General features: G+C 32.4%; 5 protein-coding genes, 1 long non-coding RNA gene and 1 pseudogene across 8 annotated transcripts in view; 5 read left to right on the plus strand and 2 right to left on the minus strand.

The window, feature by feature from the left end:
* The first annotated feature begins 23,419 nt into the window (after positions 1-23,419).
* LOC130958044 (uncharacterized) lies at positions 23,420-28,734 on the plus strand. Of its 2 annotated transcripts, XM_057884930.1 has the most exons (7): positions 23,420-23,829; positions 24,203-24,251; positions 25,510-25,699; positions 26,112-26,190; positions 26,672-27,062; positions 27,214-27,371; positions 28,151-28,734. In XM_057884930.1, the coding sequence occupies exons 4-7, from the start codon at positions 26,119-26,121 to the stop codon at positions 28,445-28,447; spliced, it is 918 nt and encodes a 305-aa protein (XP_057740913.1). In that variant the 5' UTR covers positions 23,420-23,829; positions 24,203-24,251; positions 25,510-25,699; positions 26,112-26,118; the 3' UTR covers positions 28,448-28,734. The 2 variants fall into 2 exon arrangements, with proteins under 2 accessions (XP_057740913.1, XP_057740914.1); XM_057884931.1 differs by lacking the exon at positions 24,203-24,251.
* Positions 28,735-36,066: 7,332 nt separating this feature from the next.
* Positions 36,067-39,058, plus strand: LOC130956405 (uncharacterized; annotated as a pseudogene).
* Positions 39,059-42,644: 3,586 nt separating this feature from the next.
* On the plus strand, positions 42,645-44,607 carry LOC130956406 (polyphenol oxidase, chloroplastic-like). The gene has a single exon (XM_057883445.1). The coding sequence runs from the start codon at positions 42,688-42,690 to the stop codon at positions 44,437-44,439; it is 1,752 nt and encodes a 583-aa protein (XP_057739428.1). The 5' UTR covers positions 42,645-42,687; the 3' UTR covers positions 44,440-44,607.
* A 7,359-nt stretch (positions 44,608-51,966) lies between these two features.
* Positions 51,967-53,910, plus strand: LOC130956187 (polyphenol oxidase, chloroplastic-like). Its single transcript, XM_057883229.1, has one exon. It carries the CDS (start codon positions 51,988-51,990, stop codon positions 53,809-53,811), a length of 1,824 nt encoding a protein of 607 aa, XP_057739212.1. The 5' UTR covers positions 51,967-51,987; the 3' UTR covers positions 53,812-53,910.
* Positions 53,911-56,520: 2,610 nt separating this feature from the next.
* LOC130955199 (uncharacterized) lies at positions 56,521-58,126 on the minus strand. Its single transcript, XR_009076651.1, has 2 exons — positions 57,875-58,126; positions 56,521-57,144 (listed from the first exon to the last, which is right to left on the minus strand). It is a non-coding gene; the product is annotated as an uncharacterized LOC130955199 (long non-coding RNA).
* Positions 58,127-61,136: 3,010 nt separating this feature from the next.
* On the minus strand, positions 61,137-64,581 carry LOC130954752 (uncharacterized protein At4g04980). Of its 2 annotated transcripts, none has more exons than XM_057881516.1 (9): positions 64,342-64,581; positions 64,002-64,199; positions 63,816-63,911; positions 63,586-63,712; positions 62,275-63,496; positions 62,008-62,173; positions 61,760-61,924; positions 61,517-61,669; positions 61,137-61,311 (listed from the first exon to the last, which is right to left on the minus strand). In XM_057881516.1, the coding sequence occupies exons 1-9, from the start codon at positions 64,396-64,398 to the stop codon at positions 61,258-61,260; spliced, it is 2,238 nt and encodes a 745-aa protein (XP_057737499.1). In that variant the 5' UTR covers positions 64,399-64,581; the 3' UTR covers positions 61,137-61,257. The 2 variants fall into 2 exon arrangements, with proteins under 2 accessions (XP_057737499.1, XP_057737498.1); XM_057881515.1 differs by having other exon boundaries at positions 61,137-61,420.
* Positions 64,582-70,736: 6,155 nt separating this feature from the next.
* Positions 70,737-72,089, plus strand: part of LOC130954390 (GPN-loop GTPase QQT2) — a 2,857-nt gene continuing 1,504 nt past the window's right edge. Inside the window, exons 1-4 of the mRNA XM_057881127.1 lie at positions 70,737-70,910; positions 71,058-71,190; positions 71,300-71,526; positions 71,796-72,086. Of these exons, the coding sequence (XP_057737110.1) occupies positions 70,875-70,910; positions 71,058-71,190; positions 71,300-71,526; positions 71,796-72,086 (687 nt within the window). The 5' untranslated portion in view covers positions 70,737-70,874. The remainder of the gene's footprint in view (positions 70,911-71,057; positions 71,191-71,299; positions 71,527-71,795; positions 72,087-72,089) is intronic.

A 72,089-nucleotide genomic window follows, 5' to 3' on the forward strand; every position in this document is an offset into this window, starting at 1 on the left:
AGAATTGAGATTTCTAGAAATATGAATTTTTATGAAACGATCTTGCCCTTAGTCACCAAAAATGTCTAATTCCATACACTCATCCCAACATTGCCAAACACACATTCTCAAAAACAAGATTCAGTTAGTCTTCCAATTGAACCATCACCTATACCCATTGACCCAACTCCATCTAATTCTTTATTTTCTCCAACAACCTCTCCTTCTTCTTCATTGTCGTTTCCTAACCAAGTTGAACCCGTGAGCCGTGACCACTGAATCTCCTTTAACACACACACCCATCTCCCCTTCCGCACTAGACACTAGTCAACCATCACCTCCTCATCCCCAGTCACCCTATTCACCACCTGTGCAACCCCATCCTCGTCATTTCGACCGGCCTCACCGACCTCCAGCATATCTCTCTGATTACTAGTACAATTCCTCTCTCATCTCTACAAATCAATCTCCCTCAAAGTGCAAGTATTCTTTATCTTCAGTCATGTCTTTTTCTTCTCTTTCATCTTCACATAAAAAGTTTCTTTTATCTCTACATTCTGAGGTTGAGCCAAAGTCTTTTAAGAACGCCAATCAACACTCTAATTGGCGAAGTGCTATGAAAGATGAGCTGGATGCTCTTGAGTTGAACAAAACTTGGCGTCTCGTTGATTGCCCTGCAGGCGTTAAGCCGTTTGGTTATAAATGGGTCTATCGCATAAAACGCAAGTCTAATGGTTCAGTTGATCGATATAAAGCATGCCTTGTGGCTAAAGGATTCACTCAGACTAAAGGTGTTGATTTCTTGAAAACTTTTTTCCCTGTTGTCAAGCCTGCCACCATCAGATTAGTTTTGGCATTGGCCTCTATGAGGCATTGGCCCGTACATCAGTTGGATGTCAATAATGCTTTCTTACATGGGGATCTTTCTGAGGATGTTTATATGACTCTACCACCCGGATTTACATCTCCTCGACCGAATCAATGCTGCAAGCTACTAAAGTCACTATATGGTTTACGACAATCTAGTCGTATGTGGTATGACAAACTTTCTCATCTTTTGCTATCTCATGGATATCAGCAGACCTTATCTGATTATAGTTTATTTGTTAAATTTACTGGTGCTCAAATTTCTATCCTTCTAGTCTATGTTGACGACATTATTCTCACTGATAATTTCATTTCTAAACTTGCTGCCATTAAGTCTATTTTACACCAACTTTTTTAATCAAGTCATTTTTTGATAACTAATTAATTAATTAAAATGGTAATGATTTAAGATTTGAATTTAAAATTTAAACACATAAAAACACTAGTGGTAGTAAATCTCTAACCGACAATAAACAACTTTTTAAAATATAGTCATAATTAATTCTACATTTATTAGATTTGAATGATATTTAGTTATATAAAAAGATAAGAATACTAGCTCTATTGCTTAAGTTCAGTATAAAATCAAATTCAAATCAAATTAGGAAGATAAATCGGTTACAAGTTCATAGTAGAAAATCACGCTCTTATCAGCCAGCCTGATATACTAACAGTATTTCGAAAATATCTCAAGCTGTGGTTATCCGATTGATTTAGTTTAACATTTGTTTTAAAGCTAATTCATTTATCTATAAATTTGTCTCTAATAGTTATTTCCAAATTCCAAACGTAGAAAATGTTATAGGGCTCACAAAGTGACGATTCAGACTGAAGATTTTAGCTAAATGCCTTTTAACATAATCTGCACATACCTGAGAGCTATTTGATCCTTCCTTTCTTATTCTATTCCCTTTTTTAAACAAAACATTCTAGTATAAACAAAGTCTAGCTATGGAACAAGTCTCTCTTCACTAACAAACCGCATCTATTTGCATCAGAATACCTATCGAAACTTCACTCGAGGTAGGGATTTTATGCTAATTTTTATGTCATATGTTAAATGTTTTTAGGATATAGATGTTAGCATTACATGTCATGATATAATGTCTCTTTCCTTCATACATGGTGCGCGAAATTGTGAACAATACTTTTCACAACTCTCATAATCCCCGGTCATGAACCCCAAAAACTTGGTGTTCAATACCATGGCATTACACAACTTCGCACAACTAACCAGCAAGTGCACTGGGTCGTCCAAGTAATACCTTACGTGAGTAAGGGTCGATCCCACGGAGATTGTTAGCATTGAAGCAAGCTATGGTCATCTTGTAAATCTTAGTCAGGCAGACTCAATGGATATGGTGATGAACGAAAAGTATAAAAGATAAGGATAGTGACTTATGTAATTCATTGGTAGGAACTTCAGATAAGCGCATGAGATGCCTTCCCTTCCGTCTCTCTGCTTTTCTACTGCCTTCATCCAATCCTTCTTACTCCTTTCCATGGCAAGCTCGTGTAGGGTTTCACTGTTGTCAGCAGCTACCTCCCATCCTCTCAGTGAAAATACGTCCCTGATGCTCTGTCACAGCATAGGCTAATCATCTGTCGGTTCTCGTTCAAGCCGGAATAATATCCATTGATACTTTTGCGTCTGTCACTAACGCCCTAGCCTGCTAGGATTTGAAGCACGTCACAGTCATTCAATCATTGAATCCTACTCAGAATACCACAGACAAGGTTAGACCTTCCGGATTCTCTTGAATGCCGCCATCAGTTCTTGCCTATACCACGAAGACTCTGATCTCACGGAATGGCTGGCTCGTTTGTCAGGCGAGCACTCGTTGTCAGGCGATCAACCATGCATCGTGCAATCAGGAATCCAAGAGATATTCACTAAGCCTCAGATGCTTGTAGAACAGTGGTTGTCAGTCACTTTGTTCATGAGTGAGATGATGAGTGTCACAGATCATCACATTCATCAAGTTGAAGAACAAGTGATATCTTGGACAAAGAACAAGCGGAATTGAATAGAAACAATAGTAATTGCATTACTCGAGGTACAGCAGAGCTCCACACCTTAATCTATGTGTGTAGAAACTCCACCGTTGAAAATACATAAGAACAAGGTCTAGGCATGGCCGAATGGCCAGCCTCCCAAAGTGATCAAAAGATCTAAAGAAAAAGGTTCCAAAGATCCCAAGATTCTTTATACAATAGTAAAAGGTCCTACTTATAGAAAACTAGTAGCCTAAGGTGTACAGAATGAGTAATGACATAAAAATCCACTTCCGGCCCACTTGGTGTGCTTGGGCTGAGCAATGAAGCATTTTCGTGTAGAGACTCTTTTGGAGTTAAACGCCAGCTTTGGTGCCAGTTTGGGCGTTTAACTCCCATTTGGGTGCCAGTTCCGGCGTTTAACGCTGGAATTTCTTGAGGTGACTTTGAACGCCGGTTTGGGCCATCAAATCTTGGGCAAAGTATGGACTATTATATATTGATGGAAAGCCCAGGATGTCTACTTTCCAACGCCGTTGAGAGCGCGCCAATTGGGCTTCTATAGCTCCAGAAAATCCACTTCGAGTGCAGGGAGGTCAAATCCACAGCATCTGCAGTCCTTTTGAGTCTCTGGATCAGATTTTTGCTCAATCCCTCAATTTCAGCCAGAAAATACCTGAAATCACAGAAAAACACACAAACTCATAGTAAAGTCCAGAAAAGTGAATTTTAACTAAAAACTAACAAAATAACTAAAACTAACTAGATCATACTAAAACATACTAAAAACATGCCAAAAAGCATACAATTATCCGCTCATCACAACACCAAACTTAAATTGTTGCTTGTCCCCAAGCAACTGAAGATCAAATAGATAAAAAGAAGAGAATATGCAATGAACTCCAAAAACATCTATGAAGATCAGTATTAATTAGATGAGCGGGGCTTTTAGCTTTTTGTCTCTGAATAGTTTTGGCATCTCACTCTATCCCTTGTAATTCAGAATGATTGGCTTCTTTAGGAACTTAGAATCCAGATAGTGTTAATGATTCTCCTAGTAAGTATGATGATTCTTGAACATAGCTATTTATTGAGTCTTGGCTGTGGCCCAAAGCACTCTGCCTTCCAGTATTACCACCGGATACATACATGCCACAGACACATAATTGGGTGAACCTTTTCATATTGTGACTTAGCTTTGCTAAAGTCCCCAATTAGAGGTGTCCAGGGTTCTTAAGCACACTCTTATTGCCTTGGATCACAACTTTATTTCTTTCTTCTTTTTTTTCGGTTTTTTTTTTTTCGTTTGCCCCTTTTTTTTTTTTGTATTCACTGCTTTTTCTTGCTTCAAGAATCATTTTTAATGATTTTTCAGATCCTCAGTAACATGTCTCCTTTTTTCATCATTCTTTCAAGAGCCAACATTCATGAACCCAAATTCAAAAGACATATGCACTGTTCAGCATACATTCAGAGAACAAAAGTGTTGCCACCACATCAAATTAATTAAACTATTATAAATTCAGAATTCATGCAATTCTTTCCTTTTCAATTAAGCACGTTTTTATTCAAGAAGGTGATGGATTCATAGGACATTCATAACTTCAAGACATATGCACTGTTCAAGCATACATTCAGAGAACAAAGTGTTGCCACCACATCAAATTAATTAAACTATTATAAAATTCAGAATTCATGCAATTCTTTCCTTTTCAATTAAGCACGTTTTTATTCAAGAAAGGTGATGGATTCATAGGACATTCATAACTTCAAGGCATAGACACTAAGACACTAATGATCATAAGACACAAACATGGATAAACATAAAGCACTAAAATTCGAAAAACAGAAGAATAAAGACCAAGGAGATTAAAGAACGGGTCCACCTTAGTGATGGCGGCTCTTTCTTCTTCTTGAAGATCCTATGGAGTGCTTGAGCTCCTCAATGTCTCTTCCTTGTCTTTGTTGCTCCTCCCTCATGATTCTTTGGTCTTCTCTAATTTCATGAAGGATGATGGAGTGTTCTTGATGCTCCACCCTTAGTTGTCCCATTTTGGAACTCAACTCCCCTAGGGAGGTGTTTAGTTGCTCCCAATAATTTTGTGGAGGAAAGTGCATCCCTTGAGGCATCTCAGGGATCTCTTGATGAGAGGGGTCTCTTGTGTACTCCATCCTTTTCTTGGTGATGGGCTTATCCTCATCAATGGGGTATCTCCCTCTATGTCAACTCCAACTGAATAACAGAGGTGACAAATGAGGTGAGGAAAGGCTAACCTTGCTAAGGTAGAGACTTATTCGCCACCTTGTAGAGTTCTTGGCTATGACCTCATGAACTTCCACTTCTTCTCCAATCATGATGCTATGGATCATGATAGCCCGGTCTATGGTAACTTCGGACCGGTTGCGGTCATGCCTTCTTAATTGAACCGGCTTTCCTCTTGAATCTTGCTTCCATTGTGCGCCCTCTTCACATATGATTGTGAGGACTTGGTCCAACCTTTGATCAAAGTTGACCCTTCTTGTATAAGGATGCTCATTTCCTTGCATCATAGGCAAGTTGAACGCCACCCTCACACTCTCCGGACTAAAATCCAAGTATTTCCCCCGAACCATAGTGAGATAATTCTTTGGATTCGGGTTCACACTTTGGTCATGGTTCTTTGTGATCCATGCATTGGCATAGAACTCTTGAACCATCAAGATTCCGACTTGTTGAATGGGGTTGGTGAGTACTTCCCAACCTCTTCTTCGGATCTCATGGCGGATCTCCGGATATTCACCCTTTTTGAGTGAAAAGGGGACCTCGGGGATCACTTTCTTCAAGGCCACAACTTCATAGAAGTGGTCTTGATGCACCCTTGAGAGGAATCTATCTATCTCCCATGATTCGGAGGTGGAAGCTTTTGCCTTCCCTTTCCTCTTTCTAGAGGTTTCTCCGGCCTTGGATGCCATAATGGTTATGGAAAAATGAAAAAGCAACGCTTTTACCACACCAAACTTAAATGTTTGCTCGTCCTCGAGCAAAAGAAGAAAGAGAGTAGAAGAAGAAGAAATGAGGAAGAGGGGGAAGGTGGTGTGTTCGGCCAAGAAGGGAAAGAAGGGGTGTTTAGGTTGTGTGAAAATGAAGGGTTGAAGAGTTTTTGGGGAAGAGGTTTTGAGGTGATTGGTGAATGGGGGAAGAAGAGAGAGAGTGGTGGTGGGGTCCTGTGGGGTCCACAGATCCTGTGGTGTCAAGGAAAAGTCATCCCTGCACCAAATGGCATCAAAATTCACGTTTTGAGCCATTTCTGGCGTTAAACGCCGGGCTGGTGCCCATTCCTGGCGTTTAACGCAAGGTTGTTGCCCTTTACTGGCGTTTAACGCCAGTCTGGTGCCCCTTCTGGCGTTAAACGCCCAGAATGGTGCCAGACTGGCGTTAACGCCCAACAGCTAGCATTACTGGCGTTTGAACGCCAGCTTCTTCTCCTCCAGGGTGTGCTGTTTTTCTTCCTGTTTTTCATTCTGTTTTTGCTTTTTTCATTATTTTTGTGGCTTCTTATGATCATCAACCTACAAAAAAGATAAAATAAAAAAAGAAAATAGTTAACTATAAAACATTGGGTTGCCTCCCAACAAGCGCTTTAATGTCATTAGCTTGACAGAGGACTCTCATGGAGCCTCAGAAATACTCAGAACCGTGTTGGAACCTCCAACACCAAACTTAGAGTTTGAATGTGGGGGTTCAACACCAAACTTAGAGTCTGGTTGTGGCCTCCCAACACCAAACTTAGAGTTTGACTGTGGGGGCTCTGCTTGGCTCTGTTTGAGAGAAGCTCTTCAAGCTTCATCTCCATGGTGACAGAGGGCCTTGAGCCTTAAACACAAAGGATTCTTCATTCTCTATCAACATCAATCACAGCCTGTTGTGGCTAGGAAGGGTCTGCCAAGGATGATGGATTCATCCACGCACTTCCCCTCTAGGACTATGAAGTCAGTAGGGATGTAATGGTCTTCAATCTTCACCAAAACATTCTCTACAAGTCCATGAGCTTGTTTTCTTGAATTGTCTGCCATCTCTAATGAGATCTTGCAGCTTGCACCTCAAATCCCTAATTTCTCTATTACAGAGAGGGGCATGAGGTTTACACTTGACCCTAAGTCACACAAGGCCTTCTTGAAGGTCATGGTGCCTATGGTACAAGGTAGAAAACTTCCCAGGATCCTGCCTCTTTTGAGGCAGTTTCTGCCTAGACAAGTCATCCAGTTCTTTGGTGAGCAAAGGTGGTTCATCCTCCCAAGTCTCATTTCCAATAACTTGTCATTTAGCTTCATGATTGCTCCAAGGTATTTAGCAACTGCTCTTCAGTGACATACTCATCCTCTTCAGAGGAATACTCATCAGAGCTCATGAATGGCAGAAGTAAGTCCAATGGAATCTCTATGGTCATTTTGAGCCTCAGATTCCCATTGTCCCTCATTGAGGAACAGAGGAGATTGGTGCACGCCCATTGGGGTCTTCCTCAGTGGCGTCCACCTCTCTCTTTCCTCTCTATATTTGGCCATGGTTATGGCTTTGCACTCTCCTTTTGGATTTTCTTCTGTATTACTTGGGAGAGTACTAGGAGGAGTCAGTAATTTTCTTGCTCAGCTGTCCCACTTGTCCTTCCAAATTTCTGATGGAGGATCTTGTTTCATTCATGAAACTTTGAGTGGTTTTGATTAGATCAGAGACCATTGTTGCTAAGTCAGAGTATTCTGCTAGAACTTTCTGTCTGTTGCTGAGAAGTGATGGAAAAGGCTTGCCATTGCTAAACCTGCTTCTTCCACCATTGTTTTGTTGAAACCTTGTGAGGTCTCTCTTGATTCTTCCATGAGAGATTTGGGTGATTTCTCCATGAAGAATTGTAGGTGTTTCCATAGGGTTCCCCTAGGTAATTCACCTCTTCCATTGAAGGATCTCAGGATCATAAGCTTCTTCCTCAGATGAAGCTTCCTTAGTATTGCCAGGTGCATTTTGCATTCCAGACAGACTCTGAGAAATCAAATTGACTTGTTGAGTCAATATCTTGTTCTGAGCCAATATGGCATTCAGAGTGTCAATCTCAAGAACTCCTTTCTTCTGACTAGTCCCATTGTTCACAGGATTCCTTCAGAAGTGTACATGAATTGGTTATTTGCAACCATTTCAATCAGCTCTTGAGCCTCTGCAGGCGTCTTCTTCAAATGAAGAGATCCTCCAGAGCTATCCAAAGACATCTTGGATAGTTCAGAGAGACCATCATAGAAAATGATGCTCCATTCAGAAAGCATGTCTGAGGGACATCTTCTGATTTTGTATCTTTCCCAAGTTTCATAGAGGGATTCTCCATCCTTCTGTCTGAAGGTTTGGACTTCCACTCTAAGCTACTCCATCTTTGAGGTGGAAAGAACTTTGCCAAGAAGGCATTGACTAGCTTTTCCCAAGAGTCCAGGCTTTCTTTAGGTTGAGAATCCAACCATATTCTAGCTCTGTCTCTACAGCAAAAGGGAATAGCATCAGTCTGTAGACCTCAGGGTTAACCCCATTAGTCTGACTGTGTCACAGATTTGCAAGAATTCACTAAGACTGATGAGGATTCCATTGGAAGTCCATGGAACTTGCAATTCTGTGCATTAGAGAAACTAATTGAGCTTAAGCCAAAGTTGTTTGCTCCAATGGCAGGGATAGAGATCTTCTCCATAGAAATCAGGAGTAGGTGCAGTGAAGTCACCCAGCACCTTCCTTGCATTGTTGGCATTGTTGTTGTTTTCAGCTGCCATGGGTTCTTCTTCCTTGAAGATTCGGTCAGGTCCTCACAGAGTTGTGCTTTAGCTTCTCTTAGCTTTCTTTTCAAGGTCCTCTCAGGTTCAGGGTCAGCTTCAACAAGAATGCCTTTGTCTCTGCTCTGCTCATAAAAAGAGAAGGGAACAAAAAATGTGGATCCTCTATGTCACAGTATAGAGATTCCTTGAAGTGTCAGAGAAAAGAGAAATAGAAAGAAGAGAAGAAGAATTCGAACTTTAATTAGAAGGTTCGAATTGTGCATGGAAGGATGGTACTCCATAAATAGAAGGATGTGGGAAGGAGGGAAGAGAGTTTTCGAAAATTCAAAAAAAAGATTTAAAAACATTTGAAAATTGCTTGATAATTTTCGAAAAAAAGAAAGAGAATCAAGTGATTTTTGAAAAGATTTTGAATTAGAAGTTAAAAAGATTTGATTGAAAACTTAATTTGAAAGATGTGATTAAAAGATGTGATTGAGAAGATATGATTTGAAAAAATTTTAAAAGATATTTTGAAAACAATTTTAAAAGATTTGATTTTGAAAATTAGTGACTTGCCTAACAAGAAAAGATATGATTCAAACATAAAACCTTCCTCAACAAAAAAGGCAAAAAATGTTCAATCAAATCATTAATTGTTAGTAAGTATCTTTGAAAAAGGAGAGAAATTGATTTTGAAAACATTTGATTGAAAAGACATGATTTGAAAAAGATTTGATTTTGAAAAACTGTGAAAACTTGAAAAAAAATCTGATTTTGAAAACAAAATCTTCCCCCTAGCACCATCCTGGCGTTAAACGCCCAGAATGGTATACATTCTGGCGTTTAACGCCCAAAATGCTACCTCTTTGGGCGTTAAACGCCCAACCAGGTACCCTGGCTGGCGTTTAAACGCCAGTCTGTCTTCACTGGGCATTTTTGAATGCTCAACTTTTTCTGTATAATTCCTCTGCAGTATGTTCTGAATCTTCAATTCTTTGTCATTGACTTGAAAAGACAAATTAAAATATTTTGGATTTTTAATAATCAAAATGCAACAAGAATGAAATAACATGCATGCAGGACACCAAACTTAGCAGTTTGTATACTACTGACTCTACATGAGACACATAAACACTCAAGCCAAAAGAATTCAAAGATCAAAACAAAGAAATATATGCATGGATTCGAAAAATATAACAAAAACATGCATTTGACACTAAACTTAAGATGAGACTCTAGACTCAAACAAGAAATATTTTTGGATTTTATGATCTTATAAATTTTTTTTTTGTGTTTTTCGAAAATTAAGTGGGAAAAGATATCAAAATTCTTAATGAGAATTCCAGGAATCAGTGCAATGCTAGTCTAAGACTCCGGTCCAGGAATTAGACATGGCTTCACAGCCAGCCAAGCCTTCAAAGAAAGCTTCGGTCCAAAACACTAGACATGACCAAAGGTCAGCCAAGCCTTAGCAGATCACTGCTCCAAAAGCAAAACTGATGAAAATCAACAAGCTCTTGTGGTGATAGGTTGAAACCTCGGTCCAATCAGATTAGACATGGCTTCTCAGCCAGCCAGAATTCAACAAATCATCATGAAACTCTAGAATTCATCTTCAAGAATTTCGAAAAAAAAAATAAATACCTAATCTAAGCAACAAGATGAACCGTCAGTTGTCCAAACTAGAACAATCCCAGGCATTGTTACCAAAAGCTTGCTCAAAACTTGAACAATCTCCGGCAACGGCGCCAAAAACTTGGTGCGCGAAATTGTGAACAATACTTTTCACAACTCTCATAATCCCCGGTCATGAACCCCAAAAACTTGGTGTTCAATACCATGGCATTACACAACTTCGCACAACTAACCAACAAGTGCACTGGGTCGTCCAAGTAATACCTTACGTGAGTAAGGGTCGATCCCACGGAGATTGTTAGCATTGAAGCAAGCTATGGTCATCTTGTAAATCTTAGTCAGGCAGACTCAAATGGATATGGTGATGAACGAAAATAGTATAAAAGATAAGGATAGTGATACTTATGTAATTCATTGGTAGGAACTTCAGATAAGCGCATGAAGATGCCTTCCCTTCTCTCTGCTTTCCTACTGCCATCCAATCCTTCTTACTCCTTTCCATGGCAGCTCGTGTAGGGTTTCACTGTTGTCAGCAGCTACCTCCCATCCTCTCAGTGAAAATACGTCCCTGATGCTCTGTCACAGCATAGGCTAATCATCTGTCGGTTCTCGTTCAGGCCGGAATAATATCCATTGATACTTTTGCGTCTGTCACTAACGCCCTAGCCTGCTAGGAGTTTGAAGCATGTCACAGTCATTCAATCATTGAATCCTACTCAGAATACCACAGACAAGGTTAGACCTTCCGGATTCTCTTGAATGCCGCCATCAGTTCTTGCCTATACCACGAAGACTCTGATCTCACGGAATGGCTGGCTCGTTTGTCAGGCGAGCACTCGGTTGTCAGGCGATCAACCATGCATCGTGCAATCAGGAATCCAAGAGATATTCACTAAGCCTCAGATGCTTGTAGAACAAGAGTGGTTGTCAGTCACTTTGTTCATGAGTGACAATGATGATGAGTGTCACAGATCATCACATTCATCAAGTTGAAGAACAAGTGATATCTTGGACAAAGAACAAGCGGAATTGAATAGAAGAACAATAGTAATTGCATTAATACTCGAGGTACAGCAGAGCTCCACACCTTAATCTATGGTGTGTAGAAACTCCACCGTTGAAAATACATAAGAACAAGGTCTAGGCATGGCCGAATGGCCAGCCTCCCAAAGTGATCAAAAGATCTAAAGAAAAAGGTTCCAAAGATCCCAAGATTCTTTATACAATAGTAAAAGGTCCTACTTATAGAAAACTAGTAGCCTAAGGTGTACAGAAATGAGTAAATGACATAAAAATCCACTTCCGGGCCCACTTGGTGTGTGCTTGGGCTGAGCAATGAAGCATTTTCATGTAGAGACTCTTCTTGGAGTTAAACGCCAGCTTTGGTGCCAGTTTGGGCGTTTAACTCCCATTTGGGTGCCAGTTCCAGCGTTTAACGCTGGAATTTTCTTGAGGTGACTTTGAACGCCGGTTTGGGCCATCAAATATTGGGAAAAGTATGGACTATTATTATATATTGCTGGAAAGCCCAGGATGTCTACTTTCTAACGCCGTTGAGAGCGCGCCAATTGGGCTTCTGTAGCTCCAGAAAATCCACTTCGAGTGCAGGGAGGTCAGAATCCAACAGCATCTGCAGTCCTTTTGAGTCTCTGGATCAGATTTTTGCTCAGATCCCTCAATTTCAGCCAGAAAATACCTGAAATCACAGAAAAATACACAAACTCATAGTAAAGTCCAGAAAAGTGAATTTTAACTAAAAACTAACAAAAATATACTAAAAACTAACTAGATCATACTAAAAACATACTAAAAACAATGCCAAAAAGCATACAAATTATCCGCTCATCAATACACATTATGCATTATAATAACTATCTTATGTGCATTAAAGAACTGAGGGAATGATCCGTCGGTAAGGGAAGGTGACCCCCCAAAGACAAGATAATTGAGATGATCTTTCGGTAAGAGAAGGTGATCGAATTGAGATGATCCTTCGATAAGGGAAGGTGATCGGCAAACTTTTGGGAACCTTCGGTAAGGGAAGGGGACTCCCATCAATTTTATATAATAAGATATCTTTGTTGATATAACTCTTTTCTTGTATATGTCTAAATAACCTTGATTGTAAATTGAACTGTGGGAATGATCCTTCGGTAAGGGAAGGTGACCCCCAAAGACAAGATATCGATATGATCATTCGGTAAGAGAAGGTGATCGATGGAGATGATCCTTCGGTAAGGGAAGGTGATCGCCAAAACGTTTGGGATAAGAACCTTCGGTAAGGGAAGGAGACTCCCACCTTTTATACCGGTTTGAGCTTAATACCTTCCATAAAAGCTACGAGGAAAAAAAGTAATGAAAAGTACAATGAAAAGTATGATCATGATTGTTCTTCTTTTATCCTTTTTAATTTATGATTATGATTGCATTTAAAGATCCTTCCTTTATCCAAAATTCCTTTTGTATGATGTATGACATTGTTTAAGATCTTTATTTTATTCAGATCTATTCTGTTTGACTTATCTATGGCGCTGTTACTATTCTTCTCTTATTTATTATTTATTTTGCCTTGCTTTATGGCCTATGAGAACATCATACCAAATTTTATGAGTTTATATTTATATGTTTTAACGCTATAGGCATTTTGTATGCATCACACATGTCATAACATAAGTAAATGAGAAGCATCTAAAAGTCACGCCACTCCAACTAACAAAGACTTTTGAAAATAATAATTGAATAACATTGCATTATCATTGTTTTTATTTTAAAACTCGGAGTGGCTGGAGATGGATACGATGACACCATATAGATAAACTACTGAGAAACTTTTGTTTCTTACCCCTCTCTCTCTGTACCATCTTTAGGAAGGATGCGGCACAAAGCAATACACTGCTCAGTTGAGGTGAAAAGACAAGTGCACTATTAGAAGCAAAACTATCAAGAATGTAGATACGAAACATTAAGCGTTTACCTTAAAAAGGAAGAATATGCAATTGTTTTAGCCATAGTTATACAAATTAAGAGAATTAGGATTTTCTATGTGTCTTGTTTTATTTTTATTGAGTGATTGCAATTGTAACTATGATGTTTCTTGTTATGATTATTTAGCATGAGTAAAGCTTGTCATTGTTGTGCCTTCATAGTTTAGCACGCCTGTTTTTCCATGTTAAAATTTCCAGATCTACTTATATATTTCAACTAGTAACTATTCTAATAAAAACTAGTTATTTAATATTTTTACACATATAAATTATTTTATATTTGTTTTAAAAAGAAAAATTTTGCAAGGTTTTTGAATATCAACTACTAAATATAATTCAAATAAAGCTTAACTCAGTTTAAGAGCATTAGGGTGTTACAGTTTATTTGTTAAATTTACTAGTGCTCAAATTTCTATCCTTCTAGTCTATGTTGACGACATTATTCTCACGAACTTGCTGCCATTAAGTCTATTTTAACACCAACTCTTTCGAATTAAAGACTTGGATCCATTAAAATAATTTTTGGGTATTGAGGTTGCTCAATCAGCAAAGGGAATGCTTATCTCAGAGAAAATATTATCTTGATCTTTTGGAGGATTCTGGTTTATTAGGTGCTAAGCCTGCCTCTGTTTCAATGGATAGTACCACAAGACTATATCAAGACAAAAGCCTCCTGCTATCTGACCCCTTTTGTATATCGCCGTTTGGTTGCGCGTCTTATCTATCTCACCACTACTCGACCAAACATCATGTATGCCACTCAACAATTAAGTCAATTTATGGCATCACCTACTGAATCTCATCTTCAAGCTGCCAAGCACGTGTTACGATATCTGAAAACTAGCTCCAACAAAGGACTTTTTTTTCTAAGAGAATCAGAAATTCAACTTCTCGGCTTCAGTGACTCTGATTGGGCCGGATGTCCTGACACTCGGCGATCTTTAACTGGTTATTGTTTCTTCTTAGGCAGTTCTTTAGTCTCTTGGAAGACCAAGAAACAAACCACCATTGTCCGCTCATCCACTGAAGTAGAATATCGTACACTTGCTAACACAACTTGTGAACTTCAATGGATACTAAATATGTTACAATTTTTAGGCATCTTTCTTATCCGCCCACTAGTTTTATATTGTGATAATCATAGTGCTCTTCATATTGCTGCTAACCCAGTTTTTCATGAACGGATCAAACATTTAGAGGTTGATTATCACTTGGTTCGACAAAAAGTTCAAGCTGAAGTGATGAAACTTCTCCCCATTCCCTCCTCTAGGCAGCTAACTAACATCTTCACCAAGCCAATTTGAATAAGCTTGGTGTTCTTAACAACTTTCATCCTCCATTTTGCGAGGGTATTAAACCACTCTTCCACCTTAGTCCATGACAACAATAAAAAAGTCTCACGGCTTACAAATTTAGCCCAACAGAATACACAAATTCAATTATAATTTTAGTATTTATTATTATCTTATCTTTATTTATCTTTATCTTATCTTTATTTGCTTTATATCTTTCATAGGTCAATGCTCTATATATATTTAATTTTACCTTTATAGTTTACAATATCAATCAATCAACAATCAATAAAATTTTTTCATCGTTTCTTTCCTTATTTTTTCACAATTTTATTATCCTTGCATGCTCTTTATGTACTCTTTCTGTTTTATTAATTTACTTAAATTGATAATAATAATAAGGGATAAGTATGATTTTGGTCCCCAACGTAGGGGCCAAAAATTTATTTCGTCCCTCATCTTTTTTTCGCTCCAAAATGGTCCTTTAGGTTTCAGTTTATTTTAAAATCGTCCTTCGGACCAAAATGCCCCTATCCCTTCTTTCCCAAAATCATGCCACCACCACCACCACCACCAGAACCAGAACTACCACCCACCACCCCTACCCACTGCCACTCCATCACCATCTGCATCACACCAACCAAAACTCAGAAAATCAACGTCATCATCGTCATCCTCATCAGAACCCAGAACTCAGATCCAGAACTTAAACTCAGACAAACAAGAACTCAACTCAAAAAATCATCATCATCATCAAGAACCCAGAAACAAGAACTCCAGAAACAATACTCCAGAAATTCAACAATACTCCAAATTCAAATTTCAGCAACAATAATATTTCACAACAAATTTCACAAAAAAATCCAGAAATTTCACAAAAAAATCTAATTCACAGAAGAAGAAGAAGAAGAAGAAGAAGAAGAAGAAGAAGAAGAAGAAGCGGCGGGCGGGGCAGCGGATAGGGTCCCCCTTCTCTCCCCACCCACCCCGCTTCTCTGTATCCCCCTTTCTCTCTTTTTTTTCTTTTTTTCTATTTATTTTATATTTATTTTATTTTATAATTTTTTTAATAAAGGGTAATTTGATAATAAAAAAATATAATTGGTAAAAAGAACGATTTTAAAACAAACTGAAACCTTGGAGACCATTTTGGAGCGAAAAAAAGGCGAGGAAAGAAATAAATTTTCAGCCGCTACGTTGGAGACCAAAATCATACTTATCCCTAATAATAATAATAATAATAATAATAATAATAATAATAATAATAATAATAATAAATTGCAGTCTTATATGAACAAATATTTTATTTGATCACTCACTAATTTAAAAACTTAGCTATACAAGGATACACATAAACTATATAATAATTAAAAAAAATATCTGGCAAAAATTGAATAAAATAAGAGAAAGAAGACAAGAATGTAAATTTTTTTCTTGCTGGGTATCCCTTTTCCAAGATTACAACCTTACCAGATTAATATCCACACAAAGAATTGCAGTCTTATATGAACAAATATTTTATTTGATCACTCACTAATTTAAAAATTTAGCTATACAAGGATACACATAAACTATATAATAATTAAAAAAATATTTGACAAAAATCGAATTAAATAAGAGAAAGAAGATAAAAATGTAAATCTTCTCCTTGTTGGGTATCCCTTTTCCAAGATTACAATCTTATCAGATTAATATCCACACAAAGACAAGACTTACGTATTTCACAGATTAATTTTTTGTTTCTTGAAATCGATTATAAAATGAGAGAAAGAAAATAAGTGAGAAATGAGTTCTTAATTGTTTTTTTAAAATGTCTATGTTTTAGCAAAATTTAATTATCTATAAATATCTGTGAAATTCATAAATTTTTTTATTAAGATATATAAGTTGTCTTAAGTTTTTAAAATAGTTAAAGACCTATGAATGAATTATTTTAATTCGAATTTATATGTTTTTATAAAAAATGTTAAAAACCTATTATTTGTTTTTATATTAATTATATAATATCATATTAATATAATATCAATATACATAATTATATTAAAAATAACGATTCAAATAAATAATAATACAAATATGATACTAAAATAACATAATAAAATTAAACTCATGATATTTGTATGTTTAATTAGATGTTATGGCAATTAATAAAAAAATAACAATAAAAATGATTTTTAAAATTTTTTTGGACTGCATCTTTAGATATAGATTTAAAAAATGAGACAAAAAGTGCTTAAAGTTATGATACATAGATGTTGACATAGGTATGAGACACAATTTGAAGAAGACACATAAATTTAAAATTTTTATAAGACATAAAATACAGTATATATATATATAAAATAAAAAAATAACTCCAAAATAACACATCTAAAAAAATTTATAAAAACGTCTTCATCTAATTTGTGTGATTAAAAAATAATGCTAAAAAATATTATTAACAGACGAATTTAATGTGTCAATAATATTTCATTAGTATTACTTTTTAACCACACAAATCAGATAAAGATATTTTTATAAAAATTTTTGAATGTGACATTAAAGTTATTTGAACAAAGACTTTTTATAGTTCAATCTTCACAGAGGAAAGGACCTTGAAACATGATTATATTTCTTTAAAGTGTCTATTTTTAGAAGATAGGATAATAGAGTCACAAGTAAGTACTAGAATGTTAAACATATAGTTCTATACATGACGGATGCAGCTTATAGAGTTTTATAGTTAAATAGTTACGATTAAGAGTGAGATAAATAGTTCTAAGTTGCTTTTATCCCAATATTTATATAAAATCATTAATAATTTGGGGATAGATATTGTAAATAAGTTTTTATATAATTTTGTTGATTTTATTCTCACAGAATAATTTAATTAATAATAGAAATTAATACCGTTTCCAGCGCATAATATCTATTATTTTTACTGTTTTTGGTGTACTATTTATCCAAAAACTTACATAGCAAAAAATTGTAACAGATAAAAGCAAGAAAATATAATAGAGACATTTTACTAGGTACAAAAAAAGATTCCTCAAATAATTATATTATCTTTTCATAATTTATCTATTTATTAGTAATATATTATAATAGAGCTAAAAGTAATTTCCGTATTTATTCTTAATTTCTTAGGTTTTTAACATGATGCCACGTCAATTTTAAGTGGCTCTAGATTCATTCTTAACTTTCTAGAAATTTACTATTCTTTTTTAGAATTCTACAATATTGACGAGATGATTCAAGAACTACCATCCAACTAATATAATTTTTTAAGCATTCAATACTCTCCAAAAACCTTTTCTTTTCCAAAAGATTTTTTGGATTTTTTCTGGATCTCAAAGTGCGTTTCTTTATGAAATTGCCGTACAATTAATATAGTTTTTTAAACTTTCAATGCTGTCCAAAAACATTTTCTTTTTCAAAGAGTTTTTTGTATTTTTTTTATCTCCAATTGCGTTTCTTTGTAACTACCATACAACTAATATAGATTTTTAAGTTTTCAATGCTATCCAAAAATCTTTCTTTTTTCAAAAAATTTTTTGGATTTTTTTTATCTCCAAGTGCGTTTTTTTGGAACTACCATACAATTTTTTGGATCTTGAGGTGCATTTCTTTGGACCTGACATATAACTAATATAGTTTTTTGGAACGGATAGCGGGAATCGAACTCGTGTCTTCTCCTTGACAAAGAGAAATTTTATCATAGAACTCGGTGACAGATCCAGAAAATTTTGGTAGTAGGGGCGAAATTTATATAACATGATAATTTTTATAATAAAAATAGTATGTGTACATAAAAAATTAAATATTAAATTATCTATTAGCCATTATGTATTTGTGTATAAATACATGTATTGTTTAACTTATTTTCAATGTATATTTTATATTTTAATATATATTTTATACAAATAATTATTTTTTATGTACATATAACATGATTATTGTTATGACTATATTTTGTTATTATAAAATACGATTAGCCTTCAAAATATCTAATATACAAATTAAAATACTAAAATAGTAATTTAAATAATAAGATATAATTTAAAAGTCTATTGTTTTAGATTTTATATTATTACAAAATTAAGTAATTTTTCTCTTAACACTACCATCAAAATTTCTCTCTTTCTATATATATTACTAAACAATTATTTAAAAATTTACTTTCCAACATAATTAGAAGCCGACTCTTATTGATATAGAAAAAGATCCTCTAAAGTGACAATGTTAGTAAAGTGGTAAAGTGATATTTTAATCACCTTTAAATTTGTAACATTTATTATCTGTAAATCCCATTATCATAATCCAATGGTAATTAATAGCATACTTTTTTCTCTAAAGTGACGGAACAACTTTGGAGGAGTCGGATCCGATTGATATTTATAGTTAGAAAAGTTCTTTCAATTAATACAGTTGCTACGCAAAAATTAAAGCTAATTTCAAAAGAAAATAAATAATATTCTTTTGAGTTTATTTTTGAGAAAGAATATTAATTTCGTTTAAATCTAAAAATTGATCATTCTAATAAATATCTAATATGAAATTTTTAAATTTACGATTAAGTACCAAAAATTGAGTAAAAAATTATTGTGGGATCAAATTTAATAATCTAATGGGACAAATAAATATTATTATCATATACTACTCAAAAAAATTTTAAATTGTACACAACTCTACACTTGAAATCGTCCCTAGTATATCCGTATTTTTTAATTGTATTTGATACGCAATATATCAATTTTATTTGTGTTTTAATTTTATATAAATTACTCTATATTTTCAATATTAATAGGATTTTTTAAATAATATTTTTTATATTTTCTTATTCTTTAATTTTATATAGGTTATTATATCCTTTCGATATTAATAAATTTTTTTAACAGGTATAAATTTAGATAATTCTAATTCATTTTCACATTTTATATTTACTCTTTGTTATATCACTATATAAATCAACATTCATTTTACATAAATTTTTTTTAGACAAATAACTGCAACAAAATTCAGAATAAATCATATGTAAATTAAACCTCAGCAACTACGTCAGATTCAAATTCATAATCTACTTCACCCTGATTCACCTGACAATTTGAGGTTGAATAATCCATTATTTTCAAAACGAATTCAAACTTTGATTTCAAAAACTAAAAAATCAAAAAGAAAACGAAGCTGGAGTTACAGAGAGAGGAACTAACGTCAATGGCGAAGAACAAACCAGTGAGAAAAGAAGGAAAAAGAACGATCGAAAAAGTAGGGGGAGAAGCGCAAAAAGAAGAACGAAAAAATTTGGAAAGAAGGAGAACGAAGAAGGAAACAAATGAAGTTATATATAGCGCGTGTAACGGACGGAGCACTTGGAGCGAATTTTGGGGGGTTAGGGGTTAATTAACTTGTAATGCTTACAAGCCCTAATCGCTTGTATGCAGAGCTTTTTCGTTGTGATATATAGCTATCAATCAACCATCATAAGTGTATTTAATGGTGGAAGATTACATCCAATAGTGTAGAATTACTTATTTTACTTTTGATGGTTAAGTGCCGGTCAAATTTTAACAAAATTGGTTGCCCTAGATTTTCTCATTCAACCGGATCTGTGCCAGAGTTCGAATCACTCGACCTGGTCCAGTAAGAGTTCGAATCACCCACCGGCCACCGTTCAGACACCCACCGGCCACCGTCACTGGCCTCACTGTGTTTTTCCTCGGAACAGGCGTTGCTCTGCTTCTCGGAACCAGCTGCTCTGCTTCCGCGCTGCACGGCTTCTCTGCGCCGCACTGCCCGCCGGAGAACCTTAGTCACGACGCCACCAACAGCGGCCGCGAAGTGTGAAGGTCACTGCTCTGCTCCTGCTCCTCTTCTCCTCGGCGCTTCTCCTCCTCTTCTTCCCCTGTTCCTTTCTTTTCGGCGCTGCTCGTCTTCTTCTCCTCGGCGCCAGTGCTCTTTTGGTGAGGAAGGTCACAAGCCCCTGCTCAGCCGCTCTTCTTCTTCTTGGCGCTGGTTCTGGTAATGCTTCTGAACCTTTTTTTTTCTAAACTAGGATTAAGGGCTGAGCTTTGTTATTATAATTTATAATGCTAGATTTGTTCAGAACTTATTATTATAATTTATAAGATTGATTTGTTGTTCTGAACTTCTAATTATTATTGATTTGTTCTCTTTGTTTGGTTCTGATCTGTTTTGATTTTAATTACATATAATGGTGATTTGTTCTCCATGTTTGGGTCTGATTTGTTCTGAATTTATTAAAATATGTTCTGATTATTGTTGCTTTGTTCTCCTTATTTGGTTCTGTTTTGTTTTGATCCTAATTAAAACATGTTTTGATTATTGTTGATTTGTTCTGATTTTAATTAAAATATGTCAATGCTTAATTATTGGTGATTTGTTGCTGAATACCATCTTAGATTTTCTTTTTTACCAGCACTGTGTTCTTCTAATGTTTGTGCATTGCTATTGATGAATTCAAGGGCAGCATGGGAGAATGAAGTTAGAGACAGAAAGTCTCAAAGATGGTAAATGCAATGATGGAAAAGAAAAAGAGAAGGTTCACTTTGAGAGAAAGAAAGGCCTAGAGAATTCAATAAGTTTTGGGATTGATATGACTAGCATTAGTGTTTACATTTTGTGTCTCCTAGCATCTGGAATTGTGATTCATGGAGAGATTCAAGTTCAACTTTGGCTAACAACTTCTTTGTAACAAATTATTAGTAAAAGCCCGGTTTTTATCCCGTATAATTGTGGCCCAAAAGTGTTTAGGTTTCATCGGATTTAGGACTAGATTAGGGTCTGTAAAATACGTCCGGTACATATTTAGAGCCGGGTTTGGGTTAGGACAAACTCCATTTCACCCGGTCCATGTACACCCCTCACTCCATCCCTGGGAGTCCTCGTTAGACCAAAAGCATCCGAATATCTTGAATTATTGCCCATGCTCGGCAGGGCCAAAGAGCCCTGCCAAGGAAATCCAGGAACCCAGACCCCGATCTGGTGGTAAGCGACGTTGAGAACCTGAAACTGAAACTGAACCATGCCGAATCCAACCGGTTTGAATTGGTTCGGTTTGTTTTAACTGGTTCAAAAATTGAATCCGGTTTGTGGAAAATTGAATCAGCGAGTCCTCCTTTTACACGAATAAATTTACACCCTTTTCTCCTAGGGTTTAGATCGCGCTTAATTTTCATATATCGAGTTTGGAATAGCCGCAGATCACTCTCTTGAAGCAAAGTGCTTAGTCCTTGGAATCCAAATGATCACAGTACAATGCTATTTCATATTCGTTTTTCTTTTTCATTTGTGTTTTCTGCAAAGTTAATCGTGCTGCTAAATGTTGTTCTTGACTCATTTATATCTTCAGTTTTTTTTTTCTTTTATAATTTTATAATTTTATAATTTTTGTTCCTAATTTTATGCAAGCTGAAAATTTTGGAGTCATCTTTACAGCGAGTTGGTTGTTCATTGATACCTTTCTCGTGTCTGAGGATGACGAAATTGTTTCAGATCCGTTGATGTTATTTTTCATTGGCCAAGGAATGATAATGGAATGTCACATTCCTTGTGCTTTTATTGCCAATGGTACATTTCACAGTTTCACTGTCTTTCCTGTACTTTGTTCAATTCATTGCTTTTTGATACAATCCATTTTTTACCTTGGATGCCGAGTTATGCTTATTTGTAAGCACTTTTTGTCTCATACAGCAAGCTGATGCACATTTTTCACTATCAGATGAGGTGGGAGATTTATTTGATATTGTTTCTACACCCAATCTAAGTGCAAAAGAATGTGGATATGCTTGATGTGTGTGACATTAACTGGTGCAAAGCATTTCTATGAAGTTCTTAATCTCCAATGCATTAGTGATTTGGCCGAGAGAAAAAAGTCAAAGACTCGTTCTAAACACATGATATTGCTATTTACATGTGAGCATTAATATACCCTTGTGGTTGTATTCATTGTGCATTGAGGGGTTCTTTATAATAATAATATGCTCAAATTGAAGTTCTTTTGGAATTAGTCAGGCTTCTTGTGCTGTTATGAATGTGCTTGGAGTTTGGAATACATTCCCACATCTCATTTGTCAGTCTCTTTTGATGAACAAGTTTTTGTTTTTGTTTTTTTGTTTTTTTTACCTAGCAAGCCATATATTTCAAGACTTAAGAAACACTGATATGTTAGCTCTCTAGCATAAGTGCACGAGCTAATTTTTGTATGAATTGAATTGGTGTCTTGGAATTTGCTAAAGTGCTTAGGGAGATTGGTTGATTTTTATATGGATGTCAATAAGCTTCAGCATACATGTTTCATGTGAAATTTGGATTTTCCTGTTGTTTTATGATGCTAGATGAAGATATAATGGCATAATGCTTATTCTACCTATGTTCACCAAAATGGAAATTATATTACACATTTTTGTCAAATATATAACAGTTTTTTGAAAGCTGATTGTTGTTGGATTGTTTGACATTCTGCAACATGGTTATCAAGCTGGAGAGTTAACATATATTTGTTGAGCTACTGCAGACTTGAATTGTGGACTCAGTCCATATGCCGGATAGAATATACATTGACAAAAGCATTTGTAAATAAACATAATTATAGTACATAAAATTTTCATGATTTAACATTTTAACTTTATAATGAAGAGAACAGAAGACATAACTTACTAGCATCTTAACTGCTGCCTACCAAAATAAAATATCTTATATTTTAAGCTCCTACGTACCGAATTAAACCGACGGATCGAACCGAAAATTAAAAAAACCAAAAAATCTGTTTTACTTTTTTTACGGTTCGGTTCGGTTTTTGGTTTTGACTATAAAAACTCTAACCGAACCGGTTAGGAAAAAAACCCAAAAAATTACTAACCACCCCCCCCCCCCCCCCCCCCCAAAAAAACAAACGAATGAAACGCGTGCTGCCGCGCGAGTGTGAGCGTCCCTGACCCTAACCCCCGAATCCCCAATCCCTAACCTAGCTCAGTACTCAGTCGCTCTCTCTTCTCCAAATCTTCACACCTGCGGCACCCACGTTCCTCCCAAGTCCCAGCACCGCGAAGCCTTCCTCCGAATCTCAACGCCGAAGCCTTCCTCTTTGCGGAGACGCGGACAGAGCAGAGATCCCAACACGAAGCCGTCGCACATCAGGCCAGCACGCCACCCACTGACTCAACAGGGCAGCCCAGCTCCACGCCGTCGCCGTTGAGACGCCACCACCCAGCAGCGTTTATGGGTTCTGGCCACGATCATCAGTTCAACCCAGCACCTCCCAGTCTCCCACTCAGCCTTCCTCCCAAGTCAATATGGAGCCCGAGCCACCGATTCAGGTAATGTTTACCATTTGCTGTTTACTGGTGCATTGTTGCTACTTGCTGTTTGAGTGTTTGTTAGGTAAAGTTGGTAACTTGGTATTGAATTATTGATGAATTATTTTATTGTTGGTATTGTTGCTGCCTTGCTGGTTGCTGTTTATTGTTCAGTTTATTGAAATCAGTTTATTGTTCATTTTATTGTTCATATTATTGTTCAGTTTATTGTTGTAATTTGGTATTACTGGTTATTGAATTATTGTTCAGTTTATTGAGATCAGTGTATTGTTCATTTTATTGTTGATAATTTGGTATTGCTGGATGCTGGTTATTGATTTATTGTTGAATGTTGATAACTTGGACTGCTTCCCGGCTCTTCAAATGCATACAGATTGGGTTCGAGATGATGCTTGGGCACCTAATTTAGGGAATGGCAACAGGTGACAACGATAGAGCCTTAAAATTATCAATTTAGAATTATGGAGACTTTTTCATTTTGGAATATAATTGACATCTTGTTCCTTTGCATATTATACAGTTAAGTAATTGTGCTTGATAATCCCTTCCTTGAATTCCATTTGATAATTTGTGCTTGCAAGAATGAAGTTGATTAGTGTGAGCTTTTCTCCTTTTATGAGTTAGAAGGATATGATTCAGGTATATAATGAGACATTTCATAAGAATTTTGGAATTTTGTCCTGGCAGTTGCGTAAATTATGACGGTTGTGTTAAATTTTAGACGTGCATTTGTAAGCATTACTACATGTGCTATGTTTTATTTGCAATTCATAAAGTTAGCAGTTGCATAAATGTATTGGTCCTCACATATCTGTCATGCTTGCCAGCGAAATTTATATTTGTTCCTCAAGGATTCTTGTGATTCTTAGTGGCAAGATATTTTTCCCTTCTTGTACTCCATCAGATGGAGCTTCTTTGTTGTTCATTCCATTGATCCATTATGTAATCTTGATCTGGGATCAAGATTAATCGTTTACTTGATTACGATGTAACATGTAACTAAACTATTTTCAAGGAGTGAGAAACTTGAAATATCATGTTTTGAATGAGAATGAAAGGTGACGTGATCACAATTGCCCCTTGATAAAGATGTAGATTCAAATTCATCTTCAACTGTGATGGAACTTGATGTTGTTTTTGGCAACTGTTGTGATCACTTATCAGTGGTTAACTTTGTTAGCTATTGTGTATTTGTGTCTTTGTATTTGTCGATTTCAATGTTATGGTTTTGTGAAATAGTATGGTAGTATTTTTTTTGAATTGATTGAAAAAATCGAACAAACCGAACCAAACCAAACCGATTTTTGGTTTGGTTCGGATGGCTTCGGTAACCGAACCGCAGTTTAATTAGACGATCGGATCGGATGACTTTTCCATCAAAAACCGAACCAAACCGCACCGCGAACACCCCTACAGCACACAGCATGTTATGCATGTTGTGCTCTGTTCTTTGGAAAATGTATGTCATCTTGTCAACTACATAAGTGAATCCTTTTACCACAATAAGCCATCCTTTTTGTTCTGAATCATTTCTCAACTTAATTTGAACCTTTTTCTTTGTCAACACTTGATTTAGGCTTGTAAGTTACTGTTCTTGATATCAAGGCTGAGGGTTTCTTATCCTTCATGCTCTTTATCCTTTTGTTTGTGTTTATAATTTTATTTATTTATTTATTGCAGTTCTGTTCAAGGTCCTGATTGGAAAAGTTAAACAGAAAATAAACCTACTGCTTCTTCAGTGTTGATGTGGCCAAAGACATACAATTCTGTTGTAGAGGATTGTGTCTCGTCTTAATTCTCAATTAGCTGGTGCTGTAGTAACTCCAAAGATCTTAAGTGAAACTTTTTGGTGGTTTACTCACGCGTACAGGTAAGGTCTCTTTCCATGTGAGCTCTTCTCTGTGTGTATGCCCACCCCTTTTATTATATCCAGTAAATGTCTGATACAACTTTTAAGCACTCGTTAAACAATCAGAATTTCAATGATTTATTTTAGAAAATGCAAATGGTGTTGTGCTTTGACTGCACAAACACTGCCTATATTTCATAGTTAACTAGCCTTAAATAGATATCCCAGTAATTTTGCCGGAAAAAAATTGATGATTATTGCCTTTTCTTTTGGGTGAAAAAGAAGGAACATTATTATGTTTTTTCAATTGGCCAAGTTGTCATCTATGAACTATGATGCAGGAGCTGAAAACAAATGGCACATGTGATTCATTGATCATTTAGTTAGTGATTCTCTAATCTTTCACCTGTTTCAAATTTGTGGTGTTACTCAGTTTCTCCATGAAGACTTGGAGGCAATTTATTGGACTGTGTATATATTTGTTGGTGTGGAGTCCATTTATATCATCTCCTGTAAGCTATCTCATATCCTCTCAGTTAATTTGTCTCTTACTCTCTTCTCTCTCGAATAGTATTTATTTTCCTATCAAAATAAAAAAATACATTACATGTTTGTTTAGTGCAATTTAGAATTTTAGATCATACCTATATAGATCTGTCAGTTGTGCTTGGTCTATTACCTTCTTGGTTTTGTACTTTTGTACCCTTTAAAGTGAGAATCTTGTAAATCAAGGAATGGGATCTACACTCAATGCAATATATTTATACAAATGTAAACAATTTTTTTTTAAATTTTTCAGTGTAAGAATTCTCATTTTGGAGAATTCTAGCCCAAGTCACTTCTGAAAGACAAAAGCAATAATCGAATTTTATGATTATTATCATTGATACACACATGAAAGAATTCAATGCAATCATGCTCGTGCTCAAATTGACATCCACATCATGCCCTTATTTTCTTTTAATTTTGGCAAATCGTGTTTTGCAATTCTAGATTGTGGATTCTGCAAATTCAAACTTCAACAGTGGAAATGAAAGAACCTTTCATCCCGTCAAGAAATTTGTGATGCAGTCTTATTTTGACAGGCACATAAAATTACATGATTCAGTTTTTGATAATTTTATATCTCAAGAAGACAATGTTGGTTTGTGTCAAGTGCTTCCAGAAAACCATGATTTTGTGCCAAGATTGTCAGTTCTGAAGCGAGATCTTATTGGCGAAGGTTCTCATCGTCATGTGTCTACGTTACTAAAATTTCAATCTCAGCAATTAGAGTCTTCGTCCCAACTTCTAAGCTCCTTGTGTGACTTCATAATTATTGAAAGACTACCTACCGGGGTTTTTGCTGATCCATTTGAACTACAGCGACTTGTTCAGCGTGGTGGTATGTACTTTACATGCTTCAGAATAAAAAGGAAAAGAAATTCATAGTTTCAGGACTATCACTTTTTTTTAGAAAAACCTAATTTTTAGACACAAAAAAAAAAGGACTATCTCATTTTTTCATGCCAATGAACTTTTTTCTTTCCTTGCAGTCTTCAATGATGTTGATGTCTTTGGTGATACAAATCTGGAACTTCCTTCCTTCTTGTCTAATCGTTCTGCTGTTGAAATACATTTGGTTGTTGACCCAAATAAATTTCTAGAGCCAACTGATATCAAGATTGAGCTTCCATTGCATGCGCGATATCAAGTAAGAGGCTATTAAGTTCAATTGCCCTTCTTTTTTAGTGCCATTTTCAATTAGCTCCGTGTAGTTATATATTTTTTAATCTAATGTTTTAAAAAATAAAAGCTTATAGTATAGTCTTGCATTTGCTATGATATAAAGATGGGAAAGTCATTTTTTTCTATTTGCTTCTGTGATCACTGGTGCTATATACGGCGCAGGGGTGGAGCTAGGTTGAATTTTTAGGGAGGGGCCAAAAATTAATTTTGCAATAGAAAGAGAGTAAAATAAAATTTTTAAGAGGGGTAAACTAAAATTTGTACACAACTTATAAAGAAAATTTGAAGTTTGGGGGGGGGGGGGGGATTGCCCCCCTTTTGTTGCATGAGGCTCCCTGATATGTGGTAATACTCTACTGTTATCGGTTCTAGTAGTGTCGAGTGGCAATGGCATCCTTTCTTGTTTTGAAAGTTCTGGAAGCACAAATAAAATTTCAAAATATTTATTGTCCAAGTGGAATTTAACCCCATCTGAAAATGAGAAATGCTATTGAGTCAGAAAATATTTGTGGAAATCTTCAATCGAAATAATGAGTTATTGGATGAAATGAGGTGACAGTATCTACTTAGTCATTAATAATCAATAGCATATCTATTCATCAGGATAATTTAATTTTACTAGTAGTCTTAAAACTTCTAACATCTTCGTAGTTGTAGCATGGAAAAGAACAAAAACTAGTTTTCTTTGAATATTAGACTATTCTTGTGTTGCCTAATTTTCTTTCCTTCCTTCTTCTATTGCAGCCTCTAAATGAAAGTGGCTACTCCACAGTTGAACTTGGTATGCCTGATATTCTGGTGCACTGCAGCACAAAGGAAAGGTCAGAAAATCAAAATTATTTCTTCAAATTGACCAACAATGATGCTGATGTTATGTATGAAGCTGATGTTCTTTGGAGAATTCCTTCTGGGAAAAAGGCACATTCTAACCTAGTCTTTGTCATTACATTTAGTGTAGCCTTGTTATCAACTCTTGTAATTTTTCTCTCGTCATTAGAATATTCTAAGAGAAGAGTGAGAAAAGATTCCAAGCAATCTTAGAAGTTCTTCCGCCAAGAATTCTGGGTATTGATTATAGTGTCTTGTCCCTTCTTTTATGGGTATTGACAAAGTTTAGGTGGCTTTAATATTGGTCAGTCAACCAAGGTCAGAGTATATGTCTGTGCTTATGAAAAGAGTGTTCATAGCAATAGAAACTAGAAAGGACTCGAATCCACATTCTTTTGATATATGTTCTGAACATTGGCTTCTTTGCTGACTCTCCTTTACAGTATATCTCGTCTATAATAACCCCCCAGGCATGATTTGGGTGAAAATTGTTATTACTACCCTTACAATGGCTAGGATGGATTTCTCTATGTCTCTTCATCCGTGTTAATTCTTTGGGAACTCTTCGGCGAAGAGTGAAGATTCTAACTAAATTTGTAGACGATTTTTTTCTATTATAAAACGAGTAATCTTACCCAAGACCCCTATGAAACACGACATAATGAATTGTCTATGGCCTGTCTTCTTATGCTACTGGTTCCAAACAAGGCCTAAAACTTTCAACTTACAGCAATATTCTAATGGATGAACCGAATCTTATTAGGTTAGTAGTGGTGGGTCCTGTAATATTATATGTACATTAAAATCAACCATTAATATAAAAAAAAATACTGCTGTAAAAGGTTTTGTAACAACTTAAATTGCAGATAAAAATTGTGTTATGTCGCTAACAATTTTTTATGTGATAACCAATTTTTTTGGTCAACAAATGTAATTGCAGGTATAGTCCACCATTACATGTAACTTTAATGAATTATGTTATATACATACTAAAATTAATTATTAGTATAAGATCTACATCTATTTATATATAAATATATTAGTGATTAATTTTAATGAATGATTTTAATATATAAATAATATTTTTATTAGTCGCATAATCAGTCTTTACCAGCTCATTGGCTGAAATAAATGGTCATTGCCTGCGGCTTTATTATTATTAAGATTTAGTGTGTAGTTTCTTTGCCTCATATGTTATATCTTTTGAGATTGTGGTAGCGAAGTTGTTCTTGAACATATTATACATTATAGTATTATTATGAGATTTTTCTCGTTATTTTCTATAACTTGTTTAGGAATATTCCAAGCAATATTTTTTTTGGTGACTAAATAGAAAAGAAAGAAAAAAAAGAGACAAAACCAAATTAATTGGCTAGGGTCATATCTAAATCTATTAGATGTTGAAGCTCACTCCATGGTTGGCTCCAATTCGAGTGAATGTCCGCGACAGAAGCAGCTGCTTTAGCCATACAATCTGCAACATTATTTGCAGTCCTCTGAATTAAAAGAATAGAGACTCTCCAATTCCAATTCATAACCTCCTGAATATGCTTTGCCAAATCCCATTCCGGAATATCCTTACTAAGCATTCTTTGGTTTACCAAGAAAAGAGCTTCTAAACAGTCTGTTTCACAAATAACCTCACGAAATCCACTCTCCCAAGCAAGAAGTAAACCTCTCCAAATTGCATACAATTCAGCAAAAAGAACACTGCACACTTCGACTTTTCCAGTGCAACCTTTCAACCAACATTCATCAGGATTGCGAATAATACAACCAAAACCAGCATAGCCAGAAGGAGCAAACCAACTAGCATCACAATTCAATTTAACAGAATGAACTGGAGGTGGAACCCAATGCAAACAAAGTGAAGGAGGAGACAGAGATTGATGCATAGCAAAAATAGTGTGAAACTCCCTTACTGAACTACGAATCAAACTCACCACTTTACTAGCACTCCATGAATCATCTATATTAAATAAGTCATGATTCCTGCTTCTCCAAATCCACCAGATGGTCGAAAAGAAAAGAAAAGCATCTCCACTCCTTGCACCTCTGTAGAGCCAATCATGTAAATTCGAGTTATCTGAATACAGGCCTAAAAGGGTCCAGACCTCCTTGGCACTAGGGCACTCCCGAAGACAATGAAGAATAGATTCAGAACCATTCTGACACCGATGACAGGTGCTAGATAAAGCTAAACCACGACCCAAACGAAACTCTGTCGTAGGAATAGCATTATGAAGACTGAGCCAAATCAAGAACTTATACTTCTCAGGAATATGCAGACGCCATACCCACAACCAATTATTATGCTCATTCCTGTTAAACTTTCTTTTGGCTAGCCAACTGTACCCACTCCTAGTTGAGTAGAGTCTAGAAGATGCCACACCCCACGACCAACCCGAACTCTCTCCAACATTCAAATCCGGATTATAAGCATTCAAACGCTGTTTGACATCTTCTGGAATGATAGAGAAAATATCATGGAGATTCCATTGACCATCTTTCCAAACGTCTCTAATAGTTAAATCAGAGTCAGATATATGTACAAAAGGGACATCTTGAGCAATTGGACCCTCAATACTCCAATTGTCAAACCAAAAAGATTGATCAAGTGACCCAACGCACCAAGAGAAGGCATCCTTAAGAGCACCAAAAGCCTTTGAGATACTCTTCCAAACATGAGAAGCATTGCAAGGGACAGGGTCATCTAAAACTCCCTCATTCCTCAGATACTTTGCCCTCAATAGAGCAACCCAAGGCTTGTCCTGACAATGAAAAAGTTGCCACACCAATTTACCAAGTAAAGATATATTAACACACGCAGGGTCTCTAACACCCAGGCCACCAAATTTTTTTGGAGTGATCACGGTCCTCCAATTAACAAGAGAAAGACCTCTACCATCAACTTGACACTTCCAAAGAAACTGTCTCATCATAGAAGATAATTTATCGCAAACCCAATTTAGAAAAAAATATACCTGCATATGATAGACAGGAATGGATGCTGCAACAGAATTGATCAGGCAAAGTCTCCCTGCTTTATTTAGAAGCCTTCCTTTCCAATTAGCTAATCTTCCCCTCACCTTTTCAATCACCGAATGAAAAGAAGCCCTACTGGTACGGGAATATTCCAAGCAATATAAATAGCCTTGATATATATACTACTTGTTTGTTTGAGGTGGCCCGCTATGGTTTTCTTACAAGCTTATTGAATTGATTCAATGCGCAACAATTTCACTATCAACTACTATAAACAAGCTAAGTCAACTTAATTAACGACAACTCATATTTGTTTTTTTGCTAAAATAAAGTGCAATGATAATGAATTTTGCTTGGTCGAAAAATGAGAGTGTACAAAGTAGTAATTTCATTTTTAGAGGCAACTTATGCTGCTTCTTCATTCTTTTCCCATTAGCTAATGAGGCGCACTTAGTCTTAGAAATTGAAATATGCATCAATCAAAGGCACATTCATCGAATCATATATGGTAGCTAGCTTATAAAAATTTACATAAAATATAAGTTTTTAATATATTTAATATGTATTTATTAAAGTAATAATTTGCAATACTTTTATCGATAATAATTTTAATATATACTTTTAGAATAGATGTTAATATTATCAACAAAAGTAAATAAAATTTTAAAACTTTTGTTACTAATATACCCTTAATAAACATAAATTAATCACCCTACAAGGAAAGTGTTTCTTCAGGAATATTTTTTTTCAAAAAAAAATTGTGTTTCATCTTTCCCATGAAACAAGGGTTAATTAAGGCCCAAAGGAAAGTATGAAATGGATAGAGGCCCAACAAAGCAACAAAACTGTAGTACTTATTAAAAATCATCACCCGCTCTATCCTGTACAAAAATGAAAAAACATCCACTTATGTCCAAAACGAAAAATTTTCTCAAATAATGTCCAATTTTTTTTGTCAACAAAAACCCCTTTTTTTCTGGTTTCGTGATGAAACTATGGTGTAGACCAATGACGGATCCAAAAAATTTTGATAGTAAGAATAAAATATATATAGTATAATAATAATTTTTATAATAAAAATATTACGTTAACATAAAAAAATTAGCTATCAAATTATCTACTATAAATTTGTGTATAAATACAAATATCATTTAACTTATTTTTAATGTATATTTTGTGTTTTAAAATTTGTATTTTAAGATTTATTCTGTACAAGTGATTATTTTATGTATACATAGCATAATTGTTGATATAATTATATTTTGTTATTGTAAAATATGATTAGATTTCAAAATATCTAATTACAAATTAAAATACTAAAATAGTAATTTAAATAATAACATATAATTTAAAATTTAATTTTTTATATTTTATATTTTAAAACCTTGGGAATATAATTAAAATGTCTTTTTTTTGTATATATGTTAAACAATTATTTAAAACTCAACTTTCATACCATTAGCTCTTGATGATATTTATAGTTGAAAAAGTTTATTCAATTAGTGTAGTTATTATGGAAAAAACTAAAGCTAATTTTAAAAATAGAAACACGAATGGATAGATAATATTCTTTCGAGTCGATTTCTAAAAAAGAACATTAATCTTATTTAAATATAAAAATTTATCATTATAATGGACATCTAATATGATGTTTTCAAATTGGCTATCAAGTGTCGAAAGTTGAATAAAAAATTATTATGGGATCAAATTTAATAATTTAGTGGGGTAAATAAATATTATTATTATATACTACTTAATAAAATTTCAAATTGTAGTGGGGGCGCTTGCCCCCACACCCTAAGAAGTGGATCCGTCCCTAGTGTGGACAATTGAGGTTAAGGAATCCCTTTTTTATTGTATTGAAAAATTGCGTAGAAGATTGAGAAGTCCTTCGATTTAATTTCTAAATTGAGAAATTCTCCACATACAAGCATTTTTTTATACAAGTCTTTACAAGTACACATTCTTCTTCTTCTTGCGCACGTTCTTCTTCCTCTTCCTGTTCTTCTTCTTCTTTTCTTTCGTTTCTTGCATTCTCTTTCTCCTTCTTCAACCATTACTGCACGTTTTCACTACACATTCTTCTTCTTCTTGCTGCACGTTCTTCTTCCTCTTCTTCTTCTTCTTCTTCTTCTTTTCTTTCTTTTTTTGCCTTCTCTTTCTCCTTCTTCAACTATTACTGCATGTTTTCATTGCACCTTCTTCTTCTCATCTTTCGTTTCTTTGCATTCTCTTTCTCCTTCTTCATTTACGTACTTTTTTCTCTATTTTCTTTTTTCATTATTCTCGATTTCCATTGTTTTTTGACATCAAACTCTGAAATCGTTTTTAAAGAAGAAGAAGCAGCAGATGAGGAGGAGAAAGAGAGAGTTATGAATTATGCATAAGGTGTGCTTCAACGAATTTTGAGTGTATTTCTTAAATCCATTGGGTGTAGTTTTTGTAATCCTTTGGGTGTATTTCTGAAATCCTTTGGGTGTATTTCTATAATCGTTTGGGTAAATTCCTGTAACCGTTTGGGTGTATTTCTGTAATCGTTTGAGTGTATTTCTGTAATCGTTTGGGTGTATTTCTGAAGTTCCATTATCTTCAAATTTGGCAAGAAACTCATTTTCATGGAGGAAGAAGAAGAGTCGTTCATAATGCATGGTGAGTAATGCGCTTTGAAAACAGGAAGTGGTTGAATAACGTGCGTTTATTTATTCTTAAATGTGGGAGTGTAATGCGTGTATTTTGTTGGACTTGTGCCAACTTATAAGACTTGTAACCCAAAAAAACTTGTATGTGTAGCAATCCTCTTCTAAATTATGGCATTGATAAATTAGGTTGAGAAGTCCCTTTCTTATTACATCAAAAAATTAAATAAAAAAAAAGTTAATTTTTGTACTCAATTTTAATCTATCATTTTTATTTTTATTCAATTTCAATATATTTTTTTTATTCCGTTTCAATCTTTGTCGTTTTGTTATCTTTTATTTGTTTATCATAAAAACGGAACTTCTCGATTGTTTACTGATGGTACTTTTCAACTTCCATCATGAGCAAAAAGAAAAACCCTAATGTCGTATTGTTTTACTTTTCTGTTAAACATAGAAGAATTCAAAGTATGTTATTAAACACCATTTATATATAATCAAATTGAATTGATTTAGTAATTAATTCATTAGTCTGATTAAATAAATATTAAAATTCAAAAAAAGACCATCTGTACATTTTAAATTTAAGCTTTCAAGCTAAAAGACTTAAATTTAGTAGCATAATTTATTCTCGTCTAAGATTAGTCAACCTAATAAATATTCTGATAGCAGGGTTGATTTATTTATTTTATCTCAAAATATAAATGATCTCTATTCAATTTTGTGTCAACAAATTAATTATATCTATGTACTACTACTAGTAAATTAATAGACATTATCCGTCATTTTATTAATTAAACGTAATATTAGTTAATATGTTGTTTTCTAATAAAAACTCTTGATTTCAGATTTTAGGAATAATTCATTATCTATTATGATATTTTTTAAAAACATTTTACGTGCATCAAAAGTCAATTATTCTTTTATTTCAAATAGCTCTTGAAAAAAAGGAAAGCCCCTTGAATAAGTATGTGATCGATGGTATTGACTTTTAATTGATATTGAATGGTATGTGTTCCTTCATATGTATAACATCATCATTTCGTCACAACTGAACTTACAGAAACACAACAAATATTCGTTTCAATTTTCTTGATTATTATGATGCATTATTAACGAATGATATATTATTAATTTTATAATTAAAATATATTATATATTATTTTTTATTATAATTAAAATTACTTTTTACTTAAAGAATTATTTTTTTATTTTTTTATTTATTTTATTTTTTATATATTATTATTTATAATTAATTATAAAATTAACAATTAAAATATATAATATAATATAATATTTTTATTGTAATTAAATTAAAATTGAAAATTAAAATATTAAAATAATATAATTATATTATATTACTGATTTAATAATAAAAATATATCTTATAACACTTTTTGTTAAAATTGAGATGAAATATTTTTTAAAAAATTAATAAAAAATTTTTCATCATCTTTTCTACCTCTCTCCTTCTCTAATTTTTTTTGTTCTTTTTATTTTATACATAACTTATAATTTATATTTATATTTATATTACTAATTTGATAAACTAAACTGTGTTACGAGATATTTTTATAATTAAAATAATTTTTTTTCAAAATTAATAAATTTTTTGTCTTTTTCTTTATCTCTCTGTCTCTTTTTTTTCTCATTCTCTATCTCTCTCTATCTTTCTGATCTATTCCACAAAAAAATAAAATTAATAAAATAATATAATTTAAATAAATTCATAAAATTATAAAAATACATTAAATTTATAATTAAATATAATTAAATTTCTATATAATATTATTCACATAAAAAATATATTATTATATACATATTTTTTTTAGTTTTTTATTTATTTTTAAATTTTTACTGTTTATCTTTTTAATTTATAATTATATTTTTTTCAAATATTTATTACATATAATTTAGACAGAATACTAATATTACGATTAATAATTAAAATCAAGATTCAATTGTTTAAAAAATTAACTTTAAGTTGATTTTATAACTATCAACATAAATTTTTTATACTAATATCTTATTATATTTTTATATAAAAGAGAGAAAAATATTATTTTTAACTAATAAATATAAAAATTAATTATTTTTATTTGTATAAACTCCGCCTATGTTACACTTGCGGTATATAGCCGGTCCCAAACCCGGATAAAGGAGGAGGGTTGTGTTAGGTCTTCAGCAACCAACATAAAAATATAGCCGAACCCCCATGACATGAATCAAAGACATTATTGCGTTAAAGCTAGGTCGTTGCCCGGAAGTAACGCGCTGTATGGCTCGAATATGGTGTCAAAGCAAGAGCTGCTACATCGGTGCCCGGATGTAGTGTTAAATGAGCAAGAGTTCTCGCGTTTTTGTGAATGGACGAGGGTAAATAAGTTAGTTCACAAAGTAAAAGCCTAAAAGGTAAAGGTCGAAGTGACAGAAGGTTGAGATTTGGGACATGGAACATAGGCACTCTAACAGGAAAGTCCATGGAGGTGGTGGACACCATGACAAGGAGAAAGATTAACATTATATGCCTACAAGAAACGAAATGGGTTGGTGCAAAGGCTAGGGAGTTGGATACTTCTGGTTTCAAACTTTGGTATACATGAAAGGTGAAGAATAGGAATGTGGTTGGAATAATTGTGGATAAGCAGTGGAAGAAGGACGTAGTGGATGTCAAGAGGGTGGGAGATCGGATCATCTCTATCAAACTTGTGGTAGAGGGATGTGCTTTCCATGTGATTAGCGCCTATGCACCGCAAGTGGGTTCGGACGAACAACACAAGATAAGGTTTTGGGAGGATTTAGAGAGTTTGGTTCAAGGCATACCTTTGGGAGATAAGATTTTCTTAGGAGGAGATTTAAATGGCCATGTTGGGAGAGAATTGACTGGATATGAGAGTATTCACAGAGGCCATGGTTTCGGGGTGATCAATGCCGAGGGTAAAACTATTTTGGACTTTTCCTCAACCTTTGATCTTCTCATCGCAAATACATGTTTTAAAAAGAGAGACGAACATCTTATAACCTATAAGAGTGGCATGAAAAGCTCTCAAATTGACTTCTTCTTGTTGAGGGAGAGTCGACCGGAAATTTTGCATTAACTGTAAAATTATCCCGAAAGAGAGTTTGACAACACAACATAGGGTGCTCGTCATAGATTTTCGCGTTGAGCAAAAGTTGAGGAAAAGACATCATACGAAGAACCCAAGGACGAGGTGGTGGCAGATGAAATGTGAGGAACAAAGAAGCTTCCTAAGATGGGTAGGAGAAGAGGCAAAGTGGGATGAGAATGGAAGTGCGAAAGAGATGTGGAGGGAGATGGCGGAAGTTATTAGAAGAATAGTAAAAGAAAGTTTTGGTGAATCTAAAGGAATAGGACCAAGGGACAAGGAGTCCTGGTGGTGGATTGCGAGTATACAAGAAAAGATAAAGATAAAAAGGGAATGCTTTAAATAGTGGTCTTTATGCCGCAATGCAGATAACTGGAAAAAATATAAGGCGGCTAAGAAAGAGACAAAAGTGGCTGTAAGTGAAGCAAAAACAAGAGCATATGAGGGTCTCTACCAGTCTTTGGGCACGAAAGAAGGAAAAAGGGTATATATAGAATCGCAAAGAGTCAGAAAAGAAGAACGAGAGATTTGAATCAGGTTAAGTGCATAAAGGATAAGGATGGAGAGGTGTTGGCTCAAGAGGAGAAGATTAATGAAAGGTGGAAGAGCTACTTCTACGAGTTATTTAATGAGGGACGGAAGACTCTTTCGAGTCTTGGTCGATTATGCACAAGGGAAGAAGATCAAAACTTTGACTACTATCGAAGGATTCGAGACTTCGAGATAAAAGAGGCTCTAAAGCAGATGAAAAATGACAGGGCAGTAAAACCTGATAATATCCCGATTGAGGTTTGGAAGGGTCTTGGAGAAAAAGGCATCAACTAGTTAACCAAACTTTTTAATGAGATTTTAAGGTCAAAGAAGATGCCTGATGAGTGGAGAAAGAGCACCTTTATACCTATCTACAAGAATAAGGGGGATATACAAAGTTGCGGAAACTATAGAGGGATTAAACTTATAAGTCATACTATGAAGTTATGGAAAAGGGTGATAGAACGGAGGTTGAGAAAAGAGACACAAGTAACAGATAACCAATTTGGATTTATGCCAAGAAGATCTACCACTGAAGCAATATACCTATTAAGAAGGATGATGGAGATGTATCATAGTAATAAAAGGGATCTACATATGATGTTTATTGATTTGGAAAAAGCGTATGATAGGGTACCAAGGGAGATCTTATGGAAGGTTTTAAAAAAGAGGAGAGTAAAAATCGCATATATTTGGGCAATTAAAGATATGTATGATGGGCCACAACTAGTGTGAAGACTCAAGGTGATGTGACGGAGGAATTCCCTATTGGTATAGGATTACACCAGGGATCATCCTTAAGTCCATACCTTTTCACATTAGTCTTGGAAGTACTCACAGAGCACATCCAAGAGCCTGTGCCATGGTGCATGCTTTTTGCCGATGATATCGTCCTTATGGGAGAGTCAACGGAAGACCTAAATAAGAAGTTGGAGTTATGGAGAGAAGCCTTAGAAGTGTATGGTCTGCGCATAAGCCGTAGCAAGACGGAATATATGGAATGTAAGTTCAGTTTGAGAAGGAAAAATCCCAATATAGAGGTGAATATTAGAGAAAACATCATAGGAAAAGTTAAAAGTTTTAAGTATCTTGGGTGCATCATACAGGATAATGGAGAGATTGAACAGGATGTAAATCATAGGATCCAAGCAGGTTGGTCAAAATGGCGGAGTGCATCTGGTTTTATATGCGACAAAAAAGTGCCTTTAAAACTTAAAGGTAAATTCTATCGCACCGCTATAAGACCAGCTATGCTGTATGGTACAGAGTGTTGGGTGGCTAAAGGGGAGCACAAACATAAGTTGAGTGTGGCAGAGATGAAGATGTTGAGATGGATGAGTGGTCATACGCGATTAGATAAAATAATGAATGAAGATATAAGGGAGAGAGTTGGAGTAGCACCCATTGTGGAAAAGATGGTTAAATCGCGTCTCAGGTGGTTTAGACATGTGAGAAGAAGATCAATAGAACATTCAGTCAGGAGGGTGAATGAGATGGAAGATGGACAAATGGCGAAATACAGAGGAAAACCTAAGAAGACCATCCATGAGATGGTCAAACGAGATCTACATGTAAACGGTCTCTCTATAGACATGATACATGACAGAGCACAATGGTGTCGTTTGATTCATGTAGCCGACCCCACTTAGTGGGACAATACTTTGTTGTTGTTGTTGTTGTTGTATTTTTATTTGTATAATAGACTTAATACCTAATTAAATATAAATATATATATATATATTAAATTTGTTTAAATTTTAAATAATAAATATTAAAATTAATTATTAATAAAAGATTAAAATCTTTCACATAAAAATAATAACTAAAAATTTTATTATTTAATCTACAAAAATATTTATCTTTTTAGTTGATGAGAATATTCATCCCTTAAATTTTTTTATAAAAATAATTTGATTTTATAAATTTTTTACCTCTATAATATCAGGATAAAATTAATACAATTTTAAATATTTATATTTCTATATAGCATTATTATTACGGACAAAATACTAGTAATATAGTAACTTGTGTAGTGCTAGCTAGCAATGGCCTGGAAACGAGTTTAGACTTTAGAGAGGAGCAAATCAAAGTAGAGAAAGAGAAAGTTGAAGCCGACAAGCAACCTTAATTCCTCGCCAAAACATAAGTGAGGTCTCAACGCATAAAAAGTTGCTTGTCAAACTTTTCTGGTTATTTTTTTTTTTTCTGGCCACACACTATGATCACATCTGTTTAGACTTTTTTTTTTTTTTTAAAGGAACTGTTTAGACTTTATTAGATTATTCATTTACATGCATGTCCGCTTAGGGTTAATAAATTTAATAATATATAATCAAGTTAGATTAGTCTAATGGTTGGTTTACTAGTCCGTTTAACTAAGTGTAGGGTTTAAATTTCGTTTTGTACATGCAGCAATCTATTGGCCTGTCGGACTAGAAAATACCGTGAAAAATAAAAAAATATATAAATATATTTTATCTTATATTTTTAAATATTAATAATTAATTAATAATTAAAAATAATAAATTTTAATAATTTTTTAATATTTCTTTTTTTAAATTGTGGGTTATGACACTTTGGTTAGATCTAGACTCGATTAAGATATTTTATCTGAACTTTTTTATTTTAAATTAATCCAAAATAAATTGAGTTAAATTAGATTGATTTAATATATAATTAGCGTATGTAATACTGTAAATTATATATAATAAATTAATAAAAAATATTAATTAAATTATATAATACAATATTTTATTATTAATTTTAACATAAAATATATATTTTAATTATAAAATATTACCTTTTAAATTAATGTAAATCTATCCGATTGAAACTCAATCCAAAAATTATATGAATAAAAATAATAAATTTAAATTCAAAAAATATGTTTGGGTACGAACTAGTCCATATGTGAATACCCTTAATTTAATTTTGATAGAAAAAATGATAAATTTTAAATCTAAACTTTAAATTTTAAATTTTAACCATTTTTTATGTGTGTTTATCTTGTATTTAAATTAATAGTAGTCGATTTTTTATTTTTTTCTAAAGTGTTGGTGTATTAATATTTCTTATTTTGTTTATGAGAAAGTAGAGAACGAGAGCATAGTATAATTGGTGAATCAAATTTTGAGTTAAATCTCAATTTGACCTCTGAAATTTGGCCTGATGTTCAGAATGATCTCTACAATTTTGTTGGCCTCAATTAGAACCCTCAAATTTGCAATTATAGCTTCAACTTACCCCTGCGATCATCTCCGTCACCGAAATACTGATCTAGCGCAATTGCATAAAATGGGGGACACTACTTAAATGACGGCGCATTGGTTTCGTGCCTAAACCCTTTGAAAACCACGTAGTGTAAGGGTTTTCTTGATGTTTTGCAACTTATGATCGTCCTAGTGGAAAAAAAGAGAGTTTTAACCCACAAAAAATTGAAACGACGTGGTTTTCAAAGGGTTTGGGAGCGAAACCAATGCGCCGTCATTTAAGTAGTGTCCACCATATCATGTAATTACATTAGATCAGCATTCTGCTGATGAAGATGATCGCAGAGGCAAGCCAGAGCCACAATTATAAATTTGAGGGTTGTAATTGAGGCCAACGAAATTGTAGGAATCATTCTGAATATCGGACTAAATTTCAGGGGCCAAATTGAGATTTAACTCATCAAATTTTTTAAACAAAAATGAACCGGTTTATAAACTTATAATCGTTTATGTATTTAATTTGTTATAAGATAAATTGAAAATAAGTGTAAAATTAAAAACCAAGATGAGGGACCAATCTAGTTACTCAATTCAACCCAATTTTCGTTATAGACATATAGGTAATGAATTATACGTTTCAGGAATTAATATGGTGGACTAAGTTTTCATAGATAATACGGAAAAAAAAACGAAAGAAGAAAAAAGAGTTAGGTTAAATTACACTTATATTTTTAGTGAAATTGTAAATTGGTCTTTACACTTTAAAAGTTTATAATTGGGTTTTTAAAGAAAATTAAAATTTGTAATTTAGTCCCCGCCAATCAAAAATTATTGATTTAACATAATATTTTTAAAATATGTTGAGAATATTCTGTTAAAATAGAGAATATGTTGAAAATATTTTATTAAATCAAATATTTTTTGAACGATGGGGACTAAATTGTAAATTTTAATTATCTTTAGGAATTCAATTATAAACTTTTAAAGTGTAGAGATCAATTTGTAATTTTACTGAAAGTGTAAGAAATAACTGTGTAATTTAACCAAAGAGTTAAATTTATACACAAGAAAAATACAAATAAAGATGAAATTTAACTGAACTATTCTCTAATACTAATTATAAAAAAATTAATTAAATCATATGACATCCTTGCATAAAGTGTATTCAGTTACCTATTAGAGTATATAGGAAGTTTGAGAGTGGCACTTTTTTTTTTCAGTATCTTTTGGTATGATGTCTTATTCATCATGTTACTGCATTTGCAACTTTGAATCCTTAACCAATTAAACTCGATTTTCATCGTCATAGATTTAAAGTCATGTTAATTACGCATTAAATTGCATGCTTTAGTATAGTGATCATCATGATGTTAACGTTGAATGCATACTAATTTGAATAATCTTAAATAATAAAGCAGTTATTAATTGCAAATAATTTGATCAGTTCTGTCAAAGATAGCATATATCACGCATAGACTTTTTATTGCAAAGAAATTATGGCGTGTTATTAGTACAAAAATGTGGTTGAAAGATTGACAAGAAAAAATGTATGTGGAGTTGAAATTTTGGTTTTATACTTTTATCCCAAGGGATTAGTCAATGTAATTTCCCATATATCATAAAAGAAAATTACATAGAACATGTGCAATATATATATATATTGTTACGTACGTGGAATTGAATGGCCGAAAGATCTTCATAATACAGATATATATTGACTTCAGATATATATAAATATTAATAAAAATACATATCAAATAACGTGCATTATTCATATTAACTAAAATCAAGTTTCAACTATATACAAACTTAGTTATACTTATGTGAGTGTTCAATTTAGAATTGCATTATGGAAACTTCGAACCACACGCAAACTAGTTTAGAAATTTCCTCACACAATGCAATGCAAGCTCTAGTTATAAAAGGAATGAGAAGACTCTAATTAGAAACACACACACATACATACATACATTAAGAAATTAAACATGGCATTTACTATCTCTTCACCCTTCTCCTTCGTATCCACCATCAATAATGTCTCTACTAGAAATAATCCAAAACACCAACAAGTTCCTAATAGAATTGCATGCAATAGTAGTAGTACTAATAACCAAAACACCAAGAATGAATCATCATCGTCAGAAACACCTAGAAGAAATGTTCTAATAGGGTTAGGAGGGCTTTGTGGTGCTTATACCCTAAGTGCTAACAACAACCCTTTTGCCTATGCTGCTCCTATATCCCCACCAGACCTAAGCACGTGCGGTGCACCTGACCTGCCCAATGGTGCAAAACCCACCAATTGTTGCCCTCCAATTAACACAAAGATCATAGATTACAAGCTTCCTTCAAACCCACCCTTAAAGGTAAGACCAGCAGCACATTTGGTCAACGATGAGTATTTGGCAAAGTACAAAAAAGCCGTTGACCTTATGAAATCCCTACCGTCCGATGATCCAAGAAATTTCACCCAACAAGCCAACATCCATTGTGCTTATTGTGATGGTGCATATCACCAAGTAGGGTTCCCGGATCTTGATCTCCAAGTCCACAACTCATGGCTCTTCTTTCCTTTTCACCGTTGGTACCTTTACTTCCATGAGAGAATCTTGGCAAGCTTGATCGATGATCCTACCTTTGCCCTACCCTTTTGGAACTGGGATGCTCCACGTGGCATGCAACTACCTTCCATTTATACTGACGCCAAATCTTCTCTCTATGACAAGCTTAGAAACCCTACTCATCAACCACCAACTCTAGTTGACCTAGATTTCAATATGGAGGACCCTAATTCCAACGGCCAAGTTTCCTCCAACCTCTCCATAATGTATAGGCAAGTTGTTTCCAATGGAAAGACTTCTAGACTCTTCCTTGGAAACCCTTACCGTGCCGGCGACAATCCTGATCCTGGTTTGGGATCGTTGGAGAATGTTCCCCATGGTCCTGTCCATTTGTGGACAGGAGATATCAACCAGCCTAACGGCGAGGACATGGGGACATTCTATTCAGCTGCGAGAGATCCTATATTTTATTGCCACCATTCCAACGTAGACAGGATGTGGTCAGTATGGAAATCGCTTGGAGGAAAAAGAAAGGATTTTACTGACCCTGATTGGTTAGAGTCAGGGTTTTTGTTCTACGACGAGAACAAAAACCTTGTCCGTGTTAGAGTCAAGGATTGTCTTGACTCTAAAAGCCTTGGGTATGTCTACCAAGACGTAGACATCCCTTGGCTGAATGCTAAGCCCATGCCACGGCGTGGGCTTAAGGCGAAAAAGGTGGCACAACGTTTTGGTGTTGGCGCGGCTTTGGCTGCAGAGACTTCGAGAAATGCCGAGTTTCCGTTGGTTTTGGATTCTGTTGTGAGTACTATGGTGAAGCGGCCGAAGAAGTCAAGGAGCAAGAAGGAGAAGGAGGAGGAAGAGGAAGTTCTGGTGATCGAAGGGATCGAGTTTGATCGGAGTGTGGCGGTGAAGTTTGACGTGTTTATCAACGATGAAGATGACAAGGTTGTGGGCCCCAACAATACGGAGTTTGCTGGAAGCTTTGTGAGTGTGCCTCACTCTCACAAGCACAAGAACAAGAAGATCAAAACTGTTTTGAGGTTAGGGTTGACGGATTTGTTGGAAGATTTGGAAGTAGAAGATGATGATAAGATTATGGTTACGTTGGTTCCAAGGTATGGGAAGGGTAAAGTTCATATTAGAGGCATCAAGATCGAGCTTGTTGCAGATTAAAAATCTCAACCATTTATTAATAATTTGATGGATGTGTGTAATATGATCCATCTATCTCATGCATACGAAGAAAATGTTGTTTATGTTATCATTACTGTAATTTCAGATGAACCGATGATGAAATAAGTTCTTGCATTGCTTCAAGAAAAAAAATATTCTTACTTTAAATATATTTTTGACAAGCAATTAAAATTGACTTTTCGTAGGTTGCGTAAAAAAATTTTACACAAATAATTAATTAGTATTATTATATCAGTAAAAATAATTAATTTTTAAATTTATTATTTAAAATGTTATATAAAGTATACGAATTTAATTTTAATATATTCGTAATGTAATTTACACAATATGTAATTATATTTTTTTATAATTATTTATATGGTCAATATAAAATATAATAACATTATGTAATTGAATATATGTGTAAAATTATTTTATATTTTATCGCATCAAAATTAAATTCAAAGTATAAACGCATACGTTAGAATTAAATTTAGTTAAACGATAAAAATAATTGATGGAGAAACAAAAATTTGGAAAATATAGTTTTTAGATTTTAGATATGCAGCTTCTAAATTTTAAAATATCTTTTTCGTTGGCCAATTGTTGCATTTTGTTTTTACCCAACAAATTCATCAGGTTATAATTTTGCAATGTTTTTTGAAGGATAAAAATTGATATACAATTGTTATTATGTAAATTTAATATTTATAAATTATTAAATAATTTAATAAATTTGAGTAAATTATTATCTAATTATTTTTAATTATAAAAAAAAACTGTGTGGATTTTAACCTTAAGAGAGACTATAACATATAGATACAAAGGAAAACAGTTCACGTCTTGCCAACAACTATTGGCATATGCGTATGGAAAGTTATCTAGGAAGGGAGGTGAATAGTGGCCTCGATCCCTTTATAATTTTAAAAAATTATGTTTATATATAAATATGTGTTTAAAAAATAAAAAATTATATAATTTAATAATTTGATATGTATTATTTTTTATTATAGGATGGATTTATATTTTAATTATTTAATTTACTAATATTTTTTACTTAACTAATTTAATATTATATTTTTAAATTTTTATACTTTTTAAATTAATTTTTATATAATAATTTATATATTTATTTTAAAAAATATCATTTATTTTTTTATATTAATATATTTGACATTTATATTATTATATTAATGATTACTTACGTAATTATATTTTAATAATCATATTATGTATTTTAGATAATTTTTTTCTTGTAAAAAATATTTATTTTTTTTCTAAATTTATATTGTTAAAAAAATTTTATAAAAATATTTTATATCTTATATTTTATAAAGGTATTATATTTTTTAAATAATTAATAATTAATAATTTATTTTTTAATTTTTTAAAATTTTAAAAAATTAATTTTAATTAATAAAATATGTGATAATTTTTAACTAAACACACTATAATTTATTGGTATTTTATAATTTTATAATGTATTATTAATATTGTTATATTTCTTTATGTAATATTAAAAATAAAATTATAAAAAAATTATAATTATATATATATATATTTTATAAATTTTTTAAAAAATCAACTTTAATAATTATATATTAATTATTTTTATAAAATAAAAAAATTATTTAAAATTCGATCCTTCGTATTAAAATTTCTAAATCTGTCCGCGTATGTAGGCGAATCTTAAGAGAGAAAAATCTGAAATCAAATTCAACGTATAAGTGCCGCTCATCATCATGATTATGGAGATGTTTAGTATGAACACACCCTCACGGTCACGGAACTGCGGATAGCTTCCTTTTGTGATAGTGCGGAAGGACTATAATCACAACTGAATATAATATTATATATATAGATAATACTAAAATATCAATTTTTTTCATTCAAAATTAGCTAATTTTTTAAAATTATTTTACTTATATATATATATATATATATATATATATATATATATATATATATATATTGTTACCTTTAGATTCACCAAATCCCAAACAGGGAAGTGAGTCAAGGGAATAGTCCAAAGATCCAAGACAAGCATAACAAAACAAATTAAAACAACCAGCATAAACCATATTAAAAGAATCAAAATAACTAAATTAGACTAGAATATCCAAAAAAATCAAGGCAGAAAATTTTGAATTCTAGACTCTAATAAATTATAAATTTTTAATATTGTGTCTTAAATTATAAATCTTAAAATTAACTAATTACAAATTAATTTTTAAAAATTTCTTTATTTTAAATATATATATATATATATTGATGAATAAACGAAATAAATGAATTCAAGAAAAAAATAAAACAGATAAATTGTCATATTTAGTGTTCTCTAATATACGGATCTCTTTTCAATATATTTATATATTTGTAAAACATTTTTTTCTACTCTTTCTATTTAATTTGTTTTATATTGAAATTATTTTTTTAGATTAGTAAAAATCGGATTGTAGTACTTTAATTTTGTCTTAAAAGTTTAAATATTATATTGTGAAACTATGTAACCCTAAACTTTAATAAGTTAATAAACAGAAAAATATCCCCCCGCCCCCGCCCCCCCCCCCCCCCCCTCTTCCCGTAGCTAGCTAGATGTCAAAGGAAAATATATCATTATTTCGTATAGGATTGTATATAAATCGGGTCATATTGGATTTGGTTTAACCTATATCCGATTTAAAATATAGATCGAATCTAATTTTTAGACTCTAATCTGATTTTAAACTCGATGAAACCTACACATTTTTTGGCCGGATAAAAATCAGAAAAAAATCGAATGAAAACCAAATCCTTAGCATATAAAAGTCACCTAATTTTCAACTATTATTTTACAATTTACATAGTAAAATTCACTTAAAAAAATATAACAAGAACCAATCATTCTCTAAAATTAAAGCATAACCATAATCAATACTAATAGTCTAATAACACCAAATATTTAAATCAATACAAATAACACAATATTACGTATTAGTCTAAAATCTTATACATTTTAAACATAAAACATTAATTTATAATCTTATAATGACTAATAACACAAAATATTAAGGTTTACAATATTTAAATTCCACATAAAAATAGTCATCAACCATAACTAATAACACAAAATATTAATTGTGCATGATAAACAGGCCACCGGACCGAGTTCGGGTGATCCGAACTATAACTCAGACTTGACCCAAAATAATGACCGAATCTATTTTTGAGACCCTTACCCGACTCTAGACCCAATAAAATTACACTAAATTAGTCCTTAAAGTGTTCAAGACCAAATCGAATCTTCGAACAAGACCAGACATGTACACCCCCTAATTCCACATTGTTCATTCACAATCTTGGTTCGTTAAATATACTTTTGCATAGTAAGCTGATACAATTTGAAGAAATTATATTAGATATAAGTATTCATACATTTTTTTTAAAAATAACTTAAAATTAAAAAGAAAAAAGACAATACATTTTTTCATACTCAATTTGAATCCGAAGCTTGATTAAATCATCAAAATAATTATTTAATTTGTTGAGATAATAAATAACTTATAATTTAATTAAGAGTTTTTTAATTTGAGTTTTAAAAATAATAAAAAAAATATTTAAAAAAGGTTTCGTACTAATATTTTCTATATATATTAAATATTATATTCATAACTATAGTGGAATTTATAGAGTTTTATTATAAATTTAAGTATTTTTATCAATTAAATTTAATTAAATTAATTTAAATTTATCAAAAATTGCTCATAAACATTATGCGCGTAAAATCACACATTTTTTTACGTGAAAAATAGCACCGAAAATTTTTTAATTATGGCACAACATTGATACAAAAAATTCTAAATTTTTTAAAGTTTTGAATTTGATGCTGTAATTTCTTTCCTTCTTTATTCGTACATAATTCTATATTTTTATTTATAAAATTATGTATTTTTTTTAAATCTTTGTGTTTATTGTCAAAAAAATAAATAAATAATAAAATAAAAAGTTGCATAATTTTTTTTTGTTTATTTTTAAAATTTTTATTTTTTATTTTTATTTTTTTAGAAAATAAAACAATAAGAATTAAGAAAGTGTGAAATAAGAAAAATTGTAAAAATAAAAAGAAAATGAGGAGGAGTTGTTTAATTTGAAAGAATTATAAAAAAATAACACCAAAATTTTTTAACTATATAAAATTTTTTTAATTAATTTTGATATTGAAATTTCTTTAACATGACAAAAAAATAAGATATTGCAGTTTTTGTTTTATCTTTTTTTAGAAAAAGAAAAAGAAAAAAATAACGATATTAAAGAAGAATTGCGTAAAAAAATAAAAAGACAGCAATATTTTTTTGGAAGAAAAAAAAGGAGGATGACGTTAAAGAAAAAAGAAGAAAAAGAAAGATGATAATAATAAAAAAACAAAGAAAAGGAAATAGAAGAAAAAGAGGTGATAATAATAATCATAACGAAGGAAAAGAGAAAAAATCCTTAATTTTATATCATTTAAAAATACTTAATTTTCTATCATTTCTCTTAATTAATAAATCGCTTTTCACGTTTTGTTTTCAACCTTTTGGTTCTTGACGCAATCGCAACATTTACTTAGCTATACGAAATCCCTTATCCCTAGCTTTTTATTAAAAAAAAAAACGAGTTACGGCAACAAATATGTTGAACAAGATATATATTATTAAATAAAAAATATTAGAAAGTATTAAAATTTATTATTGTTTATTATTATTTAATTATTAATTTAATTTTTTATTTTAATAATATATTTTATTTTATATTTTAAATATTAATAATTAATTAATAATTAAAAATAATATAAATTCGGATAATTTTTTAAACTCCGCTTACATAATAATAAAACACAGACTAAGTCGTTGTTAATTAAAAAAACATACTTTCGGCTTGAATGTATAATGCTTAGTCGTGGATGACAGTTACAATGTGATGTATGTGCATCGCTGTAGATTATGGATTAATTAAGAAAAATAAATTTAACTTCAGGCAACTAGGATATAGGTGACGATAATAACTAATCAATTTTAAACAACTGTACGTTATTGTATCTGAGATATCGGATATGTATATAACTATATCTTATACTAACAATTTCTAAGTGACTAGCTAGGTTTTGTAACAATTTTTATTCATTATTATTTTGTTTGAAAAAAAGCTTAAAAGTCAACAAAATTTAGTATCTTTTACTAATATTTTAGTTATTAATTTAATTTTTTTAGTCTATTAATTTAATAATATATATAGTCTATATTTTTAAATATTAATAATTAATTATTAGTCAAAAATAATAAATTCTGCCAATTTTTTAATATTTCTTATTTTAGTTCAATATATAATACAAAAATACAACCGATTTAGTATCAACCTAATTTTTAAAGAGTAATATTAAAAAGATAATAATTTAAAATTATCTTATTTAATTTAATATCTATATTTTTATGTATATAACATTTAAAATTATATTTTTATTACATTTAATACTATACATTTACTTTATAGATAGTTAATAAATATAAAATAAGACAACTTTAAATTGATTTGGGTTGATTTTTATGGTTTACCAAATATTTTTTATTTTTAAGTTATTTCTTTTATTTTCTTCAAATAAGTTGAAAACGAATATATATGTATATATATATTGCAATGTTACGTACGTTAACCATTCAAATGTTATTATTACGAAGCTAGGGGATAGCAATTTTTGTGATTTGTAATTATCAAGTGATTATTAATAATATTTTTAATGGTGTGAGATTTTATCTAATAGTATAAAATTATTTATTTTTCTTTTACTAATTACATATTGGTCAGAATTTAATAAAATTGTTGCCCTAAACTTTTTGTATTATTATATATCCCTTCAAGGCTCTACCAAACACGCTATAGAAAATGGTTTAAAAGACGAAGTCAGAACTCCACGTTTCAAAAGAAAGATAATGCCGAATGGTAAGGTTTATAAAAAGCAAATGGAAATTAAAATAAAACAAAACGAGAGTAAATGGATCGGATCATATTGTAGGTTTACTAATGAGATTCCTTTTTAAATAGTTGTTGCTAGACTGAAAACATCAACTAATTTATTTCGAAAGAGCCATGTATTAAACATTCAAACACTACTATTTAAAAAAGGAACTGATCCAAAGCATCTATCTCATAATTTATCCAATCTTAGTGGCTTAAAACTATATCAAAATTTGAAACTACAGGACACCTTAAGCGTTAGGTAACATTTATATATTTTATTTCGAAAGCATGCAGTATTCCTAACTTTCAATGTCCACCGACAATTAATTATATCCTCTCCACCACAATATACACACACTTGATGAATTAGTTCTAAGGATACTAGTTTTATATATATATCAGACATTGTATATTAGGTAATGTTAACACAAATGCAACTTTAGAAATTTGGCATAGCTAAAGCAAAATCATCAGCATATTATGACTGATAAAGTAATTAATTAATCTGAAAAACCCTTGGTTTAATTTTTCAACATTACAGAAAAAAAAATAGAAAAATATTAAAATCAAAGTAGGTACATACATGCATATATAATAATAGTTTGAGTCCAAGGTATTATAATAATGGTCAAGTAGTTTATTATGGATATAAGCTCCATTATCCTCCAGTCCTCATAACCTAGATAAATCACAAGTGGTAATAAGTAATACAAAAAGTATAGATATCCAATTAGCGATGCGGCCAATTGAGCCAATTTTTTAAAATTTTAAACGATTATGTTAGGTAACTAATAATTTTTTTTGAATAATATCAACAATTAATTTTAAATTTGATTATTATTAGATATTAATTATTTATATCATTAATTAAATTTAAAATTAATTTGTTATTAATTATATTATTGTCTACTTATATTTTTTCAATTGTAAATAATAACAATGATACAACCAAAGGCACAGTACAATAATATTTATTTGATTTTGTTAGATAGATACTAATTTTTGTAAATAATGTGAACAATAGATTTTAAAATTGACTCAATAAAAAAAAAATATTTGAAAAAATTTAAGAGCCAGTAACTTTTGTGTTTTCTGGCTAGCACTTAACCATCAAAAGAAAAGTAAGTGATTTTTTATCATTGGATGTAATCTCACACCATTAAAAATACTATTGATGGCCAATTGATGATTACAAAATACCAAAGTTGCTGGCCTCCTAGCATTACTCAAAATATTCCACTCCCGAATTACCTCATAAACTTTAATACTAGGATAATTATCTGCACACCTAATAAATTGAACATCAAGTTATTGTTAACTGTGCATGAGTAAATCGTATTAAAAGAAATAACTATCCAATTAAAAATAATCAACATAATCTTTTGCATATTTATTAAATTAAATATCTAATATATTCATCGTTCATATTATTTAATATTTTCATTATATTTCTATACTTTATCATATTTATATTATAATTAACCATGCACGTGGTTTAGATATATGTGCACGACACCCCTAAACATGGTTATAAAATGGGTGGAAATCCACAAACTCTAAGCACACATACATAACATGGCTTCTCTAAACCCTCTTCCAACCCTTTCTTCCCATTCCACCTTCTCTTCTTCTTTCTGTCCCTTATTCAAAAGCCCCAATCTCAATAACAATAAGGCCCCAAAAGTAGGAAAACCAAGCCAATACCATGCTTCTAGAATATTCTACTCATCATCATGCAAAGCCAAACATAATAATGGTGACAACAACAACAACAATAATAATAATTATAATAATAAGGTTGATAGAAGAAACATCCTGGTTGGCTTAGGAGGGCTTTATGGGGTAGCAAAAACCCTAACCAATGAGCCATTGGTGTCTCTAGCTGCACCAATTTCACCACCAAACCTAACCCAATGTGGTCCACCGGACCTACCCTCAGGTGCCAAACCAGTGAATTGCTGCCCTCCAGTTTCCTCAAAAATCATTGACTTCACTTTCCCATTAAACCAAAAAGTCAAAGTGAGACCCGCTGCACACTTGGCTGATGCCACCTACATCCGAAATTACAAAGAAGCCCTTCGGAGAATGAAAGCCCTTGACCCAACCGATCCAAGAAGCTTCACTCAACAATCCAATATTCACTGTGCTTATTGCGATGGTGCGTATCACCAAGTAGGCTTCCCTGATCTTGATCTCCAAATCCACAATTCATGGCTCTTCTTTCCCTTCCATCGATGGTACCTTTACTTCTACGAACGAATCCTAGCCAGCCTCATCAAAGACTTAGATCCCAACTTCGCCATTCCCTTTTGGAACTGGGATTCCCCTAAGGGAATGCCAATACCTTCCATGTTCGTTGACCCTAAGTCAACGCTCTATGACTCCCTTCGAAACAAGAATCACCAACCTCCAAAGCTCGTTGACCTTGATTTCAATGGCACTGAAGATAACCTTCCCGATCAACAGACTATAGATGCCAACCTCAAGACTATGTACAGGCAAATGGTTTCGAATTCCAAGACTGCCACTCTGTTCTTCGGAAGCGCTTACCGCGCCGGGGACGAGAGCGACCCGGGAGCCGGAGTTGTGGAGAATATTCCCCATGGTCCTGTCCATATCTGGACCGGTGATAACACGCAGCCTAATGGCGAAGACATGGGGAACTTCTATTCAGCTGCGAGAGACCCTATCTTCTTCTCTCACCATTCTAACGTGGATAGAATGTGGTCGATATGGAAAACGCTTGGCGGAAAGAGGAACGAGTTCAATGATGTGGATTGGTTAGAGAGCGGGTTTCTGTTCTACGATGAGAACAAGAATCTTGTTCGCGTGAAGGTGAAGGATTGTATTGATACCAAGAAGCTTGGATATGTTTACCAAGAAGTTGAAGTTCCATGGTTGAGCACTAAGCCTACACCGCGTAGAGTTAGGGTTAAGAACGCCATTAAAAAGGGGCTTCATCTTGGTGGTGTAGCACATGCTGCGGAAGAAGGAGCGAAGTTTCCTTTGGTTTTGGATTCGAGCGTGAGGGTTTTGGTGAAGAGGCCGAAGAAGGGGAGGAGTAAGAGGGAGAAGGAGGAAGAGGAGGAGGTGTTGGTGGTGGAAGGGATTTCGTTTGAGAGGGATATGGCGGTGAAGTTCGATGTGTATGTGAATGATGAAGATGATGAGGTGGAGAGTGGGCCCACGAAGACGGAGTTTGCGGGGAGTTTTGTGAGTGTGCCACATAAGCATAAGCATAAGAAGGGGAAGATGAAGACGCAGTGGAGGGTTGGGATAACGGAGTTGCTGGAGGAGCTTGATGCTGAAGATGATGAGCATGTTGCGGTTACTTTGGTTCCCAAGATTGGGAAAGGGCAAGTCACCATTGGAGGTATCAACATTCAGCTCCTCAACTGATTCATCACTTGTTACTGTGTATACTGTTATTACTAATGGATATACACTACTGAATAATGAAACAGATTCCAGGGGTACTATTGTAATTAAAAAAGAAAACTTAAAAAATCATACTAAAATTTAGTCATTAAATAAATTATTATCTATCTATGTTAATAAATAAATTATTCTATATTTATATATAAATATATATGTTGTTTATTTTATTTTAAAGAAAAGTCTAGGGGGCAATAACTTTCTTAAATTATGGCTAGCATGTAACTAGCAAAGAAAAGTGAGTCATTAGATAAAATTTCACACCATTAAAATCATTATTGATGGCTATTTGATGATCATAAATAATAAAAATTGCTATTTGATATTTAGTGTATATATAGTGTTAAAAAAATTTATGGCACATTTAATTAGTAGTCTTAATAGTTGCTTAGTGTTATCTATAACAATAAGTAAAATTGTCAAGGAATGTTAGTTAGAAAATGAGTAGAATTTATTGGTTTTTTATATGCGGTTACAATAATTAAAAGTGTTGCTAAATGTAATAGTATTAGACTAAAGATATTTAATTATTAATTAAAAATATTAGCTAAAATCAATCCTATAAAGTATATATTAAAATCAATTATTAATATAAAATATATATTAAAAATAAATAAAATAATAGATATATTTATGTATAAATATATAATAATTAATTTTAATATACAGATAATATTTTTAGTCAAAATAAGAGTTAATAGTCAAAATCGTCCCTAAAAGATATTTCGATCTCCATTTTGGTCTTCGAAAGACAAAATTAATCGAAATCGTCCCCGAAAGATACACGACTTGGTCACGTTAGTCCTTCCGTCAGTTGGATGATAACGTGTCACGTTAAGTGCCACATGTCACAAGATGATTGGTTGACATGTTAGATCAGTAACCGTGGCACGCCACTTGTCACTTGACATGTAAAAAAATTATTTATAATTAAAATAGTTTTTGAAAGTTCAGATATAAATAATTTTCATCCCTAAAATTTTAAAAATTAATCAAATTAATTCTTATATAATTTTTTTTATTTTTTCTTGATAATATTAAATTTGAAATATTTTTTTATACTACTAATTTTAATAGAAATGTAATTGACAAACAAAAAGTTAGTAATTGTATCTTTTCTTCTTAAAATTTTTTTCAATAAAATTATCTCTCTCCTTTAATTCTTCTCAAAATCTCTCTTATTCTTTTCTATTCTAAAACATTTTCCTTGCATTATATTTTGTTGGAATATATATATATATATATATATATATATATATATATATATATATATATATATATATATACTCAAAATTAAAATGTATGTATTTGTTAACCTAAATAAAGTTATATGCTCAAAATCAAAATTTATGTATGTTAACCTAAACAAAGTTATATCACTATTTTTTTTACTATATCTTTTTTTTTTTCTATTACGGTGTTGCTTACATATAGGATGTAATGATAGTGATATATTAAAAGTCAAAATTCAAGAAGATCCACAAATTTTGCTTCAATTTCAAACTTTACAAAATATTAAAAATTTGTTGCTTAATTATTATTATTATTATTATTATTATTATTATTATTATTATTATTATTATTATTATTATTATTATTATTATTATTATATATGCTAAACAAATTGCTTCTTAAGCGTACTACATGCAAAGATCATAATAAATTTTTGTGTGTTTCATATGTTTGAGATAGATTATATAATTTTTTTTAATATCACTATCATTACATCCTATATGTAAGTAATACCGTAATGAAAAAAAAAAAGATGTAGTAAAAAAAATAGTGGTATAACTTTGTTTAGGTTAACATACATAAATTTTGATTTTAAACATATAACTTTGTTTAGGTTAACAAATACATACATTTCAATTTTGAGTGTGTATATATATATATATATATATATATATATATATATTCCAGCAAAATGTAATAACGTAAAAAAAATGTTTTAGAATAGAAAAGAATAAGAGAGATTTTGAGAAGAATTAAAGGAGAGAGATAATTTTATTAAAAATAATTTTAAAAAGAAAGATACAATTACTAATTTTTTGTTTGTCAATTACATTTCTATTAAAATTAGTAGTATAAAAAAATATTTCAAATTTAATATTATCAAGAAAAAATTAAAAAAAATATATAAAGACTAATTTGATTAATTTTTAAAATTTTAGGAATGAAAATTACTTACATCTTAACTTTCAATAACTATTTTAATTATAAATAACTTTTTTACATGTCAAGTGACACATGGCGTACTAGGTGTCACTGGTCTGACACGTCAACCAACCATCTTATGACACATGGCATTAACCCACTACGTCATTATGCCACGTATCACTTAACGTGATATGTCGTCATTTAACTGACGGAAGGATTAACGTGACTAAATTGTATATTTTTCGAAGACGATTTCAATCAATTTTATTTTTCGAGAACCAAAATAAAAATCGAAGTATTTTTTAGAGACGAGCCAAAATCGTCAAAATAAATTACAATTGCTGGGACTCTGATTTTTCTATTATTGATAAATGCAAACGTCACTCTGCATATTAACAAAGTCTATAACTTCTTATTATGAATTAATTAGTAATTAAAGACCGCGGAAAGTCTCATCCAAGCAGGGATTTTGTTTAACAATCCTATATACCTACTATTCTTGGAACGGCCTAACACTTAAGAAACCAATAACTAATTGTTATTGCTTGAAAGTGGCATACATGCATGTGCACCGTCTCCTCAGCTATTTTGTAATTTGTAGAATATAAAAATGGTGAACTTTAGAAGCATTTCACCTAATCCTTGTCATTTATTTAATTTGCTGTTGACAAGAAATTTTACAAAGCGAAGGGTAATAAAACTATTTGTCATGTTAGAAAAGACATTAACACTCTTATAAAAATATTCCAAAAATATATTCATATGAATATTATATCTGAAATATAGACACCTATTATGTCTTTATATACAGTAGTGCTTGTTTTCGGTGAATTCCCATGCATGATGCATGTGATTCTCAATGGCGTATGTAACTTGATGTCCTTCTCTTCAAATAAACATACATGCTTTCATCCCTCAGTAGCTGATGCTTCTGCTTCTGCCAAAAGTGAAAAAATAGGAAACATGGACCTTCTATACAGTGACGAACTATGAAATATGGACACTTTATTGAGTTGTCGTATCCGTGTATTGGATACATTTTGGATACGATATTCGTTTGACCAACACACAGTGTCTGATATGTCCAATCCTATTTTAATAAAAAATAAAAAATTCTTCTTCGGACGCGCTTAAACACACCTAAATAGCATCACGTGTCAGTATGTCCAGTCTTATTCTTAAAATATATTTTTAAAATAAATTTAGATATAGTATATGTTATTACTTATTAAAACAAAAAATATTTTAAATACTTGATATAATTAAAATAAGATTATAAAAATAATTAAAAAAAATTAATTTATATTTTAATATCAATAAAATATTAAAATATCATTACAATTTATCTAAAAAATACTTTATATTTTATATGTATGCGTATTTTCGTGTCTTATCAGATTTTAAAATTTACGTGTTGACGTGTCCTGTGTCGTATCATATTCCGTGTCTATGTCGGTGCATATGTCGGTGCATTATAGGTGACGATCCTTCCATTTACCAAAATTGATATCTTATTTTCAAATACTTAACTATAATCATTTTCATTAGACCATGTTTCTCTACTTTTGCTTATTTCACATTTTCCATCAATTTAGATGTATAAATAACATTACTCATAAAATTATACCCAACACTTGTTCTAATTTTCCCATAAACCGAAAACAAAGAAAATGGTTCTTGTTTATTTTTTAATAAATTGAACAATTCCAAATCGTAAATATTACAACATCACAATTCACACATACTCACACACACTATATAGTATATACTCACTCGTGCAACAGAAAAAGGTTTTTTTTTTTTATGACACTTGAACTAAGGTTTATTGGCAAAAAAAAAAGGTTCTTGTTGAAAAATAAATAACTCTTACCGTTAAAGTGGCCACTCCTTAAACCCGTTCATATTATTGTAAAACCCAGTCCAACTATGAGAACATGGGGACCCTCTATTCTTCTTTGCTCACACCACTGGGCCTAGGCCCAATTAAAAACTATCACAGTAGTGATTTACGAGGCGGCAGTGCAGAAGAGAGAATAGAGGATTCGCCGTGTCCTCAAAGATAGGAGAATTTTGCCTGACCAAGAAAGATAGTCGTATATTATAATGTCATGAATGAATTGAATCATGAAAGCTTCTTAGTGATATCAATATATATAGACTCAATAAAGTTCTATCTATTTTAGTAGTACAATTGCAATACAATAGTACTGCACTGCCCCTAGCCCGAGAAAAGAGGAGTACAAATGGTACTACTAACTTTACCACAACAACAATGATAGTACTTTTATTTTAAGATAAAATGACGAATAAGTCCCTAATCGGCCAAGACAAACATGTTTGAGTAATTACCCAAATCAATTTTCGAGGATTTTAGAATTGGATATTTTAGTCTCCAAGAAAAATTAATACACATATTAATCTCCAAGGTTTTACTCCGGCAGACAAATCAGTCCCTAGTTCATTTTCCGGCAGTGTAATTATCCAGATCAGTCTCCAAAAATTTTAAAAACGGACATCTTAGTCCCCAAGAAAAACTAATGTACAAATCAATCTCTAACATTTCTCTTTGTTAGACATAATAGTCCCCCGTCCAAAAATAAAATAAAATAAAATAATAATTATTATTAATTACTCAATAATATTGTACTATATTTTTTGTATTTTTTAGACAAAAATAATGATAAATTTATTCATTAAATTCTTATATATATATATATATAGTGTCACTCAATAATAATAATAATAATAATAATAATAATAATAATAATAATAATAATAATAATAAAATTATTAGAGATTATTTTACAAAAAATTTAAAGTTAAAATCATTTGATATTTTTGTATTTAATATAATCAAAAGATGTTCTAGGTAAAAAAAATATATATGTTTGTATTAAAAAATATGTATTAAAAGAAAATATTTTAATTTAGATTTATATTAAATACATATTTTTTTAATACAAATATTTTTTTTAAAATATTACATTTTTTGATTATATTAAATATAAAAATATCAAATAGTTTTAACCTTGAATTTTTTATAAAATAATCTCTAATAATTTTATTGATTATTATTATTATTATTATTATTATTATTATTATTATTATTATTATTATTATTATTATTAATTACATAATACTATTATACCATAATTTTTTGTATTTTTTAGATAAAAATAATGATTTATTCATTAGATTCTTTTATATATATATATATATATAGTCACTCAATAATAATAATAATAATAATAATAATAATAATAATAATAAATAAAACTATAGAGATTATTTTACAAGAAATTTAAGATTAAAATTATTTGATATTTTTGTATTTAATATAATTAAAAGATGTATTATTTTAAAAAAATATTTGTATTAAAAAAATATATTTAATATAAATTCAAATAAAAATATTTTCTTTTAATACATATTTTTTAATACAAACATATATATTTTTTTTTTACGTAGGCCATCTTTTGATTATATTAAATACAAAAATATCAAATGGTTTTAACTTTAAATTTTTTGTAAAATAATCTCTAGTAATTTTATTATTATTATTATTATTGAGTGACACTATATATATATATATATATATATATATATATATATATATATAAGAATTTAATGAATAAATTTATCATTATTTTTGTCTAAAAAATACAAAAAATATAATACAATATTATTGAGCAATTAATAATAATAACTATTTTATTTTATTTTATTTTTGGACGGGGGACTATTATGTATAACAAAAAGAAACGTTAGGGATTGATTTGTACATTAGTTTTTCTTGGGGACTAAGATGTTCGTTTTTAAAATCTTTAGGGATTGATCTGGATAATTACACTGCCGGAAAATGAATTAGGGACTGATTTGTCTGCCGGAGTAAAACCTTGGGAATTAATATGTGTATTAATTTTCGTTGGGGACTAAAATGTCCGATTCTAAAATCCTCGAGGACTGATTTGGGTAAAAATACAACCATCTCTCAACTCTTCAAACGCACAACGTGACAGTATATACGTGGAAGAAGCTAAAAAATTTAAAGGACATATAAGTCCCTATCCACTCCCTCCACCTCCTCCCCTTAGGTAACATTTGTTTTGAGATACCGAAATAAAAATTAAAAGATTGAGATTTAGTATTATATTTGTGGGTTTAAATTTTTTCCAAAATTTTAGTATTTTAATACCTCAAAAAAGTAGAAACACATAGGACTAAAATTTTTAGAAATAGAGACTGAAATTTTAATAATATTTTACACTTAAAATACCCTCATTTCAATTAATTAATTTCAATTTTACCTTTTGTGCAAATTAAATTAGAATTTCATTCTTGTTTCAATTTCTGTCTCTCACTTTACACCAAATAAAATACTGAGATATATTTCAATATCTGTATCTTAGTCTCTATCTCTCCACCAAAGACTACCTTACATAACAACATTTCCGGTTCATATTTCTCAGAATCTTCTTCTTGTTCTTAGGTATATGCTCAGCTGCTACAATCCATTGAAGACTACATACGTGCACAGGAGTTAAATTAAAGATCAAACAACTACACTGACGTTGAATGAATTGAAGTAAATGTATATAATTGTGTCTAGTGAGTATATCACCCATAAAGCCTGTAGTGTTGCCACTTGAAATTAATTGGTGATATTTTGATTTTTAATTTTTTTTTCAAAATCTGATGCTTGGAATAGTTTTAGTTCCTAATCTGATATGTATTAATTGTTTAATCGTCAATGAAGATTTGAAGAAGAACATGAAGAATGTTCTAGAAAATATGAAGAACTGAAAATGGAGGAGATGGAGGAACTAGACAGGATCTATATGTCCTTTAATTTTGTAACTTCAGAAAGTCAAAGCATAAATAAATTATAATCAAAATAAGGCAAGGCTTCAGAAAGTCAAAAAAATTTCTCTGCTGAATGTGTCCTTTGTTGAGAATAAAGTTATGAAGCTGCAAGTGTAGCTTGAAGCTTCCAACCTCTACTAGCAACTAATTTTCAACACTTAAATTTAAGCAAGGTTGCATCCTATCCAAAAAAAAAACTCCAAACCTCCAACAATCATTTACAATAAAAACGGATTTGAAGTTAAAATGGATATGCACAAAGTCAGATATATAGTATATAGTGTCATAAAGTTCAAGTCTCCAACTACATGCATATATAGTTTAGTATATAGTATACAGTATATATCAGTTTATTTTGTGTGCAGGATCACGGTTGGTTTGGATCACTCTCTATTTCCCTAGCAAGTTCCTTTGTGAGCTTGTCAGCACGATCATCAATTCCACCTGCAAATGTATAAACCTTGAATGCAAATTGGAAAGCTCTCCATAGCAACTTTGCATAATCTTTTCTTTTCCCATCACTATTATTCTTAGCAGCATCACTGCGCCTCTCCTACATTATTTAATGCAAATGCAAATTAAATTATCATGTGTTAACTCTTTGATCTATTATTGGTTTGATCAAATAGTAATATGAATGTTTTCTAACCTTTAGTGCTAACTCCATGCAATTAGAGGAGACGTCCACCATTGCTTCTTTGATTTTTATAAGAATGTGGAAGTCGAATTCAATGTTATGGCCCTTGAATTTCTTGGATTCTTCATCTTTGGTTCGCTCCAAAGCTTCCAACTCTGTTTTGATCTGTGTGTTCCTCGTGTAGGTTAGAAAGTGCTTGCAGAAAAATAAAGGAAGTATTGAGTACATAATTCATAAGGTTATGAGTGATCATACCTTATCGAAATAACGTTCGGTCTTTTCAAGGAGCTGATTCACAGGACTCACTATCTTCCAATTTTGAAGCTCGTTAAGAATTGAATTAAGCTTATTATAGAGTGCTGCTGCCATTCTCATAGCTTCTAACTTCTTCGAGGGGAAATCCTCAAACCTTGATAGGACCTACTCTCAGCAATACATAGTATTAATATTATTATGGTATCATCATGTTTGTGTAATTCAAATGGACATGGAAGTTTCTCTACCTGTGATTCATCAGTTAGCTTCTCAAGAACAGACTCAACATCTTGGTGGAACTTGATCAAATCTGTCATATCTTTAGTCTTGTAATTGGTAATAGCAGATCTCAGTTCCTGGATCTGTTTTGCATATTTTTGAACATCTTCTTCTATTTGTTGGAAGTAAGATGATCTAAAAATACATGGAGAAACAAAGAAACAAAATGATAAGGCACTTAGTTTGAATTATTCGAAGGCATTTAGCAGATTATGCAGTTTAAGCAGCTTATATACCGTTTTGTCATCTCTGCTAGAGCATCAGCCATACTTTGTTTTCCTCCGGAACTTGATGCTGCCCCATTTGAGCTGCTTCTCCCGCCACCCGACTTGCCTTTGAGGCTTGACCCTTCCACTTTTCCCTTCAGAGTTCGATAAAGGGCGCCCAATTGTGTTGATCTCTTCAATTTTGTAGTTGCCTTGGGCCGCAAGCATCTACCTGAAACAGGTGGAGGTGGTGGCAATGCAGCACCCCCATTTCCACGTGGCAGTGGTGGTGGAGGTGCTGGAGCTGATCCGGATTTCAAGGACATGGGTGGTGGAGGTGGTGGAGCTGATCCGGCTTTCAAGGACATGGGTGGTGGAGGTGGTGAAGCTGATCCGGCTTTCAAGGATATGATTGGGGGAGATGGTGATGGAGGTGATGATACTGAACTCAAGCTTGAGCTCAGAGGCACTGGTGGTGGAGAAGGTGGTGGTGGTATATTAAGTGCTACAACACTTTTTTGCAATTTGGCTGATGATGGTGCAGGTGGAGGTGGTGGTGGTGGTGGCGGAGGCAGCATTGCCTTATTTGGCTGCATAACATTTGTTGCTGTTACTACTGGCGATAATGGAGATGAATTTGATGATGGTGCAAGCTTTGGTGCTTCCTCCATCAGCATAGCTGTTGTTTCCAATGGTTTGGGAGATTGTGACTTTTCCTCTTTTTCTTCTTGCATTGCTTGAGCTTCATCACATTCTTTATGATCTGCATTTGTTATCTCTGATTTCTCTGTTGTCTCCATACTAAAAACTAGATCCTCTGATGTGTCATCCTTTTCATCTTTTCCATCTTTGTGATCCACTTCCATTTCTCTGTCTGGTTCCTCATTAATCTTCTTGTTTTGAGTTGCCTTGTGGGGTGGTGACATATGGAAAGACAAGCGCTTCAAATCAATTGGATTCAGCTTTCCCAAAGACTGAATTCTGAGAGTCCTAAGCGGTGAGGTACCAGAAGATTTTGGACTGTTCTCTCCGGTTCTGGCAGGGTATTTCATGGGTTCTGGAAGAACACCTCTAGGTGTGTCCGGAGAAGAGCTGCCCAAGAAGCTGCTACCATGAAAGGAAGGGGAACCATATGTAGGTGTAGATTTTCCGAATGTCCCAAATTCGTTCTTATTATAATCTTCTTCCATGATATCAAACTTGTCATTTGCAATCTTGATCATACAATCAAGTGTGGCCAACAAAGTTTCCCCTGAAAAAACATTTAAAACAAGTACTCCATTAAAATTCTGCCAAAATTCAAAATTTTCAATCCCCTCACAGAATCTATCAATCACATACCAAGTTGCAGCATATTGCTCCTGTCCTTGCAAGAAGGAAACACACAATTGATGTTGTTAGTGCAGTCACTATTCATTATCCATGACTCTCCAATAGACTTCAAAACCTCACAAAAGTAGGCTAGAGCCTGGGGGAAAAAAATAAAATTGGTTACATTCATATTCAGGGAGACTAAGATTTAATGAATCACAATTAGGAACAAAAATTGATGTTCAAAGGGATGTTTGAACCTGATCAGTAGACTTATCCTTAATCCTCGAAACCTTATTTTGCAATATGATCCCCGGATAGAGCCCATGCAGATCACCCAGGGTTGTAATAACCATCTGCAAAATGAAGCAGATGAATATTGTAAGAACAAAATGGAAAAAGAATGCTGTATTTTAATCAAACACATAGAGGGCATAACGAAATACCTCACGTAAGGAGATAGATGTGTTCAATGGAGCTAGGTCAATGATGTCCCTGAAGACCAAGATCTTCTTATGGACCTGAATCATTAGCATCAATTGATCTGCACTCACAAATGACCACTCCATTGACTCTCCCTTCTTCCCTTCATTCAATGATTTTGAAAATTGCTTCTTTGGAGAACTATTAGTCCCCTTCATAGGCTGCACATACATATATCGTTAAAATACTGAATCCTATACACACTTTTCTATATAGTACATCATGCATTGTTTATTATTAAACACAAAAAAACTATATGATTAAATCATGGAAAAACTGAAGGGTCAGAATTCAGAAACTTACATCATAAGTTCTTCTTCTATTGAGCAAAGGAAAACCGCATAATCTGCTAGATGCCATACGATCTTAAATTGCTTATAATGATTGAAAAGCGAAGACTAAAAATATGAATATAATTTATGATGATGTGCCAAGCACAACTAATTAAGGGAACACGTATTAGCATGTTGACATGTTCATCTTGAAGAGATGAAAACCCTGCAAAAAATTAGTTTTTTAATATAACAGAATAATGATTTTAATATAACAGAAGCCTTCAACTCTTTGTTTCTGAATAATCAAGGAGACATGCAAGCCATATATTAGGGATGTTAGACCTAATAATTGGTGGGACACAACAATTAAATGTTGAATTGTAGTTCTAATGGAACTTTCTCAAAAAGAGAAGAGCCAAGGAATGAAAGTGAGAGAGGTAAAGGTTTTATAAAAAAAAGATTTGATTTAATTTGTTTAAGTTGTTTAAGGCGTAATTAGTTTAATGCTAAGTGGGTGAAGAAGCTAGCTACTTCTGATAAACACAACAAGATGCAGTTTTCAGTTACACTTGAATAAGAAAATCACAAGTTTTAATTTTCATTATTTGAGAATTATTACAAGAAAATAAATAAATAAACCCAAAACAGAATAACCACAAGAGTTAGAGGGTGTTGTAACAAATTAATGATATCCTGTGAGAGGGTTATGCCTAAAAATAACGAAATAATAGATTTTTAATTTCTATATTTAGTTAACATTTCTGTCCAAACTTGTAAGAAACTACCCTTTTGTATGAAGAGCAAAAAATGAGTTTTATTTATAAAATTCTGCTATATTATGTATCATTTGTATTTGATGGCCATTAATTTGTGCAAATGATCTGAACCAATGTTAATGAAATAAAGTATCATGAATGATGATCACAATGAAAAGAATAATGTACTTGTCTTCTTGAACCCAACAAGAGCTGCATCCACATTCCACATTGATTCATAGATAACATAATAAGTGCAGTTTCTTAATTAACCTATAAGTAATGAAGAACACTTGAAATTCCTAAAAGGACCTGCAGGGCAGAGAGTTCATTACAAAAGTTTTTGAATGTAGGAACTATATCTCAAAATATTACAAGCTCTTAGGCAATGTGCATTTTGAAAAAACATTAGACTTTCATTGTAAACTGTAAAGCATAATCCAGAACAGCCTTGGAATCCATGCCAAGCAGAGAAAACTGTCAGCATAAAAGATTTTTCCCTTTGTTTGCAATAGTGGAGTAGGATCAATTTAAGGTTGGAAAGGAATATGATCATAATTTTAAATGTATTTTCCCCTTTGTTTGATTGATTAATGCCCAATATTAAGAATCTATTTAAGAATACAGCTGATATTTTTACTTGCTTTGCTTGAGACAGGAATGAGAAATTTGACTTCACAATGGATCTATTTCCCATTTTACATTTTTTTTATCCTATTTTATGTGGAATGTCCACAAAATGAAATTTATAAATATCTTTTCCCCCTTATAAGGGAGCATATATCCTTTCTGTGAATAACCGAACAGATAATACCAAAGAAGCTAGTACACAATTTTTAATACTGAATGCTAGTGAGCCAATATTACTAACTTAAAAATATTGAAGAGATAAACTATTCGGTTAGGATTGACTTTAAGAAAAAATATTAATTTTTAAATAAAAGAATTATTTTATATTTAGATAGGTGATTGAACTTCACCTATGTTACACTTGTGGTACATAGTTAATTCTAAACCCGGATAAAGGAAGAGGGTTGTGTTAGAACTTCGATAGCCAACATAAAACTTAGTCGAATCTTCATGACATGGATCAAAGATGTTATTGCGCTAAAGTTAGGTCGTTGTCAAGAAGCAAGCGCTGTATGGCTCACATATAGTGTCAAATGAGTAAGAGTCGCTGCATCGGTGCCCCAGTGTAATGTTAAATGAGCAAGGGTTTCCACATTTCTGTGAACAGACGAAGTTAAATAAGCTAGTTTACAAAAAAAAGGTAAAGGTAAAGATCGGAGCGACAGAAGATTGAGATTTGGGACATGGAATATAAGCACTCCGTACTTTAACAGGAAAATCCATGGAGCGAGGTGGCAGATACCATGACAAAAAAAAAATTAATATCATGTGCCTACAAGAAACAAAATGGATCACCGCGAAGGTTAGATAGTTGGATACCTCCAAGTTCAAACTTTGGTATACAGAAAAGATGAAGAATATGAATGGAATAGGTATTATCGTGGATAAGCAGTGGAAGAAGGACGTAGTGGATGATCGGATCATCTCTATCAGACTTGTGATGTAAGGAAGTACTTTTCATGTGATTAGCGCCTATGCACCGCAAGTGGGTTCGGACAAGTAACACAAGTTAAGATTTTGGGAGAATTTAGAGAGTTTGGTCCAAGACATACTTTCGGGAGATAAAATTTTCTTATGAGGAGATTTAAATGGCCATGTTAGAAAAGAAGTGATTGAGTATAGAAGTATTCACGGAGGCTATAATTTCGAGGTAGTCAATACCGAGGGTAAAACTATTTTGGACTTTTCCTCAACATTTGACCTTCTTATCGCAAATACATGTTTTAAAAAGAAAGACGAACATCTTATAACATATAGGAGGAATAACAAGCTCTCAAATCAACTTCTTCTTATTGAGGAGAGTCGACCAAAAATTTTGCATTAATTGTAAAATTATTTCGGGAGAGAGTTTAACAACATAGCATAAGATGCTCGTTATGAATTTTTGCATTGAGTAAAAGTTAAGAAAAAGACATCATACAAAAAATCCAATGACGAAGTGGTGGCGGATGAAAAGTGAGGAATAAAGAAGATTCCTAAAATGAGTAGGAGAAGAGATAAAGTGGGAAGAAGATGGAAGTACGGAGGAGATGTGGAGGGAGATGGCAGAAGTTATTAGAATAACAGTAAAATAAAGTTTTGGTGAATCTAAAGAGATAGGACCAAGAGACAAGGAGTCCTGGTGGTGGAATGTGCATGTACAAAAAAAGATAAAGGAAAAAAGGGAGTGCTTTAAAGAGTGGTATTTGTGCCGCAATGCAGATAATTGAAAAAAATATAAGGTAACTAAGAAAGAGACAAAAATGGCTGTAAGTGAAGCAAAAACAAGGACATATGAAGGTTTCTACCAGTTTTTAGACACGAATGAAGGAGAAAAAAGTATATATAGAATCACAAATAGCTGTGAAAGAAGAACGAGAGACTTTGATCATATTAAGTACATGAAGGATAAAGACGGAGAGATTTTGGCTCAAGATGAGAAGATCAATAAAAGGTGGAAGAATTACTTCTATAATTTATCTAACAAAGAACAGAAGACTCATCCAAGTCTTGGTCAGTTATGCACGAGGGAAGAAGATTAAAACTTTGACTACTATCGAAGGATTCGAGACTTCGAGGTAAAAGAGGCTTTAAAGTAGATGAAAAATGGCAGGGGAATAGGACCCAATAATATTCCGATTAAAGTTTGAAAGAGCTTTGTAGAGAAAGGTATCAGTTGGTTAACCAAAATTTTTAATGAGATTTTAAAGTTAAAGAAGATGTCAGATGAGTGGAGAAAGAACACATTGATATCTATCTACAAGAATAAGGGAGATATGCAGAGTTGCAAAAATTATAGAGGGATCAAGCTCATGAATCATACCATAAAATTATGGAAAATGGTGATAGAACGGAGGTTGAGACAAGAGATACAAATAACAGAGAACCAATTTGGTTTTATGCCATACAGATCCACCACTGAAGCTACATACCTGTTAAGAAGGATGACAAAGAGGTATCGTACTAATAAAATGGATTCACATATGGTGTTTATTGATTTGAAAAAAGCATACAATAGGGTGCCAAAGGAGGTCTTATGGAAAGTTTTGAAAAGGACAAGCGTAACAATCGCATATATTCGTTTAATTAAAGACATGTATGATGGGGATATAACTAGTGTAAAAACTCAAGGTAGTGTGACAAAAATTTTCTATTGGTACAGAATTATACCAGGGATTATCCTTAAGTCTATACCTTTTCACATTAGTCTTGGAAGTACTTATAGAGTATATCCAAGAGCTTGTGCCATGGTGCATGATTTTTGCCGATGATATCGTTCTTATGGGAGAGTTAAGGGAAGACTTAAATAAGAAGTTAGATTTGTGGAAAGAAGCTTTAGAAGTGTATGGTCTGCGCATAAGTCATAGCAAGACAGGATATATGGAATGTAAGTTCGGCCGTCAAAGGAAAAACCTTAACTCAGAGATAAAGATTGGAGAAAATATCCTACGAAAAGTTAAAAGTTTTATGTATCTTGGGTGTATCATTCAAGATGACGGAGAGATTGAACAAGATGTAAATCACAGGATCCAAGGAGGTTGTTCCAAATGGCGGAGTGTGTCCGGGTTTATATGTGAGAAAAAAATGCTTTTAAAACTTAAAGGTAAATTCTATCGCACTACTTTCAGATCGGCTATGCTTTATGGTATAGAGTGTTGTACAGCCAAAAGGGAGCACAAACATAAGTTAAGTATGACAGAGATGAAGATGTTAAGATGGATGAGTGATCATATGCAATTGGTTAGAATAAGAAACGAATATATTAGAGAAAGAGTTGGAGTAGCACCTATTGTGAAAAAGATGGTAAAATCGTGTTTCAGGTGGTTTGGACATGTGAGAAGAAAATCGACAGAGCATCTAGTTAGGAGGGTGGATGAGATGAAAGATGAAAAAGGGGTGAAACGCAGAGGAAGACCTAGAAAGATCATCCTTAAGGTGGTCAAATAAGATCTACATGTAAACAATCTCTTTATAGACATGATACATAATAGAGCTAAATGGCATCGTTTGATGCATGTAACTGACCTCATCTAATGGGACAAGACTTCGTTGTTGTCATTGTTGTTGGTTAGATAGGTTCTTCATTTTTTTTAAATATTAAAAATAATTTTTATTTTTTTAAAGTAAAATATAGTTGGCTAAATGAATATAATTTTTTTAATAAAAACATTTTATTTTTTAAATATTTTTTTAGTTAAAAAATCAATCTAAACTAACACTAATGATTTCAAAACAAGACAAAAAAATTTTGATTACTTAGAATTTTTTATTTTTAATTACTGTTGAGCATTATTTTTATTATTAGCAATTGATTTAGTGACCAATATAAAATTAGACTGAAAATTATTAGTTAAATAAATCATTAAGAAAGTAGTCTCTAAAATGATTATAAATTAGCAACCGATCTAGTGACCATCATAAATCCTAAACTGAAAAAATATGAGTAAATATCATTTTCGGTCCCTGTCCTTTTTAAAAATTGACAAGCTGCCCCCTAACATTTAAAAAATGACAACTCCTGTCTATTTCTTCCGTTAGACACATCGACCATTCTGTGGCTCCCTCGCTTGAAACTCAACGAAAAATGCTGACCTGTACTGATGAGTTGGTGACTTGGCATGGACACATCAACTGAATTTGTTAGGACGATATAGCCTTTGCCACTCGTTAAAACGTCGTCGTTCTCAGTAAAGAAGAGATGCGCGTTTTGGAGACGTAAGGGGAGAAGGCGGAGAATGTCTCCAAAACGCGCGTCTCTCCTTTACCGAGAACGGCGACGTTTTGATGACTGGGCATGAGCTATATCGTCCTAACAAATTCAGCTGATGTGTCCATGCCAAGTCACCAACTCACCATTACAAGTCAGCGTTTTCTGTCGAGTTTCAAGTGAAAGAGCCATAGAAAGGTCGATGTGTTTAACGGAAGAAATTGATAGGAGTCGATTTGTCATTTTTTAAACGTTAGGGAACGATTTGTCAATTTTCAAAGAGGACAGAGATCAGAAAGAGTATTTACTCAAAAAAACATTAATCATTAAATCAATTGTTAATAGTTAAAGATCAATTTTTTTTAATTTGTGATAAAAATTTAATATATTTTTTTAGTTTTTAAAAATGTTAAGAATAAATTTATTCTTTAATTTTATTAAAAAAATTTCTCTAGTATTTAAAAAACTATGAATTAATTTATGGTTTTTTTATTATATACTTATTTGTCCAACATAAAAAATTTTACAAATAAATTTAGAGGACCTCTAAAAATAAAAAATTTTAAAATACAAAATTACAAATAAAAAAAGTAAAAATTTATATTCACTTATACTGTTATGTTTTTCACCCAAAAAAACAATACTGTTATGTTTTCCTAAAGTTAATAATTTTAAAATATTAAAAATTAATTTATCGAAACTTGTCATATCTTCTGATAGTTAGGCGATAAAAAAAAAAAAACTAAAAAAAAATAAATTCATTCTTGATTTTTGGATTTATAGATATTTAAATTTTTTAAAATTTAAAAATATATTTAAGTACTTAGTTAAGAATAAAAAAAAAAGGTAGTTCTTTGCGGACAAACCCTAAACCCTTAATACATTTCCTCCTTCTCTCTCAATCCGTGACTCAGCTCCAACTCTGAATCCCCCAGTCGCGATTCGCCGACCTCACCTCCTCCTCCAGCCGCGCCTCCTCACTCAGCCCCTATGCATATGGATTCCACCGATTCTTCGGCAGTTCAAGTAATCACTCCAAGCATCACTCTCTTCACTCTGCTTTTCCTTAATTTTGGTTTTTTATTTCCACGTTAATTAGGTGTTTTTAACTTTGAAAATTTGCATCGTTAGATTCTTTATGCTTTTTTTTTGTTTGTTGGTTTGATTTTGAAGGCAGAAGACAAAGAGAAGGAGCAGCTCACAGAGAATATGAACAAATTGCATATTGAAGGATCATCATCATCTGGGAATGGATCACCTAACTTCAGAAGAAAACCGGTCATTATCATAGTTGTAGGAATGGCAGGTAAATATTTAATGGTTCTTGCTTAGTTGCTCTCTTGTGCTAAAGTAACAGAAAATGGTGTTAGAAGAACTGAACAATGACTGAGAATTAAAACTAAATTTGTGCTTAGGTACTGGGAAAACAACATTTCTTCATAGGTTGGTTTGCCACACACAAATGTCGAATATTCGGGGTTATGTGGTCAATCTCGACCCAGCTGTCATGACCCTGCCGTTTGCTGCAAACATTGATATTAGAGATACTGTTAAGTACAAAGAAGTCATGAAGCAGTTTAACCTTGGCCCTAATGGTGGAATTTTGACTTCCCTTAACTTGTTTGCTACCAAGTTTGACGAGGTAATAATTGCTTATTGGTTCATGAAACATTTTGTTTTCAGTATTACTTATTACCCTATTTACTCCCTTTTGAATTAAGTGTCCTTCATACTATCCTGTTCACTGATAAATAATAATTTTAGTAATGTAGGTTCCTTGCTTCTTTTTTTCTTTTTTACTTTTGGTTGGGGTAGATTTTCTTGAGTGCTCTTCATCTTACTATTCTGGTTTTGCTCCCAGCTATGGTGCTTAAATGCAGTTTATGAAATGTTTTTGCTTGTTGTTTTCAGGTAGTCTCTGTTATCGAGAGGCGAGCAGATCAACTTGACTATGTTCTTGTGGATACGCCTGGGCAGATCGAGATATTCACCTGGTCTGCTTCTGGTGCTATTATTACAGAAGCATTTGCCTCCACATTCCCCACTGTAGTCACCTATGTTGTTGATACACCTCGTTCAGAAAATCCCACCACTTTCATGAGCAACATGCTTTATGCTTGTAGTATCCTCTACAAGACCAGGTTACCTCTTATCTTGGCTTTCAACAAGGTTGATGTAGCTCAGCATGAATTTGCCTTGGAGGTA

This window comes from Arachis stenosperma, chromosome 10 (genome assembly GCF_014773155.1).
Source record: "Arachis stenosperma cultivar V10309 chromosome 10, arast.V10309.gnm1.PFL2, whole genome shotgun sequence".
NCBI classification, from domain to species: Eukaryota; Viridiplantae; Streptophyta; class Magnoliopsida; order Fabales; family Fabaceae; genus Arachis; species Arachis stenosperma.

What these genes read in the sequence shown, in the direction of transcription:
- LOC130958044 (XM_057884930.1), top strand. Translation starts at nt 26,119, where the DNA reads ATGAAGACTTGGAGGCAATTTATTGGACTGTGTATATATTTGTTGGTG. An exon ending in GTCCATTTATATCATCTCCT is followed by an intron (nt 26,191 to 26,671) that starts GTAAGCTATCTC and finishes TTGCAATTCTAG; the next exon opens with ATTGTGGATTCTGCAAATTC. An exon ending in GCGACTTGTTCAGCGTGGTG is followed by an intron (nt 27,063 to 27,213) that starts GTATGTACTTTA and finishes CTTTCCTTGCAG; the next exon opens with TCTTCAATGATGTTGATGTC.
- LOC130956406 (XM_057883445.1), top strand. Translation starts at nt 42,688, where the DNA reads ATGGCATTTACTATCTCTTCACCCTTCTCCTTCGTATCCACCATCAAT.
- LOC130956187 (XM_057883229.1), top strand. Translation starts at nt 51,988, where the DNA reads ATGGCTTCTCTAAACCCTCTTCCAACCCTTTCTTCCCATTCCACCTTC.
- LOC130954752 (XM_057881515.1), bottom strand. Translation starts at nt 64,398, where the DNA reads ATGGCATCTAGCAGATTATGCGGTTTTCCTTTGCTCAATAGAAGAAGA. An exon ending in CTAGCAGAGATGACAAAACG is followed by an intron (nt 62,174 to 62,274) that starts GTATATAAGCTG and finishes ATGTATTTTTAG; the next exon opens with ATCATCTTACTTCCAACAAA. An exon ending in CCGAACGTTATTTCGATAAG is followed by an intron (nt 61,670 to 61,759) that starts GTATGATCACTC and finishes AGGAACACACAG; the next exon opens with ATCAAAACAGAGTTGGAAGC.